The sequence below is a fragment of the Pezoporus flaviventris genome, unplaced genomic scaffold (assembly GCF_033815535.1).
Source record: "Pezoporus flaviventris isolate CSIRO_AGI_PZ_B2104156 unplaced genomic scaffold, CSIRO_AGI_Pfla_v1 ptg000082l, whole genome shotgun sequence".
Taxonomy (NCBI): Eukaryota; Metazoa; Chordata; class Aves; order Psittaciformes; family Psittacidae; genus Pezoporus; species Pezoporus flaviventris.
Window position 1 is genome coordinate 973 of NW_026892630.1, and position 72,089 is coordinate 73,061.

Sequence of the window (72,089 nt, forward strand, 5' to 3'; positions counted from 1 at the left end):
GAGCCAGGTCATAATTCCTTGCTGCTGAGCAAGCATGTCGTGACTGATCCATAAACTTTCTGTTATGCCTGTAAAAAAGGTGACAGCAGCATCTCCTCACTCGAAATACGCTGGCACCATTTAAAACTCACTTTAACTTATTCTAAGGTAACTAAATCAGGAAATCCGTTCTGGATGTGATTCTTATAAGTTCTAATAGGCAATTGTTTCTTCTTTATAATTTTGCCTAAAAGTCCTAAAATATTTTGGGTTTATTATATTTGTTTTTTTGAGGAGTCGACACAAAGAGCAGGTAGCTTTTCTGAAATAGTGTATAATAAAAGGGAGTGATTTCCCAGTGAAGAATAGCTTGACAGAAAATTTCCTACAGGTACTAGTTGCTTAATCATGTACTAGCGCCTGAATCAGATATTTTTGATCAATTAGATTTTACACAGTGTTATAGCTGTTATTGTCAATAAGTATAAAGCAGCCTTCAAAAATGGGTGAAAAATAAAAAAAAACTGAAAGTCCAAGAATGGTTCATTTCAAGAGATCAGACTGATCAAATTGTGTTGTTCTATTCCGCTTTGACTTTGTAATTTTTTAATAAAAATTAATTTCTGCATAAATTGCAATTTATAGTGAGAAAGGCAAAATCACATCAAGCTAGACCCCTGAACTTTTACCTCTAGGAACAGCGGAAAGGGGCAGTTTTTGCTAACTGCTCTCTACCCCCCTCCTTCTCTTTTTCTTACTTGCTTCTCTGTTTTTGCTTTTCACTCTGAGTTGGAAGCTTTGTTCAGACAGACTTTCCCTTGTGAATGGTTTCAGTTTCAGCAAATTGCCATTCTGTGACATCCCGCCAAATAAGTACCTTGGAAAATTCCCAACCATCTTTAGTCTGTACACTGGAGCACATTTAATTTCCAAATCCTCGGCTAGCTACCCATCCCTGGGCATAGCTCCCTTGGCTCCGGGATCTCCTCTGCAAGGCAGCTTGGCCCCACAGTACGGTGAGGGAGTTTGTATCAGAGGAGAGCAATCATTTTGGAGGTGAGGTACAGTCTCCATTTAAAGCTGGGGAGGGTAGTATTCAGCAATTTTGACAAGAGCAGGGTAATGATATTGTGTCTCGTTTTGATTTAAAGCTAGTTGCAATGCTCCATTTAAAAAATTAAAATTATTCTTATTTTATAGGAAAAGATTAATTTTTTATTTTTGAAGATTAAGTGCGGGCAATCCTCTCAACTTTATGGCTCTATGATCTTCACATGGAGAATCTTGCTGTATTTAACAGGGTTTGCAAAAATACAAAGTCATTACAAAATTTTAAGGAGAAAAATATAAATATTGGCAATGCCAACTTCTTGTAAAAAAATGTCATTTTCCAGAAAGGATTGACAAACATCTATTTTTTCACTAAGCATAATAATAAATCTATAAAGTGAAGCAGATACATATTGAAAAGCAAAAGCATTAGGTTCTGACGGACTTGGTTAGACAACCCAGGTTGATTCTTCAGTTGCACATTATGAACTTCTTGATGACTGATTCTACTCAGATCCCCTGAATGTGATCTTGACTTAACTCTTTCTCTTTAAATTTACACTGGAACAGCTTACACAAAGTTCTGAACCATGTTTTGACTGATTTTTTCTTCATCTTACCTCACGTGGTTTCTATGACCTATAAGACTAATAAAAATAATAAAAACAATGTTAAAGCTATGCCTGCAGAAGCTTTACTTCAGTCCACCAATGTCAAAATACCATTCTTAGCAGTCCTCATTCCCTCTCACGTGGTTAAAGATTTTTGCTTCATGCCTTTCTGGTTTAGAGATGTCTTGTTCGAGAACTTTATTTTGTGCATGTCATAGAGCAAATATGTTTTTTATGACATTTATGAATGTGACCAGTCTGGGAATATGCTGTCTGTCTGATCGGGCTTAAGCCAAAATTTAAGTCATTGTAACTAGAATTTCCAATTCTGGTGAGAGCTGATACATCAGCTGGGGTCAATAAATTGGCAGTCATCTTTTATAGTATGAAAAGGTAACTTTCTGCCTTATAGGAATTGTCAGGACAAGGTTTTAATTATCTGAGATATTAATCAGAAGGACTCCTTCTACTTTCCTCTGCCTTTTCTTTTCATTAAGCTAGTCCTATAAAATTATATTACCTGTAATATTACAGCAAAAAAAAAATCTAGTTTTTGAATGCCTGTCACAGAAATCGTTTTTGTCCTGAAGTGCAAAAATGAAGCGTGTAGCATCAAAACATCAAAGAATTACAGTTTTATGATGTATTAAGACTGCCTGTCTTATTTCAGCTATTCTAGCACTCTGAAATACGTGATTGAGAGCTGTTAACCTCCCAATGATATGCCTCTTGGCAAGCAGACTTGAGGTTTTTTAATATTTTATTTTAATTATTTTTAGTTTATAGCTCAGCAACTCGACTGACCCAGGGGAACACTTAAACTAAATTTGATAGATGTCAAGTTAAAAAAATAAAGACAGCAGTGTTCTTTCTCCCTGCAATTACAAATGTTTGCTGGAGACTTTTCTGACAGTATTAAGCATAGCAGAGACCTGGGGAGAGCAGAGAGGGACGTCGTACCCTTCTCTAAGGTCAGTTTGGTTGATGTTCTCCAGAACCTGTAAGGGGAGGACTAGAACACCTACCAGTAGCAGTTGCTAGTAACTCCAAATAGAATGGGTTTTTTCTTTGTGTCTTTTGCCTGAGTCCTGATGTGTCTTTGCATCAACCACTAAAAAGAGAGTGCTTGTTTTTTTCAGCTGACATTTGGAGCTGCAGAGACCTGTGAGATGCCCCCATAGATGGGCTGATAAAGTCCCCCCCCCCCCCCCCCCAAAAAAAGAACAAAAAAATGTGGAGCTTAATGAGCTGCAAAGAAAATGAGAAAACGCTCCAGGAACTATGCAAAAGCTTGCTTGTGACAGCATACCCAAAAAACATATATCAGAAACAGCCAACAACAACAAAAAAAGTAGATTGACTGTTTTCTAGTCCATTTTTCCCCCTTGTAAACCGAAAATATGAAGATGCTGTAAAATACAGTGATGAAATCAGTGAGAAAGAGAGAAAAACTAGTCTTTACAAAGTTCTATTAGTATTATTCAGAGGGGAAAATGTTGCATATCTCCAGTATAATATACTGGCTAGCTGCATCAGGGAAAAGGAATGGGCTTTCCAGTCTTCTATCATTAGATCACTGGCTTAAATCCGTTCTAGGGATTTCATCCAAAACTCCATGAAATCAATGGGAGACTCATTACTCTGACTCAATACACAGGTACACAATAAGAAAGGACTAATAGAAATTATTAGGAGGAAAAAAAAAAAAGAATTTTTATATGTTATTTTGATAATGTTTAGAGTTTTCTTTCAAGTGGAATAAGGGGAAAAAATTCATTAATGGTCTGATATTTGCATATTTCTTTTAGTATTTGTTTTGGGTGATCTCTGCTCCTGTAGTTTTACTTCTTACATTTTGTCACTGGAAAAAGAAGTGGAGGCATGGGCTCATATCTAAAAAAACTCAACTTTCACCTGAAGGTTGGAAACCATCTTTATTTCTGCTTTTCTTTTATAATGAAAAAAATCTGAATTGGATCTATTGGGAGTGAATCATTTTTCCTATTGAAAGAAAAGGCTAAATAAGAAATGTTGCACAAATTGATATCATATGAAGCTGTTTCATGGTTCATGAGAATTTACCTGATGCTGGCCCAATTTAGTGAATTGAGTGAGACAGGATTGCCAGAGGGGTGCCCACAGCACAAAGCTCAGCATCTAAAATGCCCTGAATCCTACATCTTTCTAAGGATAAAGCCTGAACTACATTTTCCTGCTGGAGATGTCATGTCCATTGTGGGAACAAAAGGTGATACTACACTTGCTCATGATTTGAAGTGTTTTCATTATCTGTTTTCCAGATTTAAAAATTTATTTATTTATTTACTTTATTTTTAAATTAATTTTAAAATAAACTCTTTACTGAATGGACACTTATTTTTATTAACACATTGAAGAACATATACTTAAAACAAAATGCAAACTGATTTATTTCTATAACCATAGAGGGCAAGAGTATTCCTCTGTATTTTTCTTCCCAGCTTTCAGACAAATAAATCAACACAAGTGTGTGTGTATATATATTTACAATAGTTGGTAAGAAAAAAAAGTTGAGGTCATCTGAATTATTTCATAATCAGGCAGGTAAAGTGGCTTAGCAGATTATGAAACCACGTCGCCGCCAAATTGTTCCATGATGATAATTATTTGCTTCTGTTCTTTAATTCTGGGTGGGCAACACTGCTTTTCCTCTGTCCATTGGAAAAAAAAGCAGGATGGCTCTCCCTATGGTTTTTGGCTTAACTGCACACATCTGGGTTTCGTATCAAAAGAAATAAATATCAGACCTAATTAATCCTCTGAGCCTGCTGGGTACTGACTCCTGAGCAACACAGACTTTAATTGCAGCTTCAACCAGGCATAGTGATGGAGTCAGTTGTAGAAGGCTGACTGCTGATTTAATGCAGTATATCATGTCTAAAAGTATCTGGAACAACACTGATTTACATCAGCTGAATATCTGGCTCATTTGAGACTCTCTTGGGAAGGAGAGGGGGGATGCCTATATACATACATTTACCCTAATATGTTCAGATGCAGTATGCAGCAGAATGTATTGCAAAATGGTTACGAAATCCAGGGAATTTTTATAAACACGGTTTGCTGAGATTAAAATGTTGAAATTGCTTAACTGGAAAAAAAAATGCGATTATACGTTCTTTCAAGAAATGCAAACTACTTACTTGATTTACTAGTTCTTCATAAAAGTTTATTTATAATTGATAGCATATACAATGATTCTACCAGAAGATAAAGTTCCTGTATTTCAGACAATGATGGCAGTATTCTGATTAAATTTACATCTTTTCTAATTCAGATAATTTAGAGATAGACTTGAGGGATTTAGTTGAACAGCAATAAAACTTCCAGGTATGGGGCCTGAAACGTTTTATAATTCAAAAGCTGTCTGTCTATCCCACTTTACTCCCTTTCTTTCTTTCTCTTTCTTTCTTTCTCTTTCTTACTTTATTTCTCTTTCTTTCTTTTCCTCTTTCTTTCTTTCTTTCTCTTTCTTAATTTCTTTCTCTTTTCTTTCTTTCTTTCTTTCTTTCTTTCTTTCTTTCTTTCTTTCTTTCTTTCTTTCTTTCTTTCTTTCTTTCTTTCTTTCTTTCTTTCTTTCTTTCTTTCTCTCTCTTTCTTTCTTTCTTTCTTTCTTTCTTTCTTTCTTTCTTTCTTTCTTTCTTTCTCTCTCTTTCTTTCTTTCTTTCTTTCTTTCTTTCTTTCTTTCTTCTTTCTTTCTTTCTCTCTTTCTCTCTTTCTCTCTTTCTCTCTTTCCTCTTTCTCTCTTTCTTTCTTTCTTTCTTTCTTTCTTTCTTTCTCTCTCTCTTTCTCTCTTTCTTTCTTTCTTTCTTTCTTTCTTTCTTTCTTTCTTTCTTTTTCTTTCTTTCTTTCTTTCTTTCTTTTCTTTCTTTCTTTCTTTCTTGACTTTTAAACCATTTAGATTGCAAATATATGAATGAATTCAGAGCAAATGAAAGTAAAAAGACTGTTAACACTGGCCTTGGTACAGCCAGGCTTTCTGCAAACTTCTCCCTGTCAACATACCTCAGGTCTAGCTTGCAGTAAACCTTGTTTTTCTAGTCCAGGATTTATCTAGCAAAGAGCTGCTGATGGTACCAAATCATGTGGTCAGTTTTTGTAATGAGGACTAATGAGACCACCATACTTATTTGGCCTCCCAGCTAGAGCCTGAACTGGAGCCAGCATCCCTAGAGGTTCAAACCTGGGGTCTTAATCCCTTGCAAAAGTCCTCCTGCCTCCCCACTATGCCATCTGAATTCATACCCATGAATCCAGGCTGTTTTTTTTTGTGCTAGGCAGAGGTGTGTTTACATGGCCATCCATCTATTGCAGGATATTGTTTTTCCAGCAGAGAATAGATCAGATATTTCCAATGAAGTTTTTTTTTCCTGTTTTTTTTTTATTAGTATCATAAAAAATAAAAAAGGAAAGAATATCTATAGTAAAGTAAGAAAAGCAGAGAAAATTAAGAATTTTAAGATGAAGCTGATGCTGATAATTGCTCCACTACATGATGGCCATGGCCATGGTTGATGCACAGATCCTAGTCAAAAATCTTACATTACATACAACATTTTCCATAATTCCTTGTATGTGTCTCAATTTCACACTTTTACATGCATATGCCATGTGAAGACAAAGCAAGAGAATCCTCAAAAGGGATAATTAAAATAATTACAATTAACATTGGTGTACAATCTTATTTTCTGAAAATATATCATAAACACTAAGGGACAGATTCATAGGTGCAGCATCAGGAAATCAACAGCATAAAGAAGCAATTCAATTGTATAAATCTTCCAGAATCACTGCTTTCTTGTACCTGGTCTGTATCTGTGTTACGTATGGACACTCCAAGATCTGCCATTAACTCTGTTTTCAGTTTTTAAAATCCTTTGATAAAAGGAAGAAGCAAAATCACAGTTATCTAAACAATAGTTCCCATTGTTGTTAGGCTACCAAAGACTGTGTGAAAGAAAAGTCAATGGCTGCAGAAAGGTCATTACCAAGAAGCACTTCAGCATCATCAATCCTGCTGTATCAGTCCTCCCCAGCTGATAAGATCCTCTTTAGAAACTTAGGTCAAGTTCTTCTTACTGTGGTATCTTCAGGCGGTCACTGACATGCTTCTGTTCTTCATGTCTGTCTGTAGAGTTGTTTTTCTCTCCTATTTTTTTCTTTTACTTTAGTAAGTCTAAAGACAGGAGAATGTGGCCTCATTGGCTGTGCTTTTCTCCATGAAGAATGAATCTTCTACCAAGAAACACCAAGGGCAACTTTTTAATATGAATGTGCAACACGCATATTTGTACTTGAATGTTTATTCTACTTTTATCAGCAATACATGTGTCTGGTTTTGATACATACAGAAAATATGAAATTATCTCCTGACCACTTTCTTCCATGAATGGCACCATTATTCTTTTAAAAACTTTATTCACACATAAAAACACACTGGTACAAATGTGTGCTTGGGAACTAGAGCAAAAGGTACCCAAGACTGCAGCACTTAATTTTTCTTCTTGTTTACTTATTTCTCCAGCTATTTATGGGGTCATGCAACCCACGATCATAGAATCATAGAATCAGGTAGGTTGGAAAAGACCTTTAAAATCAGCAAGTCTAACCATTACCCCAGGACTGCCAAGACCACCACATGATAAAAATGTCAGTAATATGGGTTCTGCAGTAGGTCATTCCACCTACTCTTTGTCGTTCTGAGCTAAATAAAAACCTGTCATACTAATGAATAACTCTTTGGATTCCCATTACAACAATATCTGTTTACCTTATTGCTTCTGCACAGGTATTTGCCTGATGAGAGAGATGAAACGACCCTATTTTACAAGTGGAGAACTGGGAGAGTAGAAGCTAACAGAAAGGCAGTTTAACTCAAATATATATTTGTAAATGAACTACCAAAATACAACATAAATACTACTGCTTGTGAAAGCACAACCTAATGTAATCTGGGGACATTCCAGCTGGGCACTAGAAGGCAATTTTTCACAGTGAGAACTATCAGCCACTGAAATAATCACCCCAGGGAAGCAATGGGCTCCCCAGCACCGGATACTTTTAAGATTCAGCTGGACAGGGTGCTGGGACATCTTGTCTACACTGTGCTTTTGCCAGGAAAGGTTGGACCAGATGATCCTTGAGGTCTCTTCCAACCTGGTGTTCTATGACTCTCTGATTCTCCTCCCTCTTATCCAACATGCCATTTCAAGAACTATTCCATATGGTTTAGAGGTTGGTGTGCAGGGAGGGATAAGTGGTATGAATGAAGGCTCAGAATCTTGTTCATGAGCCCAGCTGTCTTCAAAATTAATTTTGATTACTCTCTGTTTTTGTTTTCTCTTTAAAAACAGCACTGAAAGGAGAAGGCAAGGTTTTGATCAACTTCACGTAATAGAGGAGCAATGCAGGTTTGACTTACATTGGGAAAAGTTATGTTTAGTGAAGTAAAATATTCATAAGAGACTTTGCATTTCTCAGAGCTGCTTAAATAGCTCAGAAAACCCATCTGATTAGGCATTTTGCTAATAAAAGATTACTGTTTGTTTAAATAGCTTTTAAATGTCAAATCAAGAATTTATGAATTCAGAATTGAACGTAAATAAATAGTTGGCTGAGTAATTGGAACAAATTCTTTTTTATTGTGCAATTAATATTGCTGAGATTGCTATTTAAAATGTGAATGAATTTGTCTTTCTGGTTTGCATATTATTGGTAACGATGGTGAGGACAGAACTGAAAACACTTGCTGAGATGTAATTTTGGCAGAGGGTGAAAGCTGGGATGCAAGAGGCTGGTTGAACACCCTGTGCCCTTGGAACCAGTCTTACTGCACTGAAAAGCACTCTATTCTTCCAGCAGACATGACCATCGGCCCAATTTCATCCTGCTTATTCAGCTAGGAAATATGTAGCTCAGGTGGGACTGACTGTGATCTAATTCTTCTGAGAGTCTTGCGAAACTATTGCCAAAAGAAGCAACAAGAGGCATTATTACCATTAAGAGCTGGTAAATCCTTTGTTGGTTGTACAGTGATTATCTTCTTGAGTAAACATACAAAACAGGTGGATGCTTCCTTCAAGGTCCCTTTTTGACAACACTCAGACACATACCTGAGGCTTAAAGGTATGTTCAATCATTTGCAGTTAAACACGTGCTTAAATAATCTTCTGCCTGAAGATCGCTTGCTGAATTGGAGGTCAAAAAAGGTCAGGCTGCTCTTCTAGTGTGGTTCTGGAGAAACAGAGACAGATTATGCAGGAAATTAATTGATAACTATTTCATAAGATGTAGTCAGGATTGCAAGTGATATAAATCAGCATTGCTCAATTGGTTTTGGGGATGGATGAGTTGGCTCAGTCTTTCAACTAGTTTATCCACCAGGGATAATTAAGAATAAAATGGCAAAGCTGTTGGGACTCTCATGTGTGAACATGCAGTTGCTTTAGATTATGTCTTTTTATGTTATAACACATTTGCAAAATAAAGTTTAGAACAAGTACAGTCTTTAACATTTTCATTGTATTATCTACACAGAGAGTTGTCTCCACCAGATGTAATTTAGAAAGTGGAGGAGGGTTTCATGGTTATCCACTTGAGAAACAGTTTGTGAACTTCAGAGTTTGGCACAGATTTGGAAAATTTCATATCCCTTTGGCAGAGGAAGCTGATTAGAAATGCTCAGTGATCAGATTTTCAAAGACGTTGAACCTCTACAGCACGTTTCCATAGCTGTGCTCCAGGGTTTAACATGGTCGAGAATCTGTTCATTATCATCTATGTGTTTCTTTTATGTTTCCCTTGGTAAAAATGAATATCTGTAAAATGCATCTTCCAGAGAAGAAAGTCTGTCCAACTTTGCCTGTGCCCTTTAGCAGTACACACATCTTAAATCTATCCTCATTCCAGCCTACACCTACTGCCAGCCCCAAAATTCACAGCCTCTACCAGTCAGAAACTTACAGGTCTGTCTACACTTTTGTTTATGGTGCTGTTTTTTGAGCATGAATTTTTATGAGAAAAATTAAAGATTTGTGCTGTGAGCTTAATTTTTTTGCCCTGTGGACAAGACATTGACATCCACTGAGCTTTAGCTTTAAAGAGGACTTTAATCCAAACACCTGCCTCTATCGTTATGAAACATGTAGGAAGTTAGTATTTTAGGATACTTCAGCTCGTTGATCAAATTTGACAGATGGATACACAGATACAACGCACAAAATGATTGCACAAGCCTTAAATCCCTAAGGAGACCAGCTAAAAAACACTTTGAAAGGAACAGACTCACTTACAAGCAGTTGTATAATTGAAGGTGGGATTTCAGATGGACTGTGTAGTTTTGGCTTCAGCCAGGAGTGGTTTGCCTGTATATATGAATGCCAAAATAGACTTTTAAAAGGTGTGAAATGGAAAAATCAGAGCTTTCAGTAGTATATAATTAGGCTAGAAGAGATAATTATACATATCTAATCGGCCTGCTCAGTATGCTACATGCTCTATTTGTCTGGGCATATGTTTTGAAAAAATACGCCCAATCATACTTGCAAATATCCACTGATAACTTTGACTTTTTTTATTTATTTTTTTTTATTTTTCATCATAATAATTTCTTTCTTTTCTATTATGTCTTGATTATAAATATGGCATTCTGGCGATAGGTGACAGAACCATTCTGGGCCAGATGTGTTGGCTGCCTATGAAGGGCTTGGCCATAGGATGTTAGTGGTTTAGAGTAACAGGAAACCTGAGGAATATCATAAATCAAGCTTTTCTGACTAGGTTTTTGTACAGAGTATAACAAAATGTATTGAATAACTTAAGTATGTGTGAGCCTCCTGCCTACCAAATTACTGGGGTCTGCCAGTGGAAAGCACACTAATTTGATGTTGGCCTCAAACAGAAAATTGTTAAACGAAAATTAGTTTTCAGCATTTAAACAAAAAATCAACATAGAGTTCAGTGTTAACAGGAGCCTAAGGATTTAACTAACTGTAATGAAAATAAAGAGAGACAAAATTCTTGACTTTCTAAGCCCTAGTATTGAGAAAAGATTTCTACTTCTGGATCTCAACACAGCATGAGGGACGAAGAATGTACCAAAGGGTGGGTTTTCTTTCTTTTCTCTCTACTGTCACACATTTCATAAGATCATAGGTTGACATTTTGTACTTTTCCACGCTTCTATTGACTTTTATTAAGAATAACAGAAGATTCTGGGCCAAAGTTATCTAATCCATGACAGGGTTTTAAAATATTAAGCCTCCTGCATGTAAGGACATCAAAAGGGGCTCAGCTCAAAAGTCCTCTCACCTGGTCTGCTGGCTCTGCCCTGGACAGTGCAGGACACATAAGGAGAAGTATGAGAACCACATCTGAGCTATTCCCCATCTGGGAGTTGTTTCCAACCCTGGCTGATGTAAGCAATTGCATTTCAGTGATGCCCTCGGAGATAAACTTGTCTATGGCAGTGCAGCTCCCGGTCTAACCAGCTGAAATTAGTTATTGCTAATTGATTCACCTATGGCTTTAATTAAAAGATTATCTATTCTCATTATGCAGTTAAAGGTCCTAAAAGGCTGTCTGTCTTTCTCCCAGCTCTTCTCTACTCTACTTACTTACATAAAGGAAGTGCAAGAAGGTGACTGCTTTCTTTTTTCACCTCTTAACAGTTTGGTTTTTTGGGAAGCACTAATTCTAAACTTCCTTCAGTCTCCTCCTTTTGACCATTTTGTGGAGACAGTCATGACATGCTGATGTCCTCTTGTTCCATGAAGTATGGATCCTGCATCAGTGCCTCAGCATCTACACCTTCTCAGATGCCCGTCTTCCTTTTCAGGAACCACTGCAAAGTCACTTTTAGACTTATTAAGTTAATAGACATACAGTGCATTGGTCCAAGTTTTACCATTTCCTCCATAATGGAGATGGGCTTTGGTCAGTCTGACACACTCTGTTTCCTGCCCTTTCTCCATGGTGTCGATATATGTTATACGTGTACATGGACCTCCTCCTATACCAGCTTCTTACGGCTGTGAGAGCAGTTAATACATTAAATGTTAGAGAGAATTCCTACTTGAAATGTACCCACAAGCCTTAGTCCTGGGCCATATTTCTTATACTTCTTTTTAAATTCATATATTGGTTTCTGGCAGAGATACAGGGAGCGAGTGTGGCGTGCAGCATGCAGCGTTTACCAGACTGTGTAGCTTGGCACCAGAAAATAATATCTCTAGAGTTCAAAACCTGTCAGGATGCTCTCTCAAAATTGCTCTACATTTAAGACGTGTAATGCTAAAATGTCACTTTTGGAGCCCGAACCAGAGTACCTTCAGCTTTCTGATTGGCAGAAAACTGACTCCTAAGCTACAGGGAATTTCTACTACATCTGTAAACTTTCAAAAGTACTTTGCTCCTGCAAAAAGCTATAGAGTGTGCTTTAAATTAACAATATGCCCTCTTCATACCTCATCACTAGGAAGAACACGCTTTCAACTTCAGCATGAAAAACTGGTGGTTTGATTTCTAATAGTTTTTCATCCCCCACAGAACAGGTTAAGCGGTCTAGCTCTGTTTCTACCTGTCACACAAAAAGGACGATAATCTAGACGTTTCGGGAAGAGGAAGAGGTGGTACGGATGCTTGTGTATATGCTTGGATCCTGTTCTCTTAGCAATCCATGCAGGGCAGATTTAACTTCCTTGTGTGCATCACAGAAGACTAGATTGTGGTCCTATTCCATCCTGGGACCTCAGAGAAAGCCAAGTCTCTAGCTAATATGTTTATGTGACATTCTAAGCTTGGCTCTCCTCTGTCCTTGTGGGCCAAATCCTAATATGACCCAGCGCTCTCGCACATCAACTGGAGTTTTGCCTGAATAAAGTATAATTTAAAACCAAGCAATGCCTCCAGGTTTCAGGCCAGTGATTCCATGTCACAAAACCTCTTTGTATTATGAGAAGATATATCAGCTCCAGCCCACTGCAGGAGGGTTGTTTCTTGGGGTTTTTGTTTGGTGTTGGGGTTTTTTGCTTGTTTTGTTTCTAAATGATTATTCAAAATCTTAAATAGAAGCACGCAGGTCTTCTCTTCCTACTCCTGGGGCTATACCCTTCCCTGAAGAAACCTACACTCACTAAGGCCTGAATCCTTCCTGAGCCAGTCACCTCCAGGGGATCAGAGCTGGTTGGCACCCTGCCTTATTGCACTCAATAGAAACATGTCTCTTGAGGTTGTCAGGGGCTGTGTCAGGTTCTGTTTACTTATAAACAAACCCAAGCTTTTATTCCAGTCTTATTCTCTCCCTGCACTCCATTCAAACCCAAGGAATGACTAATGGTTTTATATGAACTATCCTGACAAGCAACATAGAAAGAGCTAAACAGTCTTGGAAAAGGAGATGACAGCTCTCCAGCAGAAGAAAGGCTACTGGAAAATGGGCAGGCTCAGGGAAAAGCCTCAAGCATGGGTTCTCAGTGTTTTGTATGCCTTGGGTAGGCTCCATGGTGCCCACACTTCTACAGCCAGTTTCTGGCTCTATACCTTATGATTCCTAGTGTTGAGGCCAGGGCTGCTGTGGGACATTTGGGTTGTCCTTTGCAGGGAACTGTAAGGAAACTTGCTGGGGGACTCTCTGCCCCTTGCACGATGCATCAATCCCAATCCAAAGTAGCAGAGACCCCAAGCTGGAACCCGTTGGCTAGATGAGCTGGTTTTGGTTGTAAGGGGTAACAGCTTCAGCTGGCATAATCTCTGGATGAACCATGGGTCTGTAAGCCAGGAAACATTGTGTGCATGGAGATATCCCTGACATCTTGGATGTAGTCTGGCTATATGTCCTCTGTGTGGGGAGATGTGCCCCCTTGCATGGGGGTCTGCTTCCCTTGAGGTTGGATGGGGCAAAGCTTTGCCAGTTTTTGAGCTCTCTTGCCAGCAACATTTGAAATAATTATGGGCCTAATGAAGACAAGAAACCAGCTAAATTAATCTTTGATGTCAACCTCTCATACATATATTTTGGAGGTGCCGTTGAGTCTCTAATCACAGTGCTTTAATTGTGCCTTTTGCTTTTAAAACACATTACAGCCAAATGACTGAGTAATCATCACAATCCCATGAATGAACCGGATAAGTAAGATTGTGCATGGAGAAACTGAGAGAGGAAGAGAGACCACACAGCAAGTAGTTCGAGCCTTGGGATTAGAAATTGGGATTTCTTTTTCTCTATGCACAATCCACAAGGCCAAGCTACCCTGTATGATCTCACGAAAGAAGTATATTTTCCATCTGCAAGGAACTCCAAACAGTATCAGCTAAGTGCAAATTAGGATGATCATTAGCCACTTTCTGAATGAGACTGCTGCCAGAAAGCCTGTGTGTATGTTTGAGGAAGAATTCCTAATGTCTGTGTGTCTGGAGGAGTATAAATTCCTCTGTTCCCCTTCAGTAGCCTAATTAGATTTTACTCTGTTTATTAGAAGAGTTCAGTTGCTAGCTTAACATGAAATAAAATCTGCATGATTAAGAAGTCATGAACAGTAAAGCTTACAGTATGTTGTTAGAAATTTTCCTGTCATATCAGCAACGAAGAAATCCTCCAGTGTTAAATAAAGTGTGTTTAGATCCAAGAGCTATGATCAAAACAGTGTCAAAGATGGAGGGAGGGTGGGAAAAGAGTACAATACCATACAAAAGGTGCCTGAAATAAGGGAATTACTGGAAAAGTTGCATTTTTGACCACTTAGCAGGCTAGAGAAACATCCTTCTTTATGGATCCTCACCATAAAACAAGGATAAGAAAGATGTTCTTCCATGTGAATGTATGTTCTTTTGCTCTCCTTACCACCTTCTGTAGACACAGCAGTATATCATGAGCCAAGTGTCATAAGAAGGTGGAGTAATATATAGATCTAAGTTTATTTGAACATCCTCAATAGCTGTCCAAATCTACACCCTTCAGGGGTTTATGGCTTTAGTGATATGAAATAGCTCCCATGAGTAACTATACCCATTAGATATTGAAGTGATGCCTGGTCTTGACCTTGGAATAAAAATCCACTGAAGGCAACAAAATGTTTGGGGTTAGGATCAGATCCTTGGATGAAGAATGCATGATAAACAGCTAACAGCCACTAGGATTTCTGATGTGCGGAGTTTTCTTCCCAGTTTCCAGATGTGAGGCAGCACTGAAACCCAAGCATGCATCCCTCAAAACCTCCATGTAATATTTTAGGTCCTGAAGGCTGGGTTACCAGAAGATACGCTGTTTCCACTGACTTTGTTGGGAACAGCTGGCAGTGTGTCACATGCAAAGTCATTAGCAACCTGCAATAAGGAATTTTCCAAATGGACTTTGAGTTGATGACCCCAAAATCCTACCCAAAAAATGACTCCATATTCACTTACCTGTGGAAAGAAAAATATGGACTCTTTCTTTGTTCTCTTAATAATGTGAGAAAGCAGCCCTTAATTGCAAGGTAAGTTATTCTTCTAGAGGACCTTCATTACAAAGAGCAGCTGTGTCTAAAGTAGGTTCACAGCAATGCTGGGCTGCACCCACAACCTCTGAGTCCAGGCTAGCGCACTGGTAGTGGTAATCTGGTCTATAGCCACAGGCATGATGAAGTCCTACTTCTTGTACATCATTTAGAAAAACATTAGGATTTAGAGTCTGGGTGCGAATCTGAGGACAAGTTAGGAAGCCTGGTGTAGAAAGTAAGTTCTGGAGCCTGAAAGGGAAAAGAGCAAGCCTAGAGGAGCCAGTTAGGAGTCAAGGGAAGGAGACTTGAAACCTAAAGCCTTCCCCAAAAAAGCAAAGGGATTTGTGTAACCCAAGGGACTAAAAGTACATTTTGGCCCACGGTCTGGTTTTCCTCAGCACGTGCCCAGCCACAAGAGTCCATGTGGTTCTTCTGTTTTCCCAAGTCTTTTGAAATATAGATGCAAGAGTCTCGAATCTCTGCACTTCCCCGCATTCCTCAAGATATTGGCCCACCAAGCAGTTGTAATTCAGGATACCACCATACACCCACGTGCAAGATTCCTTAACAACTATGCACATTTTTAGTCTCAAATATTTTAGAATTGTTTTCACTGTGCCTGAGCTGTAATTGGCTCAGCTTCCCAAGCGCTGGATCATCTAACTAGAGTGATTTTTGACTCAGAGCCCAGGCACCATATCAAAACATTTATCAATTAATCATAAAATGTAACTAACATTGTTGTCCACCCAAGAAAAACTGTCACTTACAGACTCATGTATGTTATTCCTTATGAAAGAGCTGCTATATAGAAGTTGATTTCCTGCACAGACCAGGTGGAAAATCTGCTAAAGGCAGAGGTCAAATCTAGTTTAATTTTATACCCTTTGTTAAGAATGTTCTCCCTCTCTCTCTCTAAAAAAAATCCCAACCTAAGAAAAAAAAAACACCCCTGTGTTTCTTTCCAAGTTTTCTAAAGTTAATTCATGTGGAAGAAAAAAAGATTAGGATAAAATTTCAAATATTAAATTCAAATGCAGGATTAATGAGTTTTATTTCAAAGCCCCAGAGGTTGTCTGGAATTTAGGACATTTTTTTAGTAGCAGACATGAGACATAGCCAGATGCAGTCGTGTTTTGGACCAGCTCAGCACAAATTTAGCACCTTGAAGGAGAAACTTTATGTCTGTTTTGTAAAGCAAACATTTCAACTTTTCCAAAATCCGTTGTCCAGAAGATATTACTGCTGCATTGGATGAAAGAATGGATTTGAAATAATGCTGATGTGTTGCTCTAGTGCTTAATAATTGCCACCCAGCTCACCATCACTGTAGGTGATGTAGGTCCTCTGCCTCATGCAACACAAACGTGTGATTATTGGGGTTTTTTAATAGTGTAAAGCAATCCAGATTAAAAAAAAAATGAATAAAACCTTTTCCTGAAGCCAAATTCAAGACAGTCCTTGCAACACTCTGCAGGAAAGATCTTTTTGCAAGTTGGTTTCTTAAAGACCAGCAGGGAATAGCTTGGCAGAGGTACAAACACAACTCTTCTCACGCCCTTACAGATAGTATGGCAAACCCATGGGTGATGAGCTACTTCACTTCACACCCAGTCCCTGAGGCAAAGGAGGTGTAGGTGAAACCAGTCTCTTCATTAAGAGATATTTTTTTATCCTCAAAAAAAATATCATTATTCAACTTGCTTCTAAACAGGCTTGCACCAAAGAAGCACTAAATGACAATTGTGTTTCAGGTCAACACTGTTATCTTGTTCAACCAAGAAAGAGAACTTCTCTTTTCAGTCAAGGTTACACTTTACTGATGACTCAGGAAAGGCCAGTACTACCTGCAAAGCACAGCCTGCAGATCCAGAGAAGGATATCTGGACCACAGCATCTTTTGGACAGCCAGAAGAGTTTAGCATTCGCCTGACTGTGCTTTGCCTGGAATCAAAGTATAGAATCCCAATTGAGCTCAATAGGAGAAGGAGACAGCCAACATCGAATTTAATGCTTTGTACATCAGCATTGAAACTTCATGGGAAAGGACCAAACTTTGCAGTGAACACCTTCAAACATTGGAATCTTGTATTGAAAGATTCCAATTATAGTGAGAAGAAAACACTGGCGTTTCAGTTTCAGATTCTGGCTTTTCTTCAAATTGACATACCACAGTCTGTAAATAGAACCAAAACTGAAAAATCATTCTGTTTAAATTCCTTCATTGCTTTAGAAGTCCACCTCATCTATAGAGAATCAATGTAATTAGCTGTAATACGAACAGGTAATTAGGATCTGGTGACTGGCAAGCTTTGATAAACTATTCCATTTATAAAAGCACACACTTTCTTTTTTTCTGATGTCTTTTTGAGCTGGAAAACCTACAGAAACAGATTTTCTTTTCTCTCCCTTACTTTCCCCAGTACAGAACAAAAATAGTCCATGGAAATAGCCTTGTCTCACTGTATGCCTGTTTATGGTCCCCGTCAAAATCAATAAATGTGATGGCACACAAAAAATATTATGCAAAGCAACAAAGGTACGTAAAGCTCTTAAAAAGTTTTGTTGGAATTGCAACTAAATTTTGTGGTCAACCACAATTTTATCCCATTCAATTGCTCAGAATCACATCCCAGCTCTAACCCTTTTAAACAGTGATGGAAGTTTGGATTTGAAGCTTCACTTTCAAATCGGTTTATTTCATCGATCTGATTTTGGTCAGGATGAGAGAAGATGGGTGCATTTGTCAGGAATTTTAGATTAAAACTACCTTGAGCTATTCTGAATGTGATGCTGAGCCATCACCAAAGGAAAGGAAAGCTGTACAAGGCAATGGCATCTGCACTCACTTCAACCAGATTTCACCCACATGAAGATAATGCCCTTTTTTGGACTTTCTCGTCTCTGAACTCCAACCCTGATGTTTTAAGCTGAAAAATTAATTGAAAATCAAAAATTTCCCCAAAATTTGGTGAAGACTTGGTGTCTTGCCTAATTTAACAGGGAAAGCCTTGCTGTGTGGTACCAGTGGCACAAGCCTATGTTTCACTTTGGGTACACCAAGAAATATTTTATTCTTAAACACTTTTGCTCATATATAATCAATATCAATACTGTACAGTTTGACCCAAAACACTCATGTGCAAAAGTCCCCCCACAGATAAATCACTGTAACTTATTGTCCAGGGGCATCTAAACTGGAGACTCAGCTAAGGGACATGCTATCCAAAGGGAAACGGCAATAGCTGGAACATATCCGATGCTCTAACAGGATGTGAACCCTACACAACATCTTCCTTTCTGAGAATATATACTCTTAGCACAATAAAAATATTGGGCTCTGCTCCCACCTGGAGTGTGTGAGTGCCTCATGAGGCTGCTTAGCTGAATAGATCTGATGGCTTTCCATTCTTGGCCTGGACTTCAGTATGAGATATTCCCACGGTCAGATGCTCATTTACACAGTGAACAAAGAGTGGAGCACCCCAGTGACCAGAAAATAGACATATGTGAGCCAAATCTTGGACTAGGTGGAAGCCTGCTCGGTGACCATTTGCTCCACACCTGACTCAGGGCTTGGGGATTTCGTACATGATGCCCTGAGGTTTTATGGGTACTCTATCCATCATTGCGTTGAGAAGAAAAAAAAAAAAGAGAAAAAAAACAGCAAAAAGAGTAAAATGAAGGTTTTTATGGGCCTAGGAGGAGCTAACCTGGAAATATCATTGGCACAAATAGAGCTGTTCAGCAGACAATAGCACTCTGGTATTGCCGAAACTTTGTTTACTCAAACGTGGCCATCCTCATTGTGTAGCCCCTGTTCTGGTCCCCAGCCTGGTGAGTGTCCCCACCACCCTGTGGCTGGTGGAACACAATCACCACTGATTGCCATGCTGACAGCTTTATTGCCTCCCTGACCTTGCTATTTTTAAAGAAATAGGTTATCTCGGTGATGTAAACAGGTCTTCCTCATGCAGTTATGTCATCCCCACTGCAGGGAGCTAGAGCCTTTAGTCTGCACTCACTTGTACTGTCAAGTCAGCTGTTTCAGGTGCTGGGAGCTTATGGCATTGGTTTTACCAAAAGCTGCCTAAGCAATTTTGTTTTCCCAAATTACTCAGAACATGCAGCTTTAGATCTCTTCTCCGAGTCTAGTTAACCAAAATTGCTAGAAAGGTTTAAACTACCCAGATTCTGAGAACCAATGCTTAAAAGCACATCAGTGCAACCTGGCTGGGAGATGAGGGAGAAATCCTTATATGAGATGCTGGATTGAGCAGGTAGCAGTTAAACGTGTACTCTCTTTGCAAGTGAGAAAATGCAAGTACAAGTTTTAGTGGATAAATGATTCTTTGGTATAAGAGCAGTAAGTAGGTAAATGACAACTATGGCATTGTGAAAAATGGCATTGCCCTCTTGCTTTGAAAGGTGCTCATTGCAAAACAAGAGGAGGCAGCATGGACGGACCCTTAGCTAGGGAAAATAAAATATTTCAGCTGAGTGTTAGAAATTTACTAAAAACTTAGTGTCTAGATTATCTTTTCTAAGGGAGAGATGGACATAGTTAAGGAAAATGTTAAAATTTTGGATTAAATTAAAAAAGGACTTGATGATTTCATAACAGATTTTTCCAAGATTCTCTGTCTATAAACAATATGCTTAGAATGATAATGAGTAAAACGGAAAATGTCATAGTCTCTCTCCAATTCTAAAATTCCTACCTCCAGTCTTTATTCCCTAAGCAAAGAAGAGCCCACAGCAAAGGTTAAACCAGCTCTGTCATGACGTCTTTCTTCAGCTCACAGTAAACAGACCATCTTTTTCACTATTAGCTGGAGTGAAGAAAACTAAAAAATAAAAGTCTTCTTGAGCTAATGCAGTCCAAACATGGCCAGAGGTACCCAAGCTGTTCCAGATCATTTCACCAGCCTCTGTTCTTGTTGATCCCAGTGTCAAGTAGGTTGTGAGACCCTATCACAAAACTGCCTGAAACACTTCGTTGGTGTCTCTAAGCCTGCAGGCAAACTTGGAGGGGCATACATTAAAGGAAGTGGTGTCCTTTCCTTCACAATTGCTATTGCTTAGCCCTTAGGAATGGAAAGACAGGCTTAATGGTCACTAAACACCTCCATTCCCTTGAGGGGTGATGGAGAAAGGTGCATCTGAGGCCTCCAGGGAGTAGCCATTGGGTGTAAACTGCACAGTGACACAGTTCCCATAACGTCATAGCAGGAAGAGGTGAGTTGGTTGGAGTGAAAATGCAATGCAGTTGCTCACCAGTCACCCTGTTATTTTGGAGGACTTCAGATAAGCAAATTGAAAATGATGTCATGGCTCCCATAGGACTCTGCAATACTTTGCCAATTGTCCAGCCAGAGTACAGCTCTTATTAGTATGATATAACACAGTAGTTGGGAACTCAATAGAAAAAACAAGGTTGGAATTTCATAAAAACCCTATAGCTTTTAACTCATTGCCCTTAACACACAGAGCTACTGTAAGTGAGCGCCTTAACATGAAAACTCTGAAGACTAAAGAATGAAAGTAAAGGCAATCAGCAGATTACTAAATACCAATGGGAAATTTAGAGCTATAGAGCAAAATCCCAGAGCATTAAAGGATTTACCACTTGGCATTGACGAGAAGCAAATCTTTGGGTTTCCAATTCTGCCCTTAATTAGTATCTTAGGTTTATTTTAGTCAAAACCTAGTCACAAAAGATAACACACCCTGAAAGAAAATAGAAAGCAATGCAATAAACTTATAAAATCTTATTAAAAATAAGATAAAAAAAGAATAGATTCAAATGGAAAATCAATTTCCAGCACTTCCATTTCCTTTTGTTTTCTTGTCTACCCACCCATACTCAGCTCTTTTCTAATAACATTCAGCTCTTTGCTAGAGAGTTTTCGGAGGGTGGTAACAAAGATAGCATTTTAAACTGAAAAGGGAGGCTCCCTTTTAGAAAGGACATTTTAGGAGTGTTCTTGCTCCTTCACAGCTTGGGTTTTGAAAGCCTGCTGTCTCCCTGCCCAGTTCCCAGGGCCCCTCAGTGGAAGCAGAACCAAAAAGGGATGATCTGTGCCTCAATGTGGCTCTCAGTCCTGTGAAAAACAGCTGTGTCAAATGGAGTATTTTTTACATAGATGCTTTGGAACAGGGGAAAGATAAGGTTAATGAAGAGATCCCTAGCTTGCTTATCTCATGTCCTGATCTGCCGCTACCAGTGATGTGCTCCCAGGAGATGGAGAATCAGGAGCACCCTGGTTTGCCAGCCACAGCTTGGCTGGTCTGGAGCGTGCCCAGCTGCCAAGGCGCACCAGGGATTTGGTGTCTGATTTGCTGAACTGTGATACCGACTCACGCTGTAGCATTTCCAGCACAGCTTTTGCTGTGGCTTCAAGTAAAGCTGTGAAATATAAGCAGCTTGCTCCAGAACAGGAAAAGAAAAAGAGCCTGTAAGTTAAATCTGAAGAAATACATAATAAAGAGCCCAGTCTCAAACAAACCACATGCTTCAGTGAGAAAGAAGCTGAAATGCCATCTTCCTGCTCTTAATCGCTCTCTGATTTCCGGCCTTCCCCAGTGAACCCAAGGATACATTTGGTCCCTGTAAACATTTATTACAGAGAGGTCTGCACGAGTTTCCTGGGCTAAGATCAAAAAGCGATGCCCGGGCATGATGGAGTAATGAAAGAGTGGTATGCTAGTGAGGCCAAGACAGGGAAAGTAGACCCGTTTAAGGTGAAAGACTTTAGGAAGTATCCCTGTCTGTGTAGATGTGGGCTCAGTGTGTGCCTCGGGTACCAAGACCTCAGCAAGACATGTGAGGTGCAGGTTTCTTTGTCTTCCCTGGTCATAGGAAAGCAGGACATAGGACTGGAAGGGAATACTGGAATCATTCAATACACAGTCTTCTCTGGCAGGTGTTGAGTGAAATAATTCCCACCATAAAATCACTAAACTCCTATTAAAAAAGAAAAGAATTTAAATTATTTGCACTGTCTTTCCCTACTGCAGTTGCTTCAGCGCCTCATTTCAACATCTTCTACTGATTTCTACCCACTTAGGGAGATGGTTAGGAAAGCTGATAGAGACATGAGGGAATCTTAAATGAAAGGATTAAATACTTTCAGTACAAAAGCCAAGGTCAGCAGGCTATGTCCAAGAGTTATAATACTCATAACAGGTTTATATGTGCAACAACATAACCTCTTGATTTATCTGTTTAGATTGGGATGCATCATGCTGAATGCCAGTAGGTTCACTTCTGTGCTAAGCCCAGTAGATAAAAGATTATCTCCTGCAGGAACCATGACTCCAAGGCCCAGATCTACAAATCTGTCCCTCCAGCAGCACAGTTACATGTTGCTTCATTGTCAGGGCTTCAAGTCAAATCCAGCCCCAGCATCAAATAGGTCCTCTAAGCTTATGAATCAACTAATGAATAAAACCTCATTGGGTACAGCCAACTCCAGAAGTTTCAAAACTGGTATTTAGGGCTGAGAAACAGTTCTATGACCTTAAAAAATAGTTAGAAAAAAGCTACTTTGAATTAATTTTGTCTTGTAGTTTCCATTTCTTTGGCTTGAAAACTGGGCACTAGATGCACGTTGTCAAAGTTTTCATTACAAGCGACAAAAATTAGAGATATGAATCTGAAAATGAACACTAAGTATAGTCATACGACTGCAGGAGCTGACACCTTTAAGATAAATAGTCAAATACCATGAGAAGTGAAACCAGAAGCAAGCTCCCTTTCAACTAGTTCATGAAAAAAAATAGGAAAACAAAATCAAACCAAACCAAAACACAGACAAACACGCAACCCCCCCACAACTTGTTTAATGAATCACTTAACAAGCGGTGATATTTCAGTTTATGGTTATTCACTGGATCCTTACTCTCGTGGTGAATTGTGGTGTATTCGTTTCAAGGCATTGATGGATATCTGCCCATCTGACTTAGCAGTCCTCTTTATCCCAGTGCTTGAGAAGCTCACAGTCTTTAATGTATCTTGTTTTTTGTGACACCTCTGTTATCACTTGGAGGAAGACCGCAGCAGGGGAATGTGATGGGGGAGTGTGGCAGAGCCATGAACTGGGACTATATCTCCCATCTTACAGGGTGCCCTGTGCTAGATCAGAGAGAACAGAGAAAGCAACTCCCTCCCTTGCTTTTTTAATTTGCTAAAATAACAGCTCCATATTCCCAGGGGCAAATGTCAGGAATAATTGCATGCAAATTACACCAAAGTCTTGCCAACCTACCCGTTGCCACCCAAGGGCTCCTGAAGAGTTAATATTGAGGGCTTGCTGGAGTTCAGTTAATTTACAACTGGAGACCTTTATCATCTCACACTGACATTGAGAGCTCACATTTCGCACTTAATTACTTGTTCAGCAATCACGCCTGGAAGAGATAGATGTGTTTCTGTGTTTAGCCCATGCAGCTGTGAATTGTTTATTTACTTATCGTCAGGCCGGGAATGGCTGTAATTTAAAGGTTCAGATCTCTGCTACCCTGAGCAGCGCAGGTCTTCCTTTAAACACTTCCATATTGCCGTGGTGGAATTTTGCTGGAGATGCCCGCCTTCTCCTCCTGTTCCCAGTAATGGGCCAGCAGGTGTTCCTGGTTATCGGTGACTGTGATTATTTACGCTAAACAACTGCTGCCAAGTTCACAATCATAACGAAGGACCTACGGAGATAAGTTTTGGAAGGTAAAAAGCAGGCCAAAGGGATGAAATGAGATGAACTCAGCTTCTGGGGAATGACTCGATCCCTATCTCGGCCCTGGAGTAGCTGAATCACGGCAGCTTCAAACAGTGGCTCATGGCAATTCATAGGCCAAATGGTGTAATTACAATTTAAGCTGTCAAATGGTGACCAGATGGCTTTATCTTTCACACCAGAGGCCTAAGAAGTTGGTAGGTGTGACCTTTCCACATACCAATCCACCTGCACAGCACATGAGGTCTGCAAAAGCACACATTCCCAGCACACCCGGCTGTGTGTGCTGACGCTCATCCTTGGCTTAGATACCATTTGAGCAGAGCTTTGTAAAATCAAGCGCACCAGTTTTCACAGGGCTCCCAGGTTGCAATACCCTTAAATGCCAAGACACAGCTACCAGCCACATCACTGGGTTGCTTCGCCACACATGGATGCTGAGGGCTACTGGAATATAAAGAAGGGGAAATGGTCCTCGCTGTTCTCTTGGGGCTCTATTATCTCCCACATATGAAGGATAGCTAGATAACAAAACATGTCTCATAAGGAAAACTGGTGAAAAATCCCTTCCAAGAGGGACATTGGATAACCAGCCTAGGGATATCCTCATTAACCTTATCTTTCCCCTGTCCCAAAGCATCTATATAGAAAATACTCCATTTGACACAGTTGTTTTTTATAGAGCTGGAAGACATGTTGAGGCACACATCATGCATTTTTGGTTCTACTTCCAGTGAGGGGCCCCCTCCTCATGTCCAAGAGGACAGGCTTCACCAGCCTGTGTGTAGGCAGAGCTGCAATACAAGAATGCTGTATTGCAGCTGTCTTTGTAGGGTGTGTGATGGAGGAGAGGTTGGTGGTGAAAGGCTGGGCACACCACCTAAAAAAGATAGTTCCAGGCAAAGCCCAGTCCAATTTCCCAGCAGAGACCAGCTCCTGAGGTTAGGTGCTTCGGAGAAGGTACTTCAGGACCTGTCCCATGGCAGAGACAGCTTCCTTCAGCCTCCAGGAAAACCCAGCCTGGTCCTGCACCGACCAGACCCTGCAGGAAAGCACACAGCTTTGCAGCAGGTCTCAGATTAGAGCAGTATTAAAATGAAGGACTTTGGGTTAGATATTAACCCCAGAGAATTATGCCTCTGGGCAGATGGAAGAGCTGACATATACCATCTGCAGCAGAGTTTCTGCCTTAAGACTTGCAGAAGCCAACTGTTTTCGATTTCAAGAAAAGGCTTTCCTGTCCCGCGCTCCTATGAGAAACACACATTTCTCCCAGTCCCAAGGTTATTTCTATCTCCCAGATGAGGAGAAGGTGACGAGGGCTGACAGGGAACATGGCAAGGAAGGCTAGTGCAAAGAGGTAGTGTTTCCTAATACTTTTTTCCATTATCCTCAGCACTGCTGCTGTAACAAGTTACTGATCTCCGAAGAAGGAACATCATGTAAGTTGTTTAAAAAGGATATGCAACAAACTCTTTGGCTTTGAAGAAGTGTAAGAGATATTATTGGGCATGCACAACACAGAAGATTCCATGGTGATTTGAATTTTCTGAGAAACAGATGAACAATTTTTGTGTCATTTCAGTAAAGCCAAAGAAAGAAGAAAAGAACCTAGACAGGTATAACTGAATTACACAAAATCCTGGAATTTGATCAGAGATAAAGTCACCACTAATTCTCTTTTAAAAACAAAAACAAGAAAGTCACAAAAAAAAAAAAAGAAATTAAAACGTCAGAAGAACACAGTGAACTGCTTGATTGAACATTCAGGTTTTGGGTGCGTTCACAGTTGCGTTGGCAGCGCATCCATGTACACACTGAAGTAAAAACACCTCAAAATGGAAAAAAAACCCAACCTCCTAAACAGCAACTTTTACAAAGGACTGAAAGGAACAGCTCAGAAATGCTGCAGGATTTACAAAAGAGCATTGCAAGGCAGAAACGACTACAAGCAAACTCTGAGCCAGTAACAGTCCTTTATGTTCAGGTATGCTGGCGATGAGAAGAGCTCTGTGGGTTGAGTTGGTGCGGGTGGCATGACAGAGTCGGACCCAGGGTGACCACCACAAAGACCTACTGACATAGAAAATGAAAAGAAATACTTGTTTCTTTCAGTATTTTGCTATTTTTCCTCATTTTTAATTTTTTGCTTCTGCTGGCTCTGGACTGATTCTTAGCAGCAGCACGGGTGCTTGGGGTCGCAGCCTCAGCTTAGGCAAATGGGGCTTTTCAGTGAACTATGAAAGCTTAACTCATATGAATCTTGCCACGATTTAACAGATCCAAAATGACAGGAGGTCATTTGCTATATATAAGCTTCCCAGGCCACCATAGGAATTATTGCTGAGCTGCAAGTAACCTTTGAGTACAGAGATTAAAAGCAATGGGTGCAAAAAGCCACTTTGAAGGCAAGCGTAGAGGGGAAAGGGAGAGCATCCCTTCTGCTGGCTCCCCAGCACTGCCTCTTTGGATGGGCTTCTCCTACACTTCATGGGAAGCAAAAATGTTCACCAGGAGACTAAGGGTATCTGAAGAGGCAAGGTGGGATGTGAAGGATGTGCCCAGGGTCCTGCAGGGGTGAAAGACGTGCCAGGGTCCTTTAGGGTGCTCTAGGATGCTGTCTCAGACCTAAAAACAGGGAGAAAAGGAGGACCCACATTGGTGTGCCCCAACCCACACGGCACTAGTTATTGCAATTCAATGGCTGTGTAATATTGTCCTCAAGTGTATTTCTCACACAGGCCATTTGTAGTGGAGCACTGGAGAAGATGTACTTCTGCAGGCAATACCTCTTCAGCCCTGGAACCTGAAGGGCAGAGGGGGGATCATGTACTCTGACAGTTGCTCTTCACCACCCCACATTTCAAAGAGATTTTATCTGCCCAGCATAGAAGATTTCCCAAACTGTTTATATTAAGAACAGCTTTTGATGCCAGCAATGAATATTACTGTATTACTGAAAGGAATCAAAAGCTAAAGTGCCTGCGTGTACAGTTAATCTATCCAAACACAAAATGTTTCTTAAAAAATTACGGCACTATTTTTATAACAAACCTCAGCCAAACTTAAAACTGAATAAATATAATATGTTCTTTTAAAAAACATTTTTTTTTTTTAATCATGGGCAAAAATACTTTCGTTGCTTTCATTCATCAGCTAATACCTCACCCCCTGCCCCATAATCAAGCCCGGAGCTTTGCCTGTGACGGGATTTCTGCTTCAGAGGCATTCGGATTGAAACACCTCCTGAGGCCGGTGGGAAGGCTGATGCGAGCACATTAAGTTAGCATCATGGCCAGTCTGTGGTTTCTATCTGTTTTTCAAAAAAAAAAACAAGAATAAGACAAGAAAATGCCTCAAAAGAACCAGTGGTGATGGGAAAGGCAGCCACCCTAGAGCCCTGATCCACCAAGAGCCTAAATAAAGGCAGAACCATATGTATTTTTATAGGATTATGCAAGGGCATATATTTCTACTGGCATGTTGTTAAGGCAAGAATACAAAGTTGTGTCTCCATGTTCTTGAAAACTGGCCTGTATAGTCATTACCACAATGTAATTTTTCATTAGGGTTGATTATAGCAGTTTGGCCCTCCCATTTTAATTTTCTTAATGTATTATTATTACCACTATTTTAACTAGAAGGACTGTGCAGAACTTTTCCTGGAGTTTTTAAGCATTTATTTAGACTTGCATCATTGCCCAAGACCACAATTTGAATCTGTCAAGCCTCATCCCACAATCTTTTACTCCCCTAAACGCTGCTTATATTTGATTCTGTCCTGAGAAGGAGTCTAACCAAACAATTTTCAGCATGCAAGTACCCTAAAATGTAGTTAAACATTACTAGAGGAGACGGCACTGGGTGATGAATAGGCAAGCAGGGTAACCTGACCCCTGAGAGCTTACACATCCCCTTTTTGTTTGTTTGTTTGTTCTGCTGAACTTTCCTGGAGTTTCAGCTGCAGGAAAACCCTGGGCCTTATTGTGCTAGAAAAAGTCATGAAAATGCTTTCATTCCTATCACCACTTTGATCATTTGTGCATGTATTTTCTGACAAGAGATTATTCTAGCTGCAAGCTGTCATAGAGAAAATACATTCAAGTTTCTTCCATCTGATTTTCTTCCATGAAAGAGAAATTGTGTTTGGGTGTCGTGCCGTTCCCCCTGCTTTTGCTCACTGCTTATCCTGCCTCTCTGATAAAGGTCAAAAGCAGGTAATATATGTTGAAATTTCCACAGAGCGGGGTAAGCTCTGAGGTTGTTGACTTTGATATCAGTTTTCTTCCACCTGGAGGGGGTGGGAAATCACTCCAGCTTCACATTGATTTTTCATGGAAATTCACCGATTTCTCCTAGTTTAAGAACTGGTCTCTGATTTCTTCCTGATTATCATATCCCGCTGCCCCCCACATGAAGTACTGCTTTGTTTCAGGTCAGGGTGATGATATCCTTGTTACTGCACTGAGCACGGGGCAAAACCCTCAATTTTCTAGAATACTGGTGCTGAATGACAGAGGTTACTTCAGGAAAAAGACAAAACACCAACCCCTAACAAACACACCTTAATAAGAAGGGAAAATAATGAAAGGCAAAGTTGCATAAAGCTTGAAATGGGAATGCAATGTGCCTGTGCCTTCGTGCAGAAGGTGCTAATAAGCTTGGGGTTGCAGAATTAACCACGGTCAGGACTTTAAATACTCCTTTTACAAATCACCCTTTCCTCTGCCTGTGCTGTTCTGTTTGAGCTTTCTCTTTCTTCCCTAGCTTCAGCCCTTCTGCTTTTAGCTGCAAACTAATACAAGAGAACAAAACTTGTTTGCATTCCTGCAACTTTGGATAACACAACATGAAGTGATGGAATGAGCCACATAATTTTATGGTCCCCCCGACACTGCAAGGGGCAAAAATAGCTTTTAAACAAACAAATTTGTGGTCGTCAACATGCTTAATTATTGCAGAATTGGATTAGGATGGTTCCATTGGGCTCCCAAGAGTTAAAGTCACTTTTCTTCAGGTATATTGATGTAGGTGTTGGTATTAATTCACCCTTTTGGGCTCTTGCAGATGCTATGGTGAAAGTATTTAAAACTTATGCCTTAAAATGTTTCTGGGACATGAACTCTTAATTTATTATTGTGGGAGTCTAGAAATCTAAAGGAATTAATTAAAATCTTATTAATTATCATTTACTCACATATTCAAGTAGAAGTGTTGATATGTGATCATTACATTTAAGAAAAAAAAAAGAAGAAAAAAAGGCTTTGAAAACTTCAGTTGTAAAAATAGGTAGAATATTCACTCCCATGAGAGCACAGGAAAGCAGTTGGGTTATTAAAAGAAATCCAACAAACCAGACTAAACCAGCTAATTAAACCAGAGAAAGAAAGCTACAGTAAAAAGAAGAAAAAAGTGTGTATGTGGGGGGGAAATGTGCTGTAAGAAGTTTTCATAGAAATTTTCTAGAAAATTTATTTCTAGATAAAACAAATGATTTAAAATCTATTTAGCCAATAGTATGAGAAAATATTTCATCATAAGATAGACATAATTTTTATAGATATTTCATCAAGCTAACATTTCTAAGACTGTTTACCAGTCACAACTTTGACAAATACACAATTCATCCTTTGTGAATGTTTTAAACCCAATCAAGTGAAGTCTATGTTTAAATACTGATGAAAATACAGATTTAATTCTTTAGAGCATTTTTCCCAAATGAATATAAATGTGAAGTTTGCCCTTTAAATTAAATGACAGCAAGAAGTCAGGGGAAAATAAAACAAAACAAACAGTTTGGGACTGATTCAGCTCTTGCTAACCTCATTATAAATAAGAGACTGTCTCTAATTTAGGTAATAAGATTTCACCAGTGTAAATTGAATTAGACTAATTATTTTATGATTAAAATGATCCCTATCTTTGCAAACAAAATAAAGGGTTTGTTTTTAACAATTGCAGGATTTTTCAAATTGAAAAAAAAAAGAAAGTTGACATGAGATGTAAAAGCATAACTCCCACGGACAGAGTGTTACTGTGAGAAAAAAAATATTTTTCTTAATTGGTTTATATTTAAATCTTTATTTTCAGAATTTTAATTAATTTCTAAAATGCCCTCTATAATCTCTCACATCAAAACCAATTTGGGCTATATATATTAAAAAAGTGTTTATTTCTTATTGTCATCATTCCTTTGCGCAGCACAGAACATATCCACAGTTTGCAAGTGTGTAAAATTAATTTGCCAAAGTGTGAAACTATCCCAAAAGATAAGGGATGAATTATCAGGTGTTTGAACCTTTAGAAAACAGGAAAGGGTCGTGTTTAATCTGTTATACATTATGTTTGTTATGTTTTTTAAGTGTTCTGTAGTAACCAATTATTTTTATAATGCCTCTAATTGCATAAAAAGCAGATATGATATGCACGGTTCAGGGCAAGAAAGCATTGATTTTCATTCTCGATACAGAAACTCACCCGATAAACTTATTAAGCTGTGCGTTGATGAAGCAAATTGTACTATAAGTACATAACAAGTGCTGAAAAGATAAATACGCTTTCAATTGCAACGCAAATACACGTCCCTGCTGCAGTAGTTGACCAGTACATGCAGCCGCTTCTCCCTGCACGGCCAAACTAGCAATGCCACCTAACGGGGAGCCAGCACCTCGCACAACATGAGCAGTCATTTGCCTTGATAGCAATCTTCGTTTTGCTTTAACAGCTTTGAAAAAAAGCTTTACAAAGCAATAGTTTCAGTGGAAGAATAACATAATGCTGTAGCAAAGGCTGGACAAATATTTTGATGGTCTTGCTAGATGTCAACACTTGAAATGAGTAGCGTTGTCTCAACCCATCCCTGTCTCATGGGCAGGCAGATACACGTGGCCCCTAATGTACAAGTCTTGGTTTTATATGGGGTGTACAGCTTATATTTATTATCTTCATCGAAATACCCCATTCCTATTAGGCAAAAACCTTGTAGATGTGACCTGGTTGCAAAGCAATAGTACACTTGGATGCACTAATGAAAATACACATGGATGCACTAATCCCTGCTCTCTGACGCATGGTCATGACACGCTTTCATCTTCCCCGTCACTCTCCCCTCCATGCTCCATCTCACGCATCCCAACATGCACAGGCACAAGCATACACGGCTGCTCACACATGTCCGTTTGCAACCAGATGCACAGACAAGAACTGAGGGGTGCAGAGACAGAGGATAAATATGGCCTTGTCTTAAGATGGTCTTTGCACATTGTATCTGCTTTCTGCAGCATTAGAATGATGTGTGCATGCACCTCCCCAGGGATGCTTTTATGTATATACCCATTGGCAGGCATGCATCACTAACACATGCATGGTTACCTATACACCCATATACGTATATAGGGGTGAACTTTGTTGTGTTTTCACTGCTGCAGCAAATGAAGTTTGACCAGCTTTTGGGAATGACTCCCAAACCAGGTCCTAATTTGAAGATGATTTAAGATTTCCACCCTACTTAAATACCCTTGGATGTAAGACTATTAGAAAGCAGTTTGGATTTTGCTCTCCCCTTTCCTCACTGTAGCTGAACAAAGCACCGTTCTCTCTGACTCGTCTGTATTTTCCTTTACAATGTACCCAGGATTTTCCCCTAATTTATTTCTGTAGGGCCTGATCCAAAGCTCCCGCTGATTTCAGGAGGTTTGGGATAGGGCCCTGCTCTTCTTCAGCTCTTGACCTGCTGCAGCCAGTCTGAAGTCAGTGCTAATTTGAATGATAAACATCAGGCCACACACATAAAAAATACTTTAAAGGAAGGCTTTTTGGGGAAAAATTTCTATAATATTTTAATAGAATGTGTTCTGCGTATTGCCAAGGTTTGCATCCCACACACTGCTATTTCAAGCATATTTTAGTATGTTAAAGTTAGGGATAAAAGTCAACTATAAGGTACAGTTTTAAAAGCAGCAGGATTAAATGCAGCAGTTAGAGACAGTGGAGCTGAAAAAAAACCCAATAACTGTGCAAAGAGTAATTTTGCTGACCAAAAAAAAAAAAAAAAGGAGAGAAAAGAAATCGAAATAATAGCAAAATTAACTCAAACGAGCCCAACAACAGAAAACCCGAGGCAAATAAAAGCGAGCGGAACAGATTTCCGTGTTTGCTTTTCTTTCTGCACTTGGATCTCTTGTCGTAGCCGCAAGGACTGCAAGGATAGAACACGGAATAGGAATTAAAAGGAAAAGAGGGGGGAAAAAAGTTTGTTGTTTTGTTTTGTTTTTTTGCCTTTTGTTTGTTTGTTTTGTTCTTTAAAAGGGGCAATTTAAGGCAAAGGACGCAAAAGTGAAGGCTGCAGCCCGGGGGAGCCCCGCTCAGAGCAGCGCTGCCGCTTCCCCTTGCCCAGGCTCGGTCCCAGGAGCCGGAGGGATTTTGCTAGGCAGAAAGCTGGGAGCGAGGAAGGGGATGGCGCAAATCACGGGCTCGGAGGGGAGGAAGAGGAAGAGGAGGAGGGTTTGGGGACGGGGAGAGGGAAGAGAAAAGGTCCAGTACATACAGCTCGATGAGTCCACCAGCCCCCAGCCTCCGCTTGTCTCCCTCTCTCTGCCTCTTAAGTCAAAAAGGAAATGCGGTTCTCTCTCTTTTTTTTTTTTTTGCAGAATCAGAAAACGAACCGTCAGGAAGTTGGCAAAATCTCTAACTAAACAATCAATCGAGGAAACGCAACAACTCCGCGCGGGCCGTGAGCTTTTGGCAGGGAGGGCAGCGGGGCCGGCGCGCAGCTCCGCGCAGCGCAAGCAGCGCTCCCATACGCAATACCCGCTCATTCCTGTGTTTTTACCCGACAGAAACTCATCGTCAGGGACCGGTTACGCGCCCGCGGACCCCCAGCATCTCCTGCCGCACAGTTTGGGTACGGCAAAGTGCACGGTAGGGGCGGGGGTTGCCGGACAGATGTACCCCCTCCCTTCCCCTCTTCCCTGGGGCTGCCTGCCCGCAGAAACACCGACATCAGCCCGTCTGTCCCCAAAATGAGCTGACAGACACACCCGCGCAATTATCCGCGGCGTTATCGTCCCTTCTCACGGGCTGCCACAAGCAGAATGGAGAAAGGAGCGAGCTCCGTGCTGGTGTTCCTTCTAAGTGCGTTTCGCGCAAGGATGAGTGCAGCAAAGGGAGGTTTGGGTTTGGTTTGGGTTCGTTTTTCACAGCTATCGCCCCTACTTTCCCCAGGTTTTCCCTATTTCACCCGTTCCTTCCCCTTCCCGTTTCGAAATGCCGGTCTTTGCTTGCTGACCAGACCGAAGGGCTCCCTCCTCCTTAGGCGAACGCAACAAATACATGAATAAACAAGCTACAGGAGCGGAGCAGCATCCCTGGGAGGAAAGTTACTTTCCTTGGGCGACAGTAACCCACTAAAGCCCTGCAAGGGATCTTCTCCGGGGGGAAGGGGGGGGTCATCCAGATGCTGCTGAAAGCGGCTGGAGACCCCCTCCTTGCCCTTCTGCTGTTGCCCCCCGAGGAATGAGGGGCTGGGACTGGGACACCCCTGGGGACAAGGGGGGTTGCCCTCCCCTAGAACTACGGGACACGCTCCTGGGTCACTGCTAAAAGCAACACAACTCCGTATTTTTTAATAAAGAGCGTTCTCTTGCGAGCTGGCCGCCTTCCACCCGCCCCACGGATGAGCTGGCTCTGTAAACACGGAATAGCAGATTAACGCTGCTGTTCTAACCTCGGGACGGGGACGGGACAGGGACCCGTGCCATGCGAAAGCTTTTACGGCCGCTGATCTATGGGCTCCATAGTAGCCCTTTTGTTTGGAGGGGGACAACAGCGCAGAGTCCTGCTGCCACCCCCCCCACCCCGAGCTTGGCTCGGCCCGGCCCGGCCCCTCTCCATCCTCCATCTCCATCCTCTCCGTCCCCATCCCTCCCCAGCCCGTGGCTGGCCGCGGCTCCGGGTATTATCCGCAGCACCACCGGTTGCAAAAAATCGTGCATAAGGAGGCTTTTTCTTTAAATTTTATATTTTTAAAGTATTTTTTTAATGGGTGATGGCTTTCATTTGGCAGCTCAGAAGAACCCGTGGAAAGTGGCAAAGTGAGCTGCCAGTAAGGGGGGCTGCTCTTTTACCAGCTGGAGGGAAACAGGGTGGGGGGAACAGGGTACAGAATGAAGGGGAAATCAGGGAAACAAGTACTGGAAGAAGAGCCCGGGGGGAATGGGGGGGGGGGGAGCTGAGCACTGCAGCCATCCCGCAGCCTCCCCGCAGCCTCCCCTCAGCCGTCACAGCCACCCGCCTGCAACCCAGCCCAGCCTCCAGAAAGAGTGGTTTGTTGGCAGAAAAGGAGTTGAAATAAGAACAAGAGGAGGGGGGGAGGAAAAAAAGGAAAAGAAAAAAAAATATTTTAAAGAAAAAAAAAAGAAAAAACCTAAAAAAAAAACCAGAAAGAAAAGAGAAATAAAGGAAAAAATAAAGGGAAAAAATAAGATAGAAAAAAAAGAAAAAAGAAAAGAAAAAAGAAAAGAAAAAAGAAAAGAAAAAAGAAAAAAGAAAAGAAAAGCAAAAAAGGAAAAAAAAAGAAAAAGGGGGGGGAATAGCAAAAAAATGTTTCCCCCCTCGGAAAAAACAAAACCAAAAAAACCACCTTTAAATTGTGAAATATTTCCCTGAGTAAGGATTTTCCCCCATATCGTTTTACTCTCTCAATCCCTTTTGGTAAATCCCTTCCATGCACGATACATTTGGGGTTTTCCCCTGTGTTTGCCCTTTCTGTGTAACACGGGCATGATCTCGCTTAATGGTTTGACTTGATTTGGCACATCCCCTATGACAGCGAGACGGGGGCATTTAAAAACTATATAAAATCGGAATAAAACAGCAGATGGAAGTTGGAGTACCCGGAAAACCTCTAGACAGAGCACACTGTAGCCAGAATGGGCTTTACCTTTATGAGACGCTAAAAAATGCTGCTATGGACGCTTTGGAGACCTTTGAAATCCCTTCATTTGCTATTTGATGCATTTGACATCCGAGCTCATTGTACCCCCGAGGCGTCCAAAACCTTGAAAATCGGGTTTTATTAACCTAATAAAATGCAAGCACGCAAAATTCGGAGGGAAATATAAGAATCAAAAAAAAAAAAAAAAAGGAAAACAAACAAAACAACCCTAAAACACACACCCTCCCAAACAACCCTCTGACGAGTTTCTGGAACTATTTCAAGGTTGGATTAAATGTGGAGGAGGTGAACCATTTTTTTTTTGGTCAGAATAGGATTTTCCGTTTTATTTATTTATTTATTACAGAGACGATTAGTTTTATAGCAGAATCGCTTTATAGAAGAAATCTAGCATCCCTTTACATTTACAACTGACAAGCTGTCTTCCTTTCCATCTTTATGATATATTTCCCCTCTTCCTTGATTCCTGCATTGCACAATAACTCAGCCATTTTTATGAACAAAGGGGAAATATAATGAGAACCATTACAGCAGCAGTGTGCATTTTCTGCTCCACTAGCAGAGGGGTTTGCATGCAATATATTTTGTTTCAAGCCCAAACTAGCGATCTTAACGTTTTACATGATGGGAAAGGATGTATTTACAGTGTGGCCGTTGTTCTCTGGGACATTGGGATTTTACGGTGCCATAATCATCACCTGGCTGGAGGTACCACCTCCACTTCCCTCCCCTTGATAGACAGCATCCTTCCTCCTGCAGCATCAGGGAGAAGGGAGCCAGATGTTCCCCCCCGGCTCTTCTTTTCCGTAACGAGAACTGTTAACGAAAAACAGAATTAATAATGAATAAGAAGGAAACAATAATAAAAAGCCACCTCTGTAACCGCTATGACTCCCAAAATGTAAATAAGTTCCAAGTTTCCCCGAACGCAGCTGGAATTCCACTGCAGCAGCCTCAGGCTCTTAATGCCCCGGGCACATGTTGCTGGCTTAAAGCAGCGTCTGGTGTTAGAAGAAACCCCACCTTTTTCTATCAGATTCCGCTCTAAAGTGCTTGTTTCCACCAAAAAAAGAGTGTGGTTTGGGGCTCTCTGGGGCATGGCTGTGCTCACGGGCACCTGCCACAGATAGCCGGGGCTGTTCTCACTCTAATTGAGGCACAGGTGCCATAAACTCAGCAGCAATTAACAATTGGTAAATAAGTGTGCAGACTATAAAGCTAAGTGTTGCATCCTTCAGATAACGGCTTATCTATATAGCCATTACACCCACAGTTGCCTCTCTTCCGTGTAGAGAGGCTGGAGGTGTTGGCTTCTATAGGAAAATATTTATCCAGTCCCTTTGGGACAGGAGGTTTTAACCCAGTCTGACTTTATTTGCCAGGAGAAAGCCTTTTCTTGTTTTTATTTGGTGGGTTATCGTGCCATGGATTAAAATCCTTAAAAGCTTGTCGTTTGCCCACAAAACAGATAATCTGTGTGGAGCGACAGGAGTTTTAATCAAGTCTTCAGACAGGTATCTCTTCTGTCATTCCTTCTTGTTAAAGATCATCATTTGACCATATACACTCTTGGTAAAAACTTGGTGAAAGGCTCTTGGTAAAAACAAGCTTTATATATATTCTAGAAAAAGAAAAACAAGAAAGGAAAATAGGAGCCAACCCCTGAAGCACACTGGTCCATGTGGTCCAGCTAAGATAAAAGCAAAGCAAGCAGCAAGTCTCCCTTGGATCTGGGTACCACTCAGGGCCCTGGAGATGGGCACAGGAAGAGAAGATTCTCTGGAGAGAATCTCTCCACACTGGCATCAGTGTACACCACTTCTCTGATCCAGGGTGTTAGGCTGATTCATTAAATACTACGTGGACTAAGGAGATTTAACCAGATTTAGGTGCTGGTCCTTTATCCTCAGTCTTTCTACTTAGAGTTTTATCTACTTAAGAATGGTCTGATGCAGGACGGAGTGCAGGGCGCTAGAGACCTCAAATACCAGACTTGTATTAACGTTCCAACAGCAGCACAAACTAGGAAAATGTTCTGTTATTCTGTTATTTTTCTTGTAAATTTCAAGGTTTAATACAAAAAACAGTATTTGTATATTTTTTAATTTATTTTTATTTATTTTTGATAGATGAGGAAACTGAGGCACTAGTAAAAAAGCGCTATCCAAGGTGTGTTTTCAGTGGTAAAGGATCCCAACATAGGTTATTTGCATTCCAGCCTGGTGCGTTTATACCAAAGCTACTCTGACTTTCAGACAGGAGTCTTCACCTGGTTCTTACTGAAGTGGATGGACATTTTAGTACCGCTTTCAAAGAAGAGCTGAGGAGAGTGGTAAATGATCATTCCCTATTGATCCTTTCTAAACATCTCTCTGTTTCTTTTTTCCTCTTTTTTTCCTTCATGTAAGCAAATCTCCCAGCCCCGGAATTCAGAGTTGGGGGGGTCTGTAGAAAAATGGGAGCACTGGTATGCTTTGGTCCAGAGGAAAGCAAAATAATCAGTCTTCCAAGCAGCATTTTCAAGCAGGGGAAAGCTGCAACCTGAACCCTTTCTCTCAACTAAAACTGTCCATTTTTAGAAGGGTACCCTTTCTGATCCACCTATATAATCCTAAAACATGACAATTTTGCTGGCAGCAGAATGCATAAGAGCAGCAGAGTGAATTTCACATGTGAAAGCCAAGTCATAACTTTCCATGATACTGCACACACAAAACTCAGGGCTTACACGGGAGTAGAAATCTTACATGCTTTAACTTAATCCCAGTATAATGGAGCCACATTACAAGAAAGAAGGTTTTTCTCAGTAGCTTTGAGGATAAAGCTGTGGATTTCATCTCACTATCTTCCTATCCCCATAGATGAAACTAAAATCCAGAGCCCCAGAAGTAGGGGGAAATTTTGCCACTGAGTTAAGTGAGAATCATAGTGAAAAGAGATGAAATCTCTAGATAAAAAAAAAACCAACAAACAATACTCCATTGTAGTTGTTTTTGGCCAAATACTGTCCTGTGTTTGTAATCTGCTCTTCAGCAATGGTCATTTGGGTGCAGGAATCTTGTTAGTTTCACCAGCAAAGCCATGTAAGCCAGAATTGCAGCATCAGGGCACCGTCAGTCTTGGCTGTGAGATTTGAAGGCACTGAGTTCTCTGCAAGAGAAGCTTTTTTAGGCCAAACCTTCAAAAGTGTCCTCTGAGAGCTATGGGAAGTTAGACGCCCCAAGGAGCTGGCCACAGCCATGTGGGTCTGATCACCCCATGCCTATATTTGCAGGTTGTTGATGCTGTGCCTTCCATGGGGTCCCACTGGTGATCTCACCGTGTTTACCCAGCACTCTCATTGCAGTCAATTGGATGATTGACTGAAAGACTGAACTACAATAGGATTTTCTTGCCAAAAATGTTATTCCTGAGGGCCTCTGACAGCTCCCTTCTGTGATGCCATAAAACCCCTCCCTCCCTGTTCTGATCCTCTCCTGCATTTGGTCTTGGCAAACGTGCTAAAAGAGAAATGAATGGGCCAGTAAGTAGTTTATTACTGTCACTCATTTGGGATGCACAATGACCCTGAGTACCCCCTGCCTCGTAATCACATTAAATGGTGCTAGCCCTCAGCCTGCCACAGAAAGGTCTATTTCACATATTTCTGTGCTTTCACCAAAAAAAAAAGTGCCGAGGTAAGACCTGCCACTCAATATTTCAGGCTGTAATTGCTGACCTGTTGAGTGCAGCACAAGCCAGCAGTAATTCCAAAGGCTCCAGGTGTTTTTATGCCTTTTTTTAGTTTTCTTTTTTTCACCTGGTTTGCAACAAAAATGCTCAAAACTAAAACAAAGCTGGGCCTCCACAGCTGAGGTTTAAAAGACTAGGGAGTTTATAAGGAGCTGAAGGAATGAGCAGGAAGAAGAAATGAGCACAGCCAGAGGGAGCAGACTGTAGGGTTCTTGTAAACACCTTTCTTCCAGGAGTATCTTATCAATATGAATCAAAGAGCAATTGAGCCCTTTATAATGATGCGGTTTTCATTTGGATAAACTTCCCAACTGGTCTTTTCCTTTCCCCCTGTTGCAGGTGGTTTCTGACCTGGACATGGGGCTCAAGTAGTAAAGGCTCCGTTTGTTCCACCTGCCAAGCCCGGCGCATCCCTCCTGGATGCAGCCGCCGCGCACTGGCTGCACATCTCCCGGCTGTACCCTCTAGTGGACTCTGTGTGCATTTTCTCTTGGAAAATGAGGAAAAGTGATTTAATGCAACTTCCATCTTCAACAAGCATACTGCTGAGAAGCTTCGCACCACCTTCCCTGCTGTGTTGGACGGTATCCTCATTGTTCTGATACCTTACACACCCAATAGGCTCTATCCTGACCCTATTTTGAAAGGGATCTAAAAAACACAGAGCAAGAAAGAAGCCCCCCAAAGCAAACACTTTTTTCCCTCGTGGGAAGAAAGCTGAACATCTTTCTAATATTCCAGGCATGAAAGGGCAGATAATTCCAGCCTAAAGCAAAGGGCTTAAAGAAGTGTTAATATATTTTGATTACATTTTATAACTGTATGGATCTTATTAAAAGTAATCTTCCTAAAATAATTCCCAGGCTGAGTACTCATGGGGAAATATAAATTAGTCTTGTGAACAAAACCAGTTCTCTTCTTCAGGAGTATGAAATTTGAATGATGAATGAAAAAAAAAGATGAAAAACTCTTCCAGTTTGCTCTTTATCATCATCACACTGACTTTTAAGCCAGGCACAGTTACAAAAGAAGTATATAAAGTTATGAAAATTCTATCCAGATTTAAAACAATGATAGTGACAGCACTTGGTTCTAAAAAGGAAATCCAGCTTTGAGGGAAATGTTTATATTATGTGTTAAAATTTCAAACAACTGCTTTTTTATCTAGGACTGCCTTGGGTTTTACTTCCCTTTAAATAGTGCAAGTTACACATATGACAAATATAGGGAAGAACAGTCCTGAGCACTTCATAGTCTACAGTGGGGAGAAGGAGAGAAGAAAAGAGTGATAAATTATATCCAGATTAAAAAAAATCCTACAAACAAGAGTTATCACTTCTCAACCAGACAAATGCTGTAAATTCCTCATCTCTTGAGCACAATCAGGTAGCTCAGCTCTGCAGTCAGCCCAGACTGGTGACAGGTCAAGAAAATGTCATTGTTGGATTGCTCCAGGTCAGGAAAACCCAAGAAGATTCAAACCAGGTTGAGATGTTGATAATGATTTTCCTGCTTTTCCGTGCTTTGCAAGCACCAGGATCAGCTTGTGCCCATGTGTTGGTCTGGGATTGTTTTAGTTTTTTTTTGGTTTTGTTCTTTTTTTCCCTCTCTTTTTTTGACTTTCAATATCAAAAATGTGCTTAGTAAATAGGACACCACGTGTGCGTGGCCACGTGTGGCGGGTGGGACTCTGTCCATGGTATCACCCACAGGGCACCTCAACCACCGCTTCCCTCCATGAGCATATGGCCTTAATGCCACCCCCCCCAAGCCCACATGAGGCACCAGATTTCACATCTATTGCAGCTGTACTGGAGATATCCCCCTAAGAACCAGTGCAGGACAGACCATGTGCAATGATAGCCAAGAGCTGATAACTCAGCTCTCCTCCTGGCCATCTTTTTGACTTGCTGAGCTAGCAAAGGAAGGAGGCAACGCAGGGGCAGCTTGCCCTGATTCCCAGCTCCTCAGTGCTCCTGGCAGCTATAACTTGAGGGATGTTCTCAGAATAGTTAGATGCACCAAGCCTGGAAGTTGCATGGCAGTAGCAGCAGAAAAAAATCATATTATAACCACACCATCTTGTGTTTGCAAAGGTCTTCAGCCCAAAGCAGCTCTCCTGCAGGCTTTTGGCATTAAACATTCATATTAATTTTATGCTTTGTTTATTTAATTGTAGGAGGAGGAAACCAATGTGCTTCCCCATGGAAGGGACTCTTTACCAGGGACTGTAGTGACAGGGCAAGGGGTGATGAGTTCAAACTAAAATAGGCAGACTTCAGGTTAGATATAAGGAAGAAATTCTTTACTCTGAGGGTGGTGAGGCCTTGGCACAGATTGCTCAAAGAAGTGGTAAATGCTCCATCCCTTGCAGCTTTCAAGGCCAGGTTGGACAGGGCCTTGGGTGACATAGTCTAGGGTGAGGCATCCCTGCCCATGGCAGGGGGTTGGAACTAGATGATCATAAGGTCCTTTCCAACCCTGACTATTCTATCATTATCAGAGGAGAAGGAACAGTTGGAGGAAATCAGGTCAGTGAAATTACCCTGCTGTGCAGAGAAGGGGTTTTGTTCCTTAAAAATTTTCCACTGGAGAAAACAAGTATCTCATGCAGAAAAGCTGCCTCCTTTGTTTCATGTCAAGCTCCCTTCCCAGCTCTTTGTCATGGATCCAATTACCTTTCCCTGGGAACAAGATGTGGCACTAAATTAAATCAAACCAGTTATTTGTCTGGGGCAGCTTGGCTAAGATACACCATGTGGTTTTCAGAGTAGTTGCTGCTGTCTGAATGTATGTCTCTGCAGTTGTCACTCCTCATCAAGAAAAGAAGAGTCATGGGGTCCTCTGTCAGATTGGGATCCCTATTTGTGAGCCTTTTTCCCCTCAAGGGAAAGACCTAGGATGGGTCTTCTTTTCTTTATTGGTGCTACTATCCTGTCTCCATTCACAATTTTTCTTTCTGAAAATACGTTTTTCTGTGCTGGAGACATGCAAATTTCAAGGTACCCCAAAACATCTTCTTTTCAAAGTTTGATTTCTTCCAGGTCTCTCAAAACAGACTCGATACATGTAAAGACCTATGAAGCGTGTTCTGGGGAAGAATCCTGTGAATATACCTGCCTTTTGTTCCAGGCTGAAAGGAAGGTGGGAGTTTTCTGTCCACTTTGAGACTGAAACAAGCCTCTCAGTGCCTGCGCCTGTCTAGCCTTTTTCCTGTAAGGAGATGCCCCCAAACCACATCAGAAGGCTGTTTTAGGACTTTAAAACTCCCACATTTTATTATACATGCTCCTTTTTTGATGGGAACTCATCCATAACAGTCTTTGGGACTGAAATGATGGTGTTCTCTCCCTGTTTACAGTTTAGAATGGGTTTTATGGTATATATATGTAAGACACTTGTGATAGTGGGCTGCTGAAACAGCCATAGTAGCCTATGGTCTTAGGGGCATACAAAGGAGCTCATCAGACCCTCCCAAGAACAACTCCTTAAAGAACAAGATGCAAGGAAATAATTCAGGTTTCTAGGGATGTGTTAGTAGACATAGGGCACTGCTTATGTCCAGTCTTATGTCTCACCAAACAAGCAATCACACATAGAGACCTTCAAAAGAATTTAAATCTTTGAACATTTCAGTGTTTCCCATGATCTGTTGAAAAAAACCAAGTGCCTCCAGGGCACATGGAGAAAGAAAGTCCAGACAGCAGCTTTCCAATAAGCTAGAACCATCCTGAAGGCAAACAGAAAAATCAGAAAAAGATGGGAGACCTACAGCCAAAAGGGCAGGCACTTTAGGAGGCAATTGACCTCCTGGGCACTAGGGAACATGTTGGCAGGAGATAACATCCAGTTTTGCATTTCCATCTGTGATTTTCCCTGTCCCTAATCCAGACTTCTGCAGACTTTCAGAAATGGTCCCCCAATGGGACCCTGTCCCTGCAGCGGGTCCTTGCCACAGCCGCTGCTTTACACACGATCCATTGTACCGCTGTAAACACAGAGAGGTGGTGAATTAGAGACATGTTTTGGGAACAGGCTTCTGCTTCTGTGTTAGGTTAATTAGTGGTTTGGTAGTATGTTAACTGCTCTGCACATTGACCTCAGGCTGGTTTGTCTGTAATGAACAAAAGCAGTTCTCCAGCAACAGGTAACCACCAATTTCTCAGGGACTATAACTTAACTAACAAGCATTGAGTTACTGAGTCTCCCATCTGGCCAAGAAGTGAGAAAATCCTTCTTAGGAAATTCACCGTCTCCATCCCTTAAGGAAAGAGGTTACTAGAATGATCTTGACTCTAATTTAAAACTCAAAGCCTGGGATAGTTTGAAACCTTCCTTGTTTCTTCTCAATAAATTCCCCCAAAGCTGAAATGACTTTTAGGGCCATGGTCTGATGACTGCCAATTTTGTTTCTATGGTAAAGTTCATCAAGAAAAAATTCGCTTTTTGTAGGAAACCCCATTTTGATCAGGAAATGTGTTTTTGCCAGTGTTAGGTGCAGCTAGACAGGCTCTTGTCAGGAAATAGGGTAGGGCAAGGCTGAAAATCCAAGACTTTTTCTCTTTGCTGTTACGATATCCTTGTTTTGGCAGGTTATAAGGCTAAAACCTGCTCTGAAAAAAACCAACAAACCCAAACCATCCGCAATGAACAGAGATGGGTCTTGGGTGACCCAATAGCCTGGTTGCTGTTCTTTTTTTTCCATGGGATTTAGGAAGAATTGCAAATGCTGCAAGCCTTTGCAAAAGAAATGCTGCAAATTGCGAGCAATGTTGAGTGCATTGGCTGCCAGGAGTTTTGAGATGATCCCTGGAAACACATTTGGTTTTAATCAGGCCCCTGCACTGTGGAACATCCTGTTTGTCTACACTTATTATTACTGACAAATTATCCTCCTCCAAATCTCAGGGAGCATTCACTTTATCCTCACATTAAACCTGATTGGAAACAGTAGGTTTAATTTGACTCAGCATGAGGCCCAGTCGTAAACTGCACCAGTTCCCTTTTTTATTGTGGCATTCACTAGATGTGTGAAAATACTATATTTCATATACAGAACCCAATTTGCTACTGCAAAGGCTGTTAAAGACGATGCACAGATGCCCTGTGTTACATGAACAACCTCTGCCCACTCTCAGCATATGTAAGGCCAGGAAAACTTTGCCATTCTCAGCAGTCTGTGAACACAATATGTCGTTCCAGAGGAAAAGATCTGGCCCCAAAAACCTGAGAGTTGTCTTCCATCACTAACTGCACCCTGTGGTTTGCAGGACTGTAAGAGTCTGCTCTGCTTCAGCCGAAGTCCAGAGTTTGAGAGAGATGGAGAAGCCAGTGCAGGGTGTGAAGGCTTGTCTTCTCCTTGGTCTTGCTGAGAAACACAAGCATCTTTTTTCCCCCCATTAGGTGAAGACTTTTTCCTAGGAAAAGCCTCTTGCAGTAAGCAAACCTGCGAGGTAAAATGTGCATGGCTTTAGTTTAATATACTGAAAGCTTGTGAGGATGTTTGATTACATGTGAGAAGAGCTGAAGCCCTTACCCCTGATGGAGCCCACTGGTTTTGGGCAGGCATGAGGGTAGGGTTACATGTTTGGCTAATGTTCTGAGACCTTTCCAACATCTCTGATTTTCCCTTGTTGGGGTTGACCACCCAGCAGTGGTGCCTCATCCAGGTGTGCATTGCAGGGAGAGCCAGGTGTTTCCACATCAGTGAGAAGTACAGTGAGGTGTCATGTAGTGGCAATCTTGGGTAGGAGCCCGGAAAGTGAGCTTGTGTCCCACGTTGTTGAGAGCTGCTGGCAGGAACTGAACTATTAAGTAACCTCTTTCCAATGTCCTGGCTGTAGAAAAGCATGAGACAGCATGATCTGTCTGGGTTTCAGAGGAAGAGGAATAAACAAACCAGCAGAAGACAAACAGAGAACCCAACCTCCTTGCTATTCGTGTTTACACAATTGGGAATTACTCATTAGGAGCTGAAGGTGGGAAGGCATGTGATCTGCTGAAATGAAGCTTTTAATGACAGTACGGTGTCTCCTAAGTGGGTAAAACAATACTATTCAAGGGATTATCCTATGCTGGATTTTATTTTTAACTGAATTTAAATAGCATTTCCATGTGCTCTGGAATCAAATCTAGAGTGCATTTGTTGTTCTCCCAGTTTGTAAGATGCTTCTTTCTGTGTTTTGCCAAAAAACCTCTTGGAGATCATAAAAGCTTCCCATGGGCTGTTGATTAAGGCTCCTTACTAGAAAAACAAATAGAAAAGGAATTGCAAAGGTAATGAGTATACAGAAGATGGAGACCTGTCCCAAGCTGTGTCAGAGCACAGCTTTCTCCAAACTGCATATGGCAAAATCTGAACCTCATGCTATCCATCTGGCTGATAGTGTCATCGTGATGCTCCTCGCAGTGACACAAAACCTTTAACCATCAATCTTAACATTTTAGTTTGCACTTTAAATTGCTTGCTTGATCAGCTGCTGGTTGCTTTCTGGAGACTTCTATTGATATATTTTTAGAGGAACTTTCAAAGAGGTCACAGGTGAAGGCTTTCTTCTAGGTGCCTGTGATACTGGGCATGTTCAGCGCATCTGAAAATGCTCATCTGCTCTGCTATTAAATATCAGCCCTGTAAAGGTATAGGTAGATGTGTCTTCCTGGAGTACTAAATCCTCAGTGCTTTCCTGAAGGCCTCATGAATGCAGTTCTGGAGATGATCCCTGCTGTCCCTCAGATCTACCGTCAGGGCAGGCAGGAGATGTGCAGCCAGGGTTATCCCCACACACATCCCACCAAAGTAGGGTCAGTAAATCAAACATGCTGCCTTTTCCTCCTTGTTCTTCTCCTAACCTGGAGTACAAATTTCTACCACATAATTTTTGGGTGCTTTCTTCTTTCTGCACCTTCTTTTCTTTGGTTTAATTTCTGAGGTATGGACCCGGCATGTACTACTTTGAGGTACATTTTAAACAGACAAATCCACAAGTGAGCTAAGGCTGAGATACCAACACACATCACAGAGTCAAGGCACTAGCCTTGCATTGAAAATTGCTTATATCTTTCTTGATTCAGTATGTTTCCTGTATGATATTTTGAAAGAAAACACACTGCAGTGGTTAGAAGAGATGTGGAGCTTCTTACCAGATGGAGGTGGCCTGACAGCTTGTAAAAAACCCTTTGCAAACAGTTAGCAGTAACAACAACTGACCTCAATTACTGAAGCCTTTCATTTCTCCATCTGGGTAGTGCACTCAAGACTGCGCAATGCTGGGGTGATAAACAGGCTGGAAGGCATGCGGAAACAGTCTGTGTAAAACCATGGTGCTTTTGAAAACATATCCCACAAAACAAACCCTTTCTCATGCTGAATTTTCCCCCCAGTTCAGCTTTGGTACTGAACTTTCCATTTTCAACTGACCAACATAAATTAAAGCCAAACATTGGCATAGAGAGGAAAGATGGAGAAAGTTGACCATTTCCCTCAGGAGGTCAGCCACAAATTCCTGCTGTTGTCTGAGAAATGATGAGCTACTCTTTGGAGACATGACTTAGATCACTTAGTGTCACAGGGAAACTTTTCAGGCGTTTCAACAAGCGTTGAAATATGTCATGTTCCCTTCCCCCCTCCCCTTTTTAGAAATAGTTTTAGACTATGTGTGTTCTTTTTTTTTCTCTCTTATTTTAATATAGACTTCTATGCAAAGTCAGTTGTGCATGGTGCTATTTCCTTTGGGCGATCTTACAAGAAATGTTCCCAGCTTGCTTCATGCCGCTACAAATATCTCGTACCTCAGAGAAAAGGGCACATCACTCACTTTGCAGGCCTAAACAAATTTGACTGCTTAGAGCTCTAACAGCTCTGGGTGACAAAATACGTCAAGGAAAATATGCCATTCCCCCTTCATCATAATTCTCACTTTTGTTATTCCTAAATATAAGATATAAATCCACTGCCTCTAAAAGGGCTATCTGTCATGGGAGAAAAGCTAGCTGGCTATTGCCTCCCAGTCTACCCCTCTGAGTTCTGAGACAAATTTCCAATCAAATGGAAACTCAAAGTGCTAAGAGGGGAGGATTTAGAAGATCTTGTAGGTGACATTTCCAGACAGAAGGAAAACAAGCTTTCAATTTCACTTAAAATGATAAATAAGGAGAAATGGTTTCAAACCTTCAGCAGTGGCTTTTCTGGTTTTCACATTTACAGTGGCTCCTTGCTGACTGACTTAACAGATGCAACAACCCCTATTTAGCAGGGATGAGTAAAATGGTTCTAGATGCCATAAATGTTCATGAAAAACTCACATGAAGCCTGAAACGGGCTTTCTGCTGAGGTTCTCAAAACTAACTCTTTTTTAATTCCTCGTCATCATGTAACGGCTCTGGCCCCACTTTCATCCCTGGATTTCATCCAGGGAAAGAAGTCAAAGACATTTCTTCTGCTGAGATATTTATTACATTTGCTGTTCTAGGAAGTATTTGTAACTTGTTCAAAGTTCAAAAAATCACCTCAAATCTTGCAGACTGACCTATGAACCTGCTGCAGATTCATTTCTGAGGGTGTAAAATACAGGTTTGAAGCTTTTACAGTTTTTTGGGGGAGGGAAGAATGGTATAAAAAAATGCTCTTACTACTAATTCTAATTCTCTACAAATGCCTAAAACCAAATAAATTACTCCCCTGGGACATCACTCTTATTCTGGTCTTTTGCTAAATTAAAGAAAATCTTTCTTTTCACTGTCTCTCGTAATTACAATGGGCTTCTACTTGACACAAGGGATTCGAATGCCAGTTGGGGTCATCTTACTTTTCATCTGCTGGTGAACTGTTGTAAATGCCACTAGTAGGATGCTGGCGGATTAGCCAGCAATATCAGCATAGTTCTTATACCCTTGACTTAAATAATCATTTCCAAGGCAGGTGCTGTAGAGTTTTCTTTTTTTTGCATTTTTGCTGTTATGAATTTACACTTCACACCTCACTTTTTTAAATTACCCACAGCCAGTGTAATTTAGCGCTATGTAAATCCACCAGCAGTTTCAGAGCCTGCAGATCATTTAATTGAAAGAAGCATCTGGGGACAAGGGGAAAATTCCACCGTGAACTCCCCGGTCCTGCTTCCCGCTGTATCACATCCACTGAGACCCAGAAAAGAGGCGCTGAAACAAGGAAGAAAGTGTCAGGAGTAGGTCTGTGAGCACCGCACTGAGCAGACCACCCTGCCTGCATCCAGAGGTCAGTGATTCAGCCTAAAAACTGAAAGCAGAGCTGAGCACATTCCCAAGCAGTGAGCACCAGCAGGGGCTGTGTTTTACCTGATTAAGACCATCTCTGCAACATGCTTTTCTCCCTTCCTTTTTGGAAGAAAAAAGGGCCTTTCAATTGTATTTCAACTACAGGCATAGTGTTAGTAATGGTAACAGCAACAGCAGTGATAATTGTGGTTATGAATGACACTGGCTCGTGGCTTTCCCAGAAACCTGTTTATAGCAGGGGACTGGTACCCACCTATGATAGTAGGTTTGGAAATAAATATAGGCCATTGTCAGTGCAAGGAGATGAAAGGTATGCATCAAGGAACATGGGTATTTCTTGGAAAGATTTCCCCTCCATCCCTTCATTAATATTTCCAGTATATTTGCTTTAGAGATGAATGCAGCATCTTCTGCAAGTATCATTTCTAGGAATACTTTGTGATGGCTCATACCTGAGCGTCACTGAATAGACAGAATAAGGGAGATGGATGTTTCCTGTATCACTTGTGAAAAAATTATGGTTGCCCTGTCAGGATGTACCCTAGCACTGGAGGTGTGAAAGCTTCATCGTAATAAAAAGAATTAGCTGAATGAGGGTATTAACAAACAGCAGAGAGTGAGCCTGTGGTGGTAAACAGCAAAATCCTCAGATGTGGGACCTGTTTTTTGGTACAAGAGCACAAACTGTCTGCAAGAAAACTTCTTTTCAACATAACCCTTTAGCTATGAAAATATGGGTTCAATTTGTTTTAAAGGTGCATTATGGAGCTGGAGTTTGAAATTAGGCATTTACAGTTTCAAAGAAAAGACATCTTTGGGCAGGGAGGAACTTGTAATTTTGTCAAATTACACAGAATATGAAATTGGAGGAGCAATAAAGTGCCTGAAATGAGGTAGTGAAAAGTCCCACAATGAAAAACCCCTATGTGCTGCACATGCAAAACCCATGTCTCAGTCGCCTTTACTTAATTCTGCACATTTCTCCACAAGTAATAATGACATAGTCTTGCTTTCACTCTTAAATACATGGCTCTTTGTTTAACTGTTTTTATATTAAAATGGGAGGATAACCATTCTCAGTTGCATTTTGCCTTTCCCTCAACCTTAACTGTCCAGATTCAAACAACATAATTTGATTCAGACAGGTAAATAGTCCCTAATCTTATGGAGAAAAAAAAGGAAAAGAGAAATCAGCTGTCATGAATTAAAAACCGTTTTTCCCTAACCCCAAATAAACATTAGTCAGCCTGAATTTGATTGTAATAACACAGTTGTCATTTCAGATGTAGCATGTTGGAGTTTTTTTTCCTAAAGGCTTTATTGGAATTCCTTGGACTAAATTTGCTGTGGGTTTATGATGGCTTCATTAAAAATCAGAAACCAAACGGATGTGAAGGACTCCGAAGAGTTTGTAGTACAATCATGAAACAGAAATAGTTTGCAAGTTGTTTCATTTTGAAGCTGCTCCTGTTTCAGAGGCTCTTGAAATTTGTCACATAGTAGGAATTTGGGGCCAAATGTGAAGTGCTAAAACACTTACTGTATTTATTTTGGGTTGCCAGCTATAGTTGAAATTCATGTGCAATGTTGTTTCTCTCTTACTTACAGTAAATCCAGATTAAATCTGCTCAAATGCTAAAGTTTTCACTGATTTTTACGTCAATACAGTGAAGATCTCAGGGAAGATCAGAATGGAAATCCCACTCATTAAACAGTGACATACCTTCAGAAAAGAGTTCTCTCTCAATTAAACACAGCCTGTACTTAAAACTGTCCTGATGCAAAGTTATAGCCACTTTTGTGAAGTGGGATCTTTAGGTTCTTCCTTGTTTTAATTGCAAAGCAGAGGGGCAAAAACAGGCACAGAATCTGAAATTACAATATCTGGTTGCCTTTTTTCTGGTAACTGTGGAGCAAAAGCAAAAGTCAGGCTTTGACTTCACCCTGAATCTAGTTAAATCAGTAAAAGCTGTCCATTAATTATGATGGGACTGTAATCAGGCTATTTTCCATACTAATAGTGTTTTAAATCTGAGTACCTGAAAGCTGCTGCAGAGTGGATGGAGTGATATCTTCTCTCCATATTCTTGGGCTGATGGAACAAGAAGAAATAGGATTGTGTTACAGCAAGTAAGGCTTGAATTAAGAATTAAAAGAGCTTCCAAACAGTGAAGGTGACAAAACATAGTCCTGCATGGCTCAGGGAGGTGGGGTTCCATGATGGCTGCAGACCTTTGAGGAAATGCTGCATGTTTCTTCTGATCAGACAGTTTTATTTTGCCTTTTCTGGGTCACAACTTTTGGCTGTGACCATTTTTTGGGTCAGTTTGACCTTGTTTTCCCATTTTGCAATGAAGTGTCAAAGCAGTATCCAAATATACTCAATGACCAATGAGTAATAATGTGAGTTGTAACTCATTGAAGGTATTTAGATGGCAAATGGTCATGACATGAAGCTTTTAAAACATAATCAGTAGAGGTAAAAGGGAGCAGAAATGGAGCAGAAGTTAAACACGTAACCTTCTTCCTCAATTACCTCCCAGATCCATATGTCCGGTATTCACTAGCCCTCATTTACTCTAGAATAGACCCATTTTACTTTCCCTTTCATATTTTACCCAGCTGGAAGGTAGCCCACTCTCTTATGTCAGACCTGACAGGATGTGAATTATCTCCATCCAGCCTTGACATAACTTTGTGCACGGTGATGTAATGCTCCAAAAAGTCTGGTTACAAAAAAAAAGGAGACGGTACTTATTAACAGGAAAGGAAACAAGCCTCTGTTTGACAACCAGTGGCTGAATATCAAGGAGAGCTTTCTTAGGGGAAAAAGAGAAAAAATCATTTATGACCATATGAATTACTATTATTTATTCATAGGGAAGAAATGGCTATTGAATTTTTAACTGGAATCAGCTGGCTAAGCAACCTACAAGGACCAGGTATTTGGGCATGACTTCCAGGTACATTCAGACAGGAAAGGCTCAAGTCTGCTCCTTGTGCGATCAATAAGACTACCAAAACTCGAGTGTGAGCCGGAGCAAGCGTAGCCTGAAACAGTTTCCCTATGCTTTCCTTCCTCTCCCTCTGTGGGAATGTACCAGAATAGCATTACCCCACTCTAGCAGTCCCCTTTTCCTCCTTTTTTTCCCCATCTCCTGTGAGTGCAATACTCTCATGTGAAACCCCAGCTCTGCCACCCCCTCATCCCTTCTGCTCGGAGCCCTTGAAGCCAGGACTGCATTCCAGCGGTGCGATCTGAAACCGTATCCCTCTAAGTTCATGAAGTATTCAGCATGTGTGCGTGTGGACTTGTGAACTTTTACCTTTTACCTATCAGCAAGGCAGCTCGCTTCACCCTTTCCTTCCCTTGAACTTGCTGGAAGCAAGTGGTGGAGACCCGATCTGCACTGTGTCATGGAAAGGTCTCCAGCATAGCGTCTTGGCAAAGTAGCTCCCTATCTACATGATTTCCTTGCTGTGTTACTAACCCTGGGGTAACACTGGAAATATTGGAGAGTCTTGCAGGGAACTCAGATGGATTTGAAGATTAAAGCATATTTTGGCAGCCCCGGCAGGTGCCAGCTAACGCAACGTTGCTGCAGGTGATGGTATCAGGCAGAACAGGAGACCAGATACACCAAGAGTGGTTTGATATATCTATGATCAATAACTTTTGTGGCAGCCGGAGCTCAGGCTAAGCTTGCATGAGCAGTACCCCTGGTGCTGGGGGCAGCGAATTCAACATGGGGAGACATGGGGAGATGGAGGGAATCGATCTTTTTTTTCCTTTTCTGGGATAAATTACACTCTAGGTCTGAGTGCAATGTTTTGAGAAGAGGAAATTCTAGGGTGCCCTGACTCGCAGCCCTGCCTGTGTGAGACGCAAGACCCCTGTTTAGTGACAGTAACCCAGGGATGATAAAAACCCATTTTGTGTCAGCATTTTGCTCATGTTTCTTTTCTAACCAGCAGAGTGGTGCATGGGGACAGTGCATGGAGCAAGCTATGGAGTAGCAACAGGAGCTTGAAGCAGCTTCTTGAGCTGGCTTGTGCTTTTCCAAGCACGCTTTTATTTCCTTTCTGTTTAGTTCGCCTCACTGCAACCCACTGCTTAGTTAGTTGATGGCAGTGTACCATCAGCTGTGTGTCCCAGCTATGCTGTCCACACTGTGTCCACAGGTCCCAAGGGAGATCCCCACCATGAGGGCATGGTGGGATTGCAAACCACCAAATCAAGTACTGGGAGTTGAGGGACTCTCAGCAAGGCACTCAGGAGTAAGAAGGCCATGGAGGCGAGAATGAGAAATGCATTTTACCAATGAGAGACACATGTAAGATACAGATAAGTGCTGCTGTGCATTGCTGCAACCCATCTTGAGCTATATTAAAGGCCTCAGATGCAAGAAAGTAATGCAGTAATGAATGTTTCTGTCCATGTCTTTAATGAAATGGTCTTCAGGTCAGGTTTTTCAAGCCTTTCAGCTGACATTATAATTATTCAAGAAAGGAAGCAAAGAACTTGAACACTCTTTCTAATCTACCTATATCACTTCTATTTTTGCGAACCATGTTGATGTTTATACATGTGTGGTTTCTGTGAAACAGACGGCATGCATGTCTATATATACCAATATATGATTGCATGTTGGACTGTTTGTTAGCTGCAAACTTAGATGCCAGTTTACTTTTACTATCCCCTGCTTAATTACAAGATGAATTTGGTTGCTGGAGAGGTCAGTCTGACTGCAATGGTTATAGCCAGACATATCGCAATGTCAAGCTTTCCCACGCAGAGCTCTGCCAATGTCTCCCAGCCTTGGCCTTGAAACACCCTCTGCCATTCCAAACCCTCAGTGAAAGCTGAAAAATGTGCTGACACTGAAATCCCTGCTGGGGATGTGCAATATCTGGGGACGTTGCAGAACTATCACATGTTCTGCAAACCTGCTCCTAGGCTCAAGGCGCTGGGTGAGAGCTGAGTGCTGAGATAACTCTGTCAATTATACACTAATGACACTTAAATCCAACTGAGCCCTATTTATCTCTATTATAATCTAAAGTGGGCCGGTTAAATCTCAGGTCCTTAATTCCAGTTCTTTGTTATTCATGGAGAAGTAGAAGAGCTGCAAGTGTGCTCTGACTCCAGGGTGACTCTGGTGATTTGGGAACCTGGGTTGTTATCTCTTGTCAGTCTTCCACAAATGCATTTGCAATCTCAGGGTCCAACTGGAAACTTTTGTCAGTGCCCCTTACATAATACTGGGTTTTGTGGAAAAATTGAACCCTCCAGTACATGCAGAGGAAATTCCAGAGTGAGCTTACTGACAGACACGTCTTGGAAGTTGGTTGGTTATTTTGGCAGAGACCCAGCACTTTTCTTCCTTCTTCCCCACCACCCTTACAACAAAAAAGGAGGATATAATCTCTTTGGAGCAGAGGGTCTTGAAACCCAGGAAACCCCTCTGGTGCTTCACTTTCAACTCTCTTGAGAATATTTGGTGCGAGTCAAGATGGTGCTTGCAGAAAAACAAAAGCCATTTGTGAGAAAGCAAGCTGTCAGTAGGAGAAACCTCTAGAAGGCTGGCTTTTTGGTGTTTAATGCATGAAAATTCTGTGGCTTCTTTGATTGAATTTAATAGTTACTGAAATACTGGAATCTGGCTGATAAGTCCTCTGCAGAAGTGGGCTACAGAAGATTAGTGTGTGTTTTAAGCAAGACAGAGATCTGATTTTGCTGTGCAAGAGCAGGAGCCTGTGACCAAAAGGCTCTCACCTGATGTGTAACCCAGAAACTGAATTGACACAGGAATAAAGTGCCAAGACCACTGGGAAACTGAGTCAGCAACAGCTACAGGTAGATAGAATCCCTGTGGGTGGGTGTCCAGCAGGGCTGTGAACTAAAACAGAAAAAGAAATAGTTGTTAGTGTGAAGTGACAGAGTGCTGTGCCTGTGCTAAGGCTGTAAATGCACGAAAAGTGCATTTGCTCAGATGTTTTGGAGAATAACCTAAATGCATTTATCTGTAGGAGTCTTTGAAGGTGATGTCCCTAAAAATCTGGTTTAAAAGAGCCTTTTGATAAAATTCCCATGGACTTTGATATAGCACCCAGCTGCCCTGTAAACAGGAATGAGTCTTGCTTTGCAGCCCCACTATCCCAAAACACTCACTCATTCAGGTTTCCTCATCTTTCAGGTCAGGGAAGTGTGTGCCTGAAGGCTGAATACACTGTAGGTACTTGCAGCAGAAATGGACATTTCAATCCTTCCCTGTTCACGCCATGCTCCTCACCTTAACCAGGAAGGGTGAAGGCAGCTTTGTGTCCCTCCTCTACCCCTTGACAATGCCTGAAGTGACACTGCTGTGACTGGCGCCCACTCCTGGCTCTTACAAGGGACCGAGTGTTGGAGAAAGTGCATAAGGCTTTTTTCAGAGCTTTCTTGCTCCTCCACTCTGCTCCTGGTCTGTGGCTTTTCTGAGTCATCTTGTAAACATCAGTCTCTGCAGCAAGCAGGAGCAACGAAAAAGAAAGAGGAAAGGAAAAAAAACCCAACAAAAATACGAGAGAAATGGAGAAAATCGAACCCCTCCTCCTGCTTCCCACCAACGCCCCTCACATTTGTTATTGCATAGGATCTTCCTGGCCAGACTTGACCTGCAAACAGTGGTCACCAGTGAACCATCAAAGGCCTTTCACATCTCCAGCAGCTGCAGGGAGGGTTCCTGTAAGCGCTCCTATCACTTTGACATCTCCAAAGCCGACAACGCCAATTGTACACTGTCATGGGCTGTGTTTCAGGGACCACCTTCAATGCTTTGGCTCCAAAGAGCTGCTTTTTTTCCAATCCATTGACACAGGGGGATATATATCTAAAAACTTGGCCGCAGCAGTGAGTGCATGCCTTGAGGATTACATAGCAAGTGAACTTTGTCAGTGTAAGCCCTAGTCAATAGGAGGAATTAAGTAGAAAGACCTCTATTGTTCCAGCCAGCCTTCTGAAGGCACTGATTGGCAGTAAAATGTCTTAAGTGACAGATGTAAAGTAAATATTACCTATGCCAAGTCTCTATATTACTTTGATTACCCACCATCAATCAATTTGTTCTTTGCCTTGTAACAATAGCAGCTGCTGTTATACTTTAGAGCCCTCTGATGAAGCTCAAAGTATAATTGATTAACAAACTGAAAAGAAAGGTTACACAAATGACAGCAAAATATATATCAGAAGAAAAAGGACAGTATTGTCTCCTTGCACATGTGTGTGCCTTAAGTACCTTACCTAGTGGAAACTGAATGATATATCTTCAACAAAATACATATATGTACATATACACACACATGCATACACAGACACATGCACACGCATATATCCCTTTAAGCCAGCCAACTCCCTCGTTAAATGTAAGGTCAATATTTGTAATATCCCCATGAATTTTGCAATGGCAAAATGTCAGGAAGGAAAACTGCAGTACTGAGGTTGTCTTGTGAATGAAAGCAAAACTGGAGGTGAAGATGCTGTACATGCAGGAGATAGGTACCTGGTGCATTTGATGTACAGCACAGTTACAAGCATTAATACAGTTTGTTGCTTCAAGGGGTTATTTGGGGTTCACTGCAGCATCCCTTTCCCCCTTCATTCGTTTTAAAATTAACTGGTGTTCACAGCATTGAAGGTCCTTTTGTGTTTCTTACATGATAGGGAATGGCAAAGAATTTTCAACTCCCTCAAGGTGAAAAAAACACAAGTTTCTGGAAGTGAAGAGTGCAAACTTGCATGGGGGTTTCCCAAGGTGGCCCAGGTTTGGCCATGCCAAGATAGAGTGAGAAATACTCTGCACACACACTGTCTTAACAGAAGTCCCCCAATGCCCTCAATCTTCTTCCCACTAGTTATGACAGCAAATTTAAGACTCAAAGCATTTGTCTGTGTGCAACGATGGGAGATTGGCCACACAGGATCATGTTTCCTTCTGACAGGACCCATAACAGGCACTAAGAGGAATACCACAATAAAAATATAAAAACTAAGAGTAGTGTCTTCAATATTCTCCCAGTTTATGGCTGGTGCCGGTACAGGGATATCCTCATCTAGAGGCTGCATGTGTATCCTTGCTGTTCATGGTCACTGATGGATAGGTCCCATGGGGATTCCCCTAAACTCTTTTTCAAGCCATGTCTGATACCCTGAGTCAATGGGTAGCACAGGGTTTGCACAGAACAACACTTCCTGGATTTATGCTTAAGCCCTGCTCTCTGCTAATGTTACCACATGCCCTAAGGTCAGCATGAGCCCATGGGGTTCCCGTCCCCCTCCAAGGGTAGGCACAGCTCCTCCAGTGACCCAGGGGTGGGCCAGCAGCCTTGTCCTCAGGGCACAAAGGGTTCTGAGACACCATTTGGACTACCAATAGAAGTATGTGACAGAGAACGGCGACTTTGAAATGTAAGGAAAGTAGAAGCAGCTGTTTCAAAGGGCTGCTCCATCCCAGGAACCTCTCTGCAATGAGAGAAAGCCCACCATGCCCTGTTAATAGCTGGTACTGGCTAGTTTTTGACTCCAAATTTGTGTTTAAGGTGTGTTGCAGCATTTTATTATCCTATGAGTCATGACAGTCAAGCACCTTGGTTAATAATACTGAAAATTAAGTATAGTACAGGATTCACTTCACATGGTCCTTCTCATGAGTTGGTTTGGGATGAGCCTTTACAGACAGTGAAACCAAATCTATGTAGCAGTAATTTTATACCTTTTCTCAGCTCTAGCAGCCTCCCTTCAGCATGTGCCAAAGTAATAGAGATAAACTCTTTCATATTTCCAGGTGTTTTTGTATTTTTCTCAGTTACTGTGTCTGTGGGGTTCATACAATTGTCTTTTGATAGATCGGTTTCCTTATTTTCCTTCATACGTCAGGGGCACGCCAGTGACAGGCTGAGAATGTAACATGGTAAGAGGGAGAGTTAAATTTGGGAATACTAAAAGATCAAAGAGGGGGGGGAAAGTAGGCATGGGAGAGCCATTTGGAAACAGGATTAGATGCTCTCCTAAAAGCTGTGCTCACCCTTTGTGTGTTGGTCCCCATGGGGACTTCCCACAGCTGTTGTTAGTAATATGGATCTTCACGGTCACTTCTGTCCTTGAAGTCTGTGAACCTCAGAATTTTCTATAAAGCTTCAAAGCTTCAGGAGAGCTATAAACCAAAATAATCTCTGCATTGCAATATCATCCATGCAATCATGGGGGGGAGCATATACTGTGGGGGAAAGGACTCCAGATAAAATCCTATGAACCTACAGCACATTCTGTCTCCTTGGCTTTTTGTCTGAGAGGAGGTGATGTTGGAAATGGCATAAAAAATCAAGCTTCCCGTGTGACTTTAAGCAAGGACATCACACTGGCATTCATGCCAAGACAGTTTTAGTAGCTTTAATACTGCAGCTCTACCACTAATAACTGCCTGGTTACTATATTGGTTGATGCATGACAAATCTAGCTACAGAATTAGCTGGAGCCCCTGACATGTGTATTTTTAGAATTACTTTTATGGTAAAATCATTAAGGCCACCCACCAACCAACATATCATCTCCCTATTGGCTTGGCTTTGATTAGACATATTACCAGTAAGAAGCTAAATATTTTCCTGAAAATAGCTATTGTTCAATGGCCTTCAAGCAGCAGATGGCCACAGCAGCAAGCACTTATTTATGGTTGCTGTATGGTAGTTCTACTTAGTTAACTTGTTGAAAACCTATTTTCCAGCCAAACTGGGAGCCCAAATGGCTATAGAAATGGTTGATTAGGTGGTCCCAGCCTTGTTTGATGGCAAATGGCTTTACTGCTGCCTGGCTTGCATAGGTGGCAACCCAGAGAGGCGTGAAGTGCAAAAGAATAAATCCCTGAGCAGTTTCGTTGTTGGTGGATGGATTTCTTCTCACCATTTTGTGGGTGGCTGCATTTCTCATAGGCCCATATACCCAAGGCAAATTAGGAGAGGGAGGTGACATGACGGTTTTCATCAGAGTTTAGACAGATTTCCTCCTGAAACAGGCTCTCTAGGGGATGGCCCCGCACAGTGAAAAATGACTGCAAGTTCATATAAATAAAAAGGCAGCGTGCCAGAGCAAACAGGGTCACACAGCTCTGCTTGTGATGAGAAATTCTGCCCCCAGTTCGTGTTGCTCTCCTTCTTCTCTTTGCTGTAAAACGAAACAGCTCTCATGGTTTAGGTGTGGCTACTCATGTAGCATGGGACGATGGTGGTCATCCTTGGGTGGATTATGGCAGACACTCGTTATAGACCAAATGAGAATGAGAGTCACAGCAGCGATGGTAGATTCAGAATGAACTCATATACTAAAGACCTACTGCATCAAATAGAAACTTCCTTAATGTTTTTTCATATTCACAGATCTTCAGTAAAGTAGCAACCTTTATAGAGAGTCTAAACATTGGGACACCTGGCTGTCCAGCCATGGTAGGGTGACAGAAGAGCAGGCTTAGCACCACGTCCCTACCTGGCTCAATGAATGGTTTGGGGAGTGCTATTTCAAATCTTACTGCATCTACCAGGAAATAAGGAAGAGTTTTGTGAAAACGAGTTTAAAAAATTGCACATTTTGTAGCTGTTGGCAAATGAGCAGCCAGGTTTTGACTGTAACTCCATTACATTGTGGCATGTGTCATTTCTCAGCCTTCATTTTGCCAGATAGCAATCTGTTGATCTAATTTTATGTTATAACCCTTCGTTATACCTAAATATATCAAGAACATGGACCTCAGCATTCCAGAGTTGTAACTCATGTCAAGCTAACCAAAGTAAACACATTTAGCTTCTGATGGCCCACAATCTATCTCAAAGGTCACCACAATCTCCAGGGTCTGAGGAAACCCACAGTTGCTGCAATGTCTGTTTTCTTTGAAATACAGAAAAAAACCTCTTCTCCTGAAAAGTAAGTCTTTTTTTATAATCTCTTGTCCACCCCTCCCAACCCAGGTGATCTGTAATCCCATTTTTTGGGGGGAAAGACCAAACGGAAGAATAAGCATCAGATAAGTCAAGCAGCCCAGTCTTCATTAAGTGCATCAAGTTCTTTCGGTTGTATCTGCTCCATGAAGGGGTCTGAAATTCAGAACAGCAGAGTGGAAACGAAATGTGAGCTGTAAATTTACTCTTGGTGTCAATCAAGGAAATTAATACAACTTGGGTTGTCAGGGTTCTATGTGTCAAGGGCAACACGAAAATAAAAACGTGAGCGTGGACCAGAGACTGCTTGTTTTTTCTGAAAAAAATAAAAAGAAAGTCCTCAAAATATGGTGCTGATTAAAAGTTCGCATGTGAGCTCCTCAAGAGGGTGCGTAACCAGAAGGGTAAGGGGTGTTTGTGCTTCACAAGGAAAATATTTAGACCTTGTACATAACCATAGCTGAGAAAAATTATTCGAGGTCTAAATAGCGTGACTAAATGAATTAGACTGATGGCTGTTGTGGTGAGCAAAGGGGATACTTGGTGGAGCAAACCTAAGACTGCAGTGGATGCAGTACAGCAGCACAGAGTTCTGTAAAGCATGTGGCTTGGTAAAACAGACCTGTGCTAGGGCAAGGTGAGTATAAAACTTTGCTTTTATGGTAAAGCCATATGTCACTGGGGGTTGTCAGGTTTTTGTTGATTTTTATAGATAATTACAAAAATAGTTCTTCTCCCTTTTTCTGAGGTGTTTTTCTCTTCTCAGAAGAGGTTAGCAAGTGCTCAGATATTACTTTGCTTCTAGAAGAGCAGCTTCATTAAAGCTCTGTATCTAAAATGAAGATCTGTGGTAGAGTCAGTGATGCAAATTAAGTATTATGTGTAAATATAAAGAGGGAAGCATGTAAATATGTGAATGACTGAACAGCAGCATCATCTTCCTGAAACACTGCCTCTCTTCATTGTCTCTTTTGCATTGCTCCTCACTTTTGCTGGGCAGTGGCTGGGGAAGGTGAGAACCCCTCCACTGCAGAGGCAAAAAAAAAGAGGTTCTCAGGGGGAAAGATGAAGCAGAAGTCTCCCTGTTTGTTAAGCAAAATAAAAGTGGATATGAGCAAGGTGGGTTTCTGTGCAAATTATATCCCTGGCAAAAAAAGGATTGGCCCCTGGTTCTTGCAGAGGAGACTGTTCAGTTGTGTGGCCCTTCGTGATGCTGACATATCTATATGAAGGAGAATTGTAAATACACTGGGGACTCAGACAGCTTTTAAACACCAGCTCTTCAAGTCAGAGAATGATGGGGAGCTGAGATTTGTTCCCTGGCCCTGTGGCTGCATGACAGCACACACTTGGCCCTCACTGATACAGCTGGAGGAGTATTAATCACCACCACTTTGCACCAAGGACTAACCCAGAGGCATTACTCTTGAATCAACTGTTTTGGATGCTAATAAGCCTGCTGCACTTGCTAGTTCAATGGTAATCCTTGGCAGAAAGACAAAGGATACTGTAAGGGTCAGGGAGATCTCAGACAGCAAGAACTAAACTTGCCAGAACTCCTCCATAAAGTTTTTTCCAGTGGTGGTCACACAAGAATTCTTTGGTAGGGCTGTGACATGGGTCAGTCCCTGCCACTAGTTGAATAGCTAGCTGGGGCAGCTCAGTCTCCTTCAGCCCTGCACTGCTTGGTCACTGCTCTCCACTGTTCCCCCAGAGCAGATTCCTTCCTTCCACAGAGCCCATTTTTCTTGCGATTTCCTACCATAAACCAGTCAAACTTTGTTCTGTGTCAGGTTAAGCAAAGCAGCCACACTAAGCGTAAAAATGAGTGACACATTGCATATATATGAATGCATGCTATAAAAAGTCTCAAATGGACCAAGATTTTAATTAAATAAGAAAGTTGCAAAATTTAATGGCCTGGCAGCCTCCACCTGCTGCCTTGCTCTGTAAGTTGTACTTCAGAGGTTTAGTCATGGACAGAAGTATTACCAAGCAGGAATGAGGCAGAATCCAGCCTCCGCTACCCTTAGGTAAAAGGTTGTGTGCAGTTCAATTGCGAAGTATCGATGTCGTTGTTTCAAAAAGCTTCAGTCACCCACTGCTCCTTCCCATTTGCATTCTACAGGATGCCCTGTTGGAAGAGGTCCCTTTTCCTAAGCAGTAACGTCAGGCTTTAATCTTTTCCAGTCATGGTTGAAATAAGAAAGAGAAAAAAAAAACCCAACCCTGTTACAAGAGATTGGGAATAAGAAAAAGATACAGATGCCAAGACATGATGAAAAAATTCTGTTTCTTCTGCCCACTGCTTGTACTGAGACTCGTGTTTCTCCGAGAGTGGAACTGAAGATAATTAAAACAGGTTTCAAACACTGACTTCATAGCTAAGGCTTGCATGACAAGACATGAAGATAGCATGAGGCGGAGCCTCTGTGGTAAGCATCACAGTCCACATTGAAGCTCATTTCCAGAGTAGTCTTGAGGAATCTTTGCATTGATAGGTGAGAGAACCTCATCGTAGGAAACTCAGTGTATATGTGTCATTCCCAGTGAGTGAGCACTCCTTGGGATCTCTGGCACCATGGTGAATGCAGGGATGACATCAAAAAGTGTGTTTCTGAGGGAGTAACTCGGGTGTTTGCACGAAGGACTTACTATGTGCTAATGTTCAGACTTGAGTGAAAGAACTCAGCAAGACTCCCCCCCGCCTCAAGTTCACTTTTCATATGGCCCAATTCTTGTCAGTTTGTCATCTTTGTTAAAAAAAATACTTTCTTATCCTCATAAAGACGCTCGAGTGAAGAGATCAACAGGAATCAAGGATTACAGAGACATCTGGCTTTAAAAAGTCCCAAACACTTCAACTTCAGCCTTGGCAGAAAGCTGAGGTCCACTTGGGAGGATAGTTTATACATTGATTGCAGAGCCTGGAGTCACAGCGCCAAGACCCGATGCTACAGCTTGGCTGTGTGCAGAATATTGTACAAGTGTTTGAGCAATCAGGCAGTCAGCATACTTGTGTCCTGAACAAAACTATTCTCCTTCTTTGTCAGAAAGCTGCTATTTAATTACACACACGTGACAAAAAATTAAGTTTGCCAGAATGTTTTCCAATCTCCAGTGTGTTCCAAAGATGATGTTTGGGAGGCTTGTTTTACTCAGGGTTCTGTACCTGTTCCTTTGCTTCTCTGATGGGAAACAAAGACAGTCTAAATGCTAAGGATGAAAGGCAAAGAGCAATCCCATTTAAATTTCTTTCAGTGTTGTTTTTCAACTTCCTGTGCTAGCTTAAACAGTTCCCATAAGAGCTATGTAAATGTAATGGCTAATTTGACAAGCTTGAATGAGTCATCTTTCAAAACCATTATCATCCAAAACGTAACATGGTTTGGAACTGTCTCCTGCCCATGTAAAGTGATATTGCTTCTTTTTGCCATTCTCTTGAATCAAAGGCAGATGCAGATGTCAATGTTTCTCTGCCTATACAAATGCACACATGCGAGAACAGTTCCTCATTACCCACTGGGATTAGCAGTTGGAGCTACAGACTCTTTACAGACAGTGATTCATAGGTAAAGATCCACTCAGGCTTCTCTTCCAAGGCCATCCTTTCAAGGAAATAACTGTAGAAGAAAAACACACAATTTATTTTTCAGTGTATTTTACCATTAGTACAAAAATAAATTGTGGTATATAAGTAGACCATGCTGGAGAACAGGTGGTGCTAAAGCAGCTGGTTAAACCTATTGAACACCAAGAGGTATTTCATTGCTACTAATCTATGGTGAGACCAATGCTACATTAGTGTTGTGTAGCTTTTGGACCTCCAAAAGGAAGTGTGTAGAAAATTCCTTGTAAGTTGAATGGAATAAGAGGGAAAAAGAGGAAGTGCTGCGTGTTTGGTAGAGGAACGTCACTTTTCCCAGGCATAAAAAGAGGAGTGAACAGGAGAAGTGGACTTGCACCTTTGCATTTCAAAGGCAGTGGGGCAGAGATATTTTACACTGAATATCTCAACGTAAACTAAAGTTCTGGCTTGCACGCTTGCGCATTGCCCCTGCCAGATGTTTAGTGCAGAAAGTCGAAGTTGGTAGAGCAAGAACTATGAAATCACAGAGCTGCTTAAAAGGCAACCTTAAGGTTGCAGGTGCTGACAGAAGGGTTGCAAAGACAGAAGGAGAAGTGGAGCCCTGGGGAAATAGATTGAGAAAGAGGCGAGTTTTATTGTGTGGCATATGACCAAGACCTCGGGAGTGCTGGTTTGAAAAGGGCAAGTTGGACTTGATGATCGACTGCTAAATGGGAGGAACAAATAGAGAAGAAAAAGGACAAGAGAAGATTAGGATATTTGCCCACACAGGAAAACATGTGACCAGGCAGGATTTTCAGGCAGGAAGCATATGGAGAAAGAGGACACAAGTTCCAAGGCCTTAGCAAACATTGTGATAAAGATGCTAAATAACTCATCTTAAAAATCCTGGGAGAACCAGAAAAGACTGAAGAATTGCCTAAGCAATTCCAAGAGAAACAAGCCAAAGTGGAGGTCAATAGTATGGAGGAAAGGAAGTGCCAGTGGTAGAAATGGCACAACAAGGAAACATCTCCATGTCCAAAGTTATTTCTGAGAAACCCAGAGTAAGAACAGAGCCAGGGCTGCAGAATAATTGCCTACAAAATATTAACCCTATGGGCAGTTACCACAAACACAGCAGCGAGGGTATCTGAGATACAAAAAAGTGTACTCAGTGGTCTTACGTCACCATGCCCTGCTGCCCAGCAAAGGGCAGTTTTCCACCCCAGGATGCCAGTTGGACCTGGTTGTTACTCCAGAAGATCTGCAAATCCCAAGGCGTGGTACTTGAAGGGTTAATCCATCTTTCTTTTTTGAACTGGATTAGTCAGATCAGTTTAGCCTTGTCCCCCTACCTCCCCAGTGGTATTGTGTGTTTATAAAAATAGCAAACAAATCATTTGACAGCAAGGGTTGGAAGTAAAAATTAAAAAATGCCATACTTTCCCTGTTAAATTTTGATAGTCTCCCAAAGGCCTTCAACATATTGCACATGTCCAAGCTCTACCGCAGAATAATTGAATCATAAAGACTAATACCATGTGTCTTTTGAGCATGTAATGAGTCAGGGAATGCTGCAAGTGGGAGCAAGAGTACAGGAGGATACGGCATCGTTACCTTTGAATTTGTCCAAGTGGATGGGAAAGCAATACATGTCCTCTTGCAGTCAAAGGGGCATTTCCTCTCCAAGAAGGGAGCTTTGCTGTGGGTTCAACCATGTTTTAAAAACAGTGTTTTCTTTGCATGGCTCAGATATTAAAAAATTGCTCCTTGCAGGCTATTTTTGGGGGTACTGTCAGGTGAGGTGAGCTGGCATGGGGTAGGAGCACTACAACCACTGAAGAGAGGTGATAGGTCTACAAACTGCCCATGGCTGTCCTCCAGTGTTTTGGGTTTTGAGACACTGGTCTGAGCTGAGTTTCAGACTCTGGAAACTGGTATCTGACTGAGCTCAGTCAACAGACCCAAGTTCCCAGATCTGCAAGGAAAAGTTGGCTGGATTCAAGCATGTTTAGGCCTGTATTCCATGTATTCCCATTGAAAATAACAACGGCACATTTGTGAAAAGCTGCTGTAGTTATGTATAGCAATGCTGATGCCAGTGCAGTGACACCAGTGGGAAACCTGTGTGAGAGAGCCTTCCACAGGGATATTCCACTGACAAGCAGAGCTCACTCACAGCCTCTTGTTGCCTCTGTAAAGGATGATAAATGAGAGAAAATAAAAATAAGAAAACATTTAGCACTTACGTTACAGCCAATGAGATCATTTTCCCTAAGTCCAAGTTTTTTAGGTTCAAAACCAATGAGAGGAGTGGGACTTCCCTTCACTTAGACCCCTAATAAAGGAAAGTCCTGCAAACATATCCAGCTGATCCTGCTTCTGAACTGCTTTGGACTTTTCTTAAAGAAGGAGGGGGGCATCATTTTTTGCAGGCAATGTAAAAGCTCTTCACATTAGAAAGTCTGAGGGAAGCTTTGGCTTCAGTCTAAAAGCTTCGGTGCTTTATTCCAGAGATGACAACACCCAAATACAATGTGTTTGCAATAGCAACACTGCTGGTTAACGGGACAACTAAATTCTCTCTCTGGAGCTGACCTTTCTTCATTGATTTCACTGAGCTAAGAACATGGAACAACAAACGGATCTTTCTGAATGTCTCTTTCTTTAAAATGTACTTCTGAATAGGAAAAGCCTGGACTTGATCCAAAAACCTTGTAGATTTTTTTTAATGTGCCTTATGACTTTATGATCATTCAAATAAATTTCACCTGTAACCACTCACTGCCTGAGGCTGTGTTGGATGCTCCATTGTACACAGGGTTACGCTTTGTCTACTAAAGCGTCTAACTTGATCGGATGCTGAAATGTAACCTAGACACCATTAGTTTTCACAAAAGCATGGGTGCACTCATCTGATTTGGTTTCTGCGTTTGTTATCATGCAGTGTGAATAATTATAGCTTTGACCTTTTGGGTAGGGGCCAAGCTATAAGTGTAAGAGGTGAACACAATAAATAAATACATGTAAAATACAATCCCCCTGCTCTGAAAACAGTAAGCGTTTTCTGCTTTTCCAAACTAGTTGTGAGAGAGTTAGCTAAACACTCATGCACTTCATAGAGGCACTGGTTTTAGTTACTAGAATAATAATGCAGGGACTGTAAATAGGGTTTATGACTTTTTATGAGAAAGCCATGTGATGCTTTTACAACTCTCACAAGTAATAAATGTCTACATCAATTTGATTGTTTTATGTGGGTTTTCTTCTTGCTTTACACCATGGAATGGGTTGAACTTCACTGGAAGTCCATTTGAAATTCTGACATTTTAAAATTTGATTTAGAGCCAAATCAGAAAAAAAAACCCAACCTTTTGAAAACCGTATTTTCTTTTCAACCACATTAAAAAAAATATTTGGGATGAATTAAAATAGCCTATTCTGAAAAAACTAAATCAGAACAAAATTTCTTCTTTTTCAACATATATTATTCAAAGCATAAAATTAAACCACTTTTGTTATGAAAAGGCACTTAGGACAAAAAACTCAAGTAATTTCTCTCCAACAAGGTCCAAAGACAATACTTAAACCTAGTCAAAACAATATTTTTTTAAAAACTGGAACAACACTTCATTGACAACAACCTATTCTGATCGGAAGTCTTGATTTCAACTGGATGGCATTTTCCATTGAGAAATTGCCAGGGAAAGGTTTTTTTCCTGCTAGCTCTAATCTGATATTATCATGTAAACACCACTTGGAGTTAAATATTACAGCACACTTTGAGGTCTCCCAGAACATATTTTCTTCGGCTCCAGCAGCACTGCTGGGCTTTGCCAGCTGTGAGGTAGAGCGCTAAGCAATGGAAACTATCTGTCAGCAGCCAAGGTGCTCTGACAGATGGCTAATTAATTGGTAAGCATCACAGAGCAGTGACATGAGGGTAGAAAGAAGCTTTCCAAGAGAGTCCATGCTTTGTTCCACAGGAGATAATCTGTGGATGCTCTCTTGAAACGCCCCTAATACGCAGCTCGCACTCCTTGCTGTCTTTTCCTGTGCTATGCCCCAGCAAACTCCCTGTAAATAAGTGGGAAATGGGAACACAGCCTCTGGAAAAACAGGGACACAGCTTCTCTCTTCCCTCCCACTTGGTGAAACCCACTAGATCTGCTAGCAATATGGCATTACATGCACGGGATGATGACAGATCCTAGAAAAGTTTACTATTCATTGCTAGAAACCATGCAATGGGCTTGCATCAGTGCTCTGCAGTTCTGAATAGGCTGACCATAAAGGCACTTCATCTTTAAATAGCAACTCATTAAAATTGGTGGGGAACATACAGTTGTGCAGATAGGGACATGTACAGAAAAGTTACCAGGGTCTGCATAGAGATTTCATTATGGTTATATCAGGGCAAAAGATATCAAAGTAGGGATTATATAGTGGACCAAGACCAGTAAGGTATTTGGTGGTCCTTAGCTCCTACAGACTTGTAACACCATATCACTCATCACTAGATATATCTGTCTCTGTCTGGAAGGAAGGCACAGCTGTTTTTATAAGCAAACTGTTGTAATGCTGAAGACAAGTCCAGGAGTTTGCAATCCTCTGCATAACTCTGAGTACTTGCAGCAAGCACTCTTGGCAGCATTGCTGCAGAGGCAGGTCTCGTTTCGCACATTAGTCTGAGTCCACACGATGCCAGGTTTGAGACAGGAGTTTACTATCACAACTTTAAGCCTTTTTGTATAGAAATTAAACTCATTCATGCACACAAGGAGCTGGAGTCGTTCTCTGCCTTTTGAGATCAGTTTTCTGTGCTAAGGGTGCTAGATGAGGTGACCTGGCTGTGTGCTGGCATAGCTCCCCTGGTCTCATGGTGAACCTGCTGCTCCATAACATCCTTCAGACTGCTCAAAGGCACAAGGGTACTTGGAGACACCACAACTGCTCCAGGTCACTTGATGGAACAGCTATCCAGAGAACATCCTTGGAAGAATGTGGTAGCCCCAGGTGACCTGTAGGATCACATACTTTCATTAATATCCCAGCTACTGCTCAAATCAGAACTTTAAAGAAGGTATGAAAGGCAGCAAAGGATCACAGGGAAAGATGAGCAGTGTAAGAGAGAAATAATCCCAACAAATGATAAAACCTGCCAAAACATTTGATGATAATTCAGCCAGGGTGGGAAGGATCAACTTACAGATAGTGTCTCTTTCTCTCCTCACTTTTCCTTACAAGAAAATAAACGATGAACTGAAAAGGCGAACAAGCAAGAGAGTAAGTTTTAGAGAGAGTAGCCAAGAGTTTTATTACAAGCCTGTTCCTCATTAAGGCCTTAGCAGCCTCACACACAAAAGCTAATTACTGTTTTTATGTCATGTTATTTTGATTCATATTTCCTGTCTGGAAAACAGACGGGAGTTTCAGGCAGCCAGCCAAGGCAAGGGCCACAGCATAGTGCAAGCGGGAACCTGCCCCGGCCGTGGAACAGAGGAGACAAGAGCCTTTTTTTTTGTTTTGTTTGATTTTTTTTTTTTTTTGTTGTTTTGAGGAGGAAATGGGAACTTTCCGTGTAGGCGTCGTTTGCTCCCAAAAAACTGTTGTTCTCCAGGGGTAGTGGAAAGAAAGAGATGTCCCACCATTTGTTTCTGGTCAGGAAGTGCCCCTGCAGGCAGGGACGTGTGGCTTTTCAGTCCTGGTTACCAATGCTTGCATAAAAGGGAAAGTGATAGCTTCACAACCAGTGCAGGTTTTAGGAAATAAATTAATTCTCTGAGGACTGAAATGCTATTCTTGTCCCTCTTATCCACACACAGATACCACGCGGTGCTCTCCACCAGCTCGCGTCTAAGTGCTGCGGCGGGGAAAAAACAAAACCAAATCACCACTGCTGATGCCCTGGGCTTCCATGAGGTGGCAGCAAGGAAAATAGAAAAGGCCCAGTGAATTACTTGCCCACAAGAAATTAATCCCAGGGAATTTTCTGCCTACATAAATAATTCACCCTTATTTATGCCATCATTTCAATCGCATCGAAGCACTTCAAAAGCAGACCCGAAGCCAACCTCTTTCTCTCTCTTCAGGGAGCAGAGTGGAGTTGATTTACAATCTGGGAGAGAAAGAACAGTTGAAGTGAATTGTCCAAGGCCACATAATTTTGTTTTCCACTTGGTCAATAAAAAGATAATCGTGCTTCAGCATCAGTGCATCTCTTCTTCTTCAATAAAGTATTCCAGACTCTCTGTAAATGCAAAGATATTGTGTGCATTTTTAGAGCTCCAAATTTTAGTTGAGAAATAGTGATGGCTAGGAAATTACGGGTCAGAGCTATTACAGGTATCTGCTATAAAAAGGTAATAATAAAAAAATCTTCTATGAAAAATTAAAAGACAATCTATAACCCATAATTAATCATTCAGTTTCTGAGTGTCACCTCCATTTCTGTTTGCTTATTTTCTGCATGCTTCTTGCTTATGCTAAATATGTAATTATTCTTTCTAAGTTAAAAAACAACAAAACAGTTTAAACATATTATTCAAAATTCATGGGGTTTTAACAGGACAAACAGATCACAGGACAGCTTTGATTTTTTCTGATGTGAGAAACAGAATTCTAATTCAATAACTTCTAGATTAAACTTTGCCTGTATGTATTCATCACTACCTATTGCCTTGCAAGATATATAGCCTGGAAAATCATCCCTTGAGCTGGTGGTGAAAACCAGGTGTATGATCAATTTCTAAGAGGATTCTCCTTTTAAAATGTAGTTATTATGGGAGTTTTTCACTGTTTTCCTTTTTTTTTTTTTTTTTTTGGTCCCAGAAATAGTGGCTCATGGCATCCTGGGCTTTTTGACCAGTCAGTTGTGTTGATGTCTTATTCTCATTGCATGGGTCAGTGGTGCTGCCACACTTCTGACCAACACATGCCAACAGGAAAAAAAAAGCATCTAGGAGGACTTTTTCTGTAATCTGTCTGATTTCTAGAGGAATTTACCCTTATTTTTTTGCATCCTTCACTGAAATGCTTCAGCTCTAGGGTGGAACACACCAGCTTTTTGAGCAATATTGGAAGAAGTGTCCAGCACAAACCAAGAGGCAAATATTTGATGGGCAAAATATCCTATTACCTATGCTGGCACATAGTCAAACATCAGGTGCCATATCCTCACTGTTGTCTTAAAACACATGGGGATATTGATGCTTTGCAAAGAGACAGGATACGAGCTTTATTTCTGACTTGAGAAAGGGAGATGCAATCAGTGTGTCACCTCACCATGCTCCCTTATTGGGAGTGAAATGTTATGACTGAAGCTCATCCTTCCTCTTGGACACTTACATTTCTGCCTGCTCCCTACCAGGCTCCTGCCAGCAGGGAGAGGTAACTGCCGTGTGTAGAGGAGGCATCCCAATAAGATGCTGTGGACATCTTGGGGGTAAAAAGGAAGAAACAAAAGAAATATTACAAATATTAATGTTGCAAAGGTTACATTGCAAGGATTAATGTTTGACCCTTGTAGCTGTTTTCTGGAATCTGAACCCTCACCCCCTTTGGAGACACCACACTCTCTTCCAGACCCCATCCCTGTGAAAGCCATGGGGATGCCATGAAGCTTAATATGAAAATTGGAATGGTTTACACCAGAGTACGAAAACAGCTTCTTTTTTCCCTTCTTTCTTTTTCTTCTCCATCTATTTCTATTGCTCATTCCTCCTTTCTCTTCTTGCTGTCTTCCATCCTGGTGATCCAGGTATGCTGCCTCACCTTTTCTAGCCTGAGCACTGCTGCTGCACTGGTTAAACAAGTGCTTTATGAGTGAACTCCAACACAGTGAAACATGGTCCTGCACAAAGAGAAAACTCTGGCTAACTTTAATTAAGTTTGCATTACTTTTCCCAGTAGGACCTCAAATTTAATGGTATTACGGTTTAAGCTGTTTGGCAAGTCTTGAGAAAACAGTTTAGTATATTTCGCTAATAAAAACAAAAGCTGTGTAATAAACCAGGCCTCTGCTGAACCAAAATAAGAAGACATTGATCCTTTTGAGAGTGCAGAAATTTCTTTTGAAAGATGACACTGTTGACTGTGTGCTGGGACTGAGGCTTCTTTCTCAGTTTGTCCTTATTTTGTCCTGACTCAAGCAAAATTGTCATCTGCTTCTCTGTGGACTTGACTTGAGAAACTGGGCAGGAATTTCATCAGCACCTTCTAGAGACTATTTCTCCTAAAACTTTGTTTCCTTATTTGCAGCCTGCAAATTATTCCCTGCTTGGGATCATAAGAAGGGGACGAGTAAGGAAAGGTGTGTTTCTTGCAGCCTGCTCCCCTCCCTCCTGCTTACTGGGTCATGAAGCACAGAGCCCCACATATACTGACTGGGATGAAGGAGCTCATTTAGAGGTCAGAAACACCAAATGCAACCACTGGATGACACCCCAGCTATCACCACTTGCCCTATACTGGGAACAGGAAATAGCTGGAGGCCTCAGATATCACTTCTGGTAAATGCTGACTTGTTAATAGTGAGTAAGAACCTGGTCCAAAGCCCACTGAAGTCAATAGAAAAGGTGTCTCCTGACTCCAGTGACCTTTGGATGAGTCTCTAGCACTCCTGTGTTGTGATTCTTACAACTCTGTTGGAAAGAGACGGGAGATGCTCATTGGCAAGAACAGACTGCATCTCTGGCAGAGGTTAGGTGCAGAGATTTAATGACCTCATTAGCAGGTCGGAATGGCCTCAGCTGTTGAAAAGGATGGAAAATGAGATCTCAGAGCCTCAGTAATTATTCGAAACCAAGGCAGAGTAAGGTAAGATGAATAAAGATGGCTTAGCTTTTGCTCTTTGATGGCTTGTCCATGCTATGCAAATGCTTTCATGGTCCATGGGATGTAAGACCTCAGATAACACTGGGCTAAGGTTTTCTCCTGCAATGACCTTGGGTCCATCCTGTGAAATGAGATACGCAAAGCCATGCAGGGCCTGATCCAAAGCTCACTGAAATGAACAGGAATGTTTCCATTGGCTAGCCTGGGCACTCGATCTCTAAATATTTGGTAACTCAAGTCTAAAATGAAAGCTTTTTTTTAAGATTTAATTAAATTCCTGTGCTAATTCAGAAAAAGGATCATTTTGAGGTCAAGGACACTGCAATTATTTTGTCAAAATCTTGCTATGACTGTTTGTGGGGTTGACTCTTCTTTTTAAAAAAAAAATATTGCAAAGATCCTTATTTAAACTATAAATTGAATTAAAACCTCACATTTAATATTTAGTTATGATGTGGTTAAAAATGTTATGTGCCAGGCAGTTGCTCTTTTATTTGCTTACAATGTTGTCTTTAATGAATGCCAAAACCATGCAGCTCAAATGAGGAAGTAGATGCCAAGTTATTAACAATTATTACCTTTTACAGTAATTTTTGGCAGCCTTTCACTTTTTTGGTGGTCTAATAATTTCAGAATAGGGGACTTTGAAATATTACACCAAAACCAAACAGCACCGTGGATTGGTTGACTTCCTCTTTTCTGACTTATTCCAACTTGTTTCCTATTGTGAAATATTTTTCCACCCAACATTTGCCCAGCATGGAGTGAGGTTTACCCCTGCAGCTAAAAGCCATCTTCCTGATGAAAAATAACAACTACAGAGGTCTACAAACCATGTCCAACTACTGTGTGCAGCATACAGAAAGGGCAGTCAAACGCACAGTACGGGACTCA

At 41.3% G+C, this 72,089-nt stretch overlaps 1 long non-coding RNA gene across 1 annotated transcript; it reads right to left on the reverse strand.

Moving 5' to 3' along the window:
- Positions 1 to 6,047: 6,047 nt before the first annotated feature.
- On the reverse strand, positions 6,048 to 32,482 carry LOC133280409 (uncharacterized). The gene is made up of 3 exons (XR_009747157.1): positions 32,432 to 32,482; positions 17,002 to 17,098; positions 6,048 to 6,914 (listed from the first exon to the last, which is right to left on the reverse strand). It is a non-coding gene; the product is annotated as an uncharacterized LOC133280409 (long non-coding RNA).
- Between the last annotated feature and the right edge of the window lie 39,607 nt (positions 32,483 to 72,089).